At 48.7% G+C, this 70,094-nt stretch overlaps 3 protein-coding genes and 1 pseudogene across 4 annotated transcripts in view; 3 read left to right on the top strand and 1 right to left on the bottom strand.

Annotated features, from left to right (window-relative positions):
* Nucleotides 1-7,492, top strand: part of ZNF343 (zinc finger protein 343) — a 12,071-nt gene extending 4,579 nt beyond the window's left edge. Inside the window, 5 exon segments of the mRNA XM_037044774.1 lie at nt 1,323-1,449; nt 4,046-4,518; nt 4,603-5,515; nt 5,518-5,630; nt 7,400-7,492. Coding sequence (XP_036900669.1) covers nt 1,323-1,449; nt 4,046-4,518; nt 4,603-5,515; nt 5,518-5,630; nt 7,400-7,492 — 1,719 coding nt within the window.
* Nucleotides 7,493-15,040: 7,548 nt separating this feature from the next.
* SNRPB (small nuclear ribonucleoprotein polypeptides B and B1) lies at nt 15,041-23,337 on the top strand. Of its 2 annotated transcripts, none has more exons than XM_037044303.1 (7): nt 15,041-15,157; nt 17,423-17,574; nt 19,322-19,433; nt 20,583-20,735; nt 21,232-21,370; nt 21,712-21,837; nt 23,178-23,337. In XM_037044303.1, the coding sequence occupies exons 1-7, from the start codon at nt 15,155-15,157 to the stop codon at nt 23,213-23,215; spliced, it is 723 nt and encodes a 240-aa protein (XP_036900198.1). In that variant the 5' UTR covers nt 15,041-15,154; the 3' UTR covers nt 23,216-23,337. The 2 variants fall into 2 exon arrangements, with proteins under 2 accessions (XP_036900198.1, XP_036900199.1); XM_037044304.1 differs by having other exon boundaries at nt 23,006-23,337.
* Nucleotides 23,338-32,381: 9,044 nt separating this feature from the next.
* Nucleotides 32,382-34,476, top strand: LOC118985995 (intraflagellar transport protein 57 homolog; annotated as a pseudogene).
* Nucleotides 34,477-38,144: 3,668 nt separating this feature from the next.
* Nucleotides 38,145-61,718, bottom strand: TGM6 (transglutaminase 6). The gene is made up of 13 exons (XM_037044773.1): nt 61,655-61,718; nt 57,911-58,084; nt 57,110-57,352; nt 56,219-56,337; nt 54,555-54,683; nt 53,012-53,189; nt 52,307-52,445; nt 48,654-48,757; nt 48,334-48,576; nt 44,920-45,261; nt 39,906-40,060; nt 39,499-39,632; nt 38,145-38,298 (listed from the first exon to the last, which is right to left on the bottom strand). Exons 1-13 carry the CDS (start codon nt 61,716-61,718, stop codon nt 38,145-38,147), a joined length of 2,178 nt encoding a protein of 725 aa, XP_036900668.1.
* Between the last annotated feature and the right edge of the window lie 8,376 nt (nt 61,719-70,094).

The raw sequence follows: 70,094 nt of genomic DNA, 5'->3' as shown, positions 1-70,094 counted from the left end.
AGTTGGATCATATCTCCCTGGCTGAAAGCAGGGCCACAGCTACTTACCATACCTATGAAGCTAGCCGCTGTTATAGATATGCAAAATAACCATTTTTGCATATTGGGTAGGAAACTGGCCAACTGTTGATATGCAGAAAAACTCTCAATGGCCCTGCTCCTTGTGTCCCATCCCCCAATCCAGACTTGTGGGGGTGAGGACATCCTATATGTTTATGTTTTCTGGACGCTCCAAGTTCTGGACCCTGCTTCAAATTGGGGGCTGCTGGCTGTACCCCATTACAATAAGCCACATCCCTGGGGCAGTAGCCTTTATTGAACTACTCCAGACAAGTCAGCGAACATGGACAAGTGACCACAGGAACAGCCTGAGGAAAGAGAAGGGCCGGTATATAAGTTGCTACAATGTTTTACCTAAAATGTCCAGTATTCAACAAAAAGTTACATAGATAGGGAGAGAGGCTGGGAGAGAAAGAAAGAATATAGGAACATGAGAATGAGGGAAAGTCTAAATAAATTTTCCTGGTATGTACAATGAAAACAACTTTTTGGTTCTATGTTAAATTATAATCTCACTGGATTGTAAATTTATCCTCCCCTTACAAGTTATGAATTATTTATTGGACAGTACACTATGGATACAAAATTCCTTTTAAACGGGAGTTTTCCAGCCCATCCTGAACGCTTCCATCTTTTTGTTTGTTTGTTTGTTTGTTTTTTAGATTTTATTTATTTATTTATCTTTAGCGGGGAAGGAGAGAGGGAGAGAAACATCAGTGTATGGTTGCCTTTTGTGTGTCCCCTGCTGGGAGTTGCCTGCAGGGAACTGGCCTGCAACCCAGGCATGTGCCCTGACTGGGAATTGAACCTCAATCCTCTGGTTCGCAGGCTGTTTGTTTGTTTAAAGAGGAAGGGGAAGGGAGGGTGGGGAGATAAAGAGCGATGTGAGAGAGAAACATTGCCCAACCAACTGAGCCACTCTGGTCAGGGTTAAACCCCTCCATCTTAAATTCCTCCATAATGAACCCTCAAGGTCACTTTCTTGAGAGCTGCTTCATGTTTCAAACCGATTCACAAGTCATTTCTCCAATACAATCACTAGTGTATGGGGCTGGGGATGTCCTGTATGTATCAGTGATGCTTCCCTCGGATTTAACACAAAGCTACAGTAATGGCCGGGAGAATTTGATACGCAGAACCATGTACCCCGAAAAGAATTAGACTGACTTCCTTCATATCCAGACTCATGGTCACTACGTACGCTCCTCACACTGGGGAAGTTGCTGGTGGCTTGCTGTTCATGAACGGGTTGCTTGCATACAGGTACCAGTTACATTCAGGGACGTGGCTGTGGTCTTCACCAAGGCGGAATGGAAGCGGCTGAGCGCTGAGCAGAGGAACCTGTACAGAGACGTGATGCTGGAGAATTACAGCAATGTGCTCTCATTGGGTGAGGCTGCCTTCTTTCCTTCATTGGCTTATTGACCCCTACTGGGTGCCAGAAAATGTTCTAGACACTTAGAGCACATTAGTAAATGAAACAGTGACCCCTGCCCCTATGGGCAGGGTTGTCAAACTCATTTTCACCGGGGGGCCACATCAGCCTTGAGGTTGCCTTCAAAGGGCCACAATAATTTTAGGACTGTACAGATGTAACTACTCCTTAGCTATTAAAGAACTGAAATGACATTCAGCCCTTTGTAAGTAGCTTGTGGACCGTACAAGAGCAGAGACAGGATTAGCTCACAGGCTGGTTTTCCCGCCCTCTTCCTGGATCAGGGCCCAGCAGTGGAAATACAGAGAGCCACGTGGGCAACTTAACATTTTCTAGTAGCCACATGCAAAAAGTAGGCATAAGTGGGTGAAATCAGTAGTCTTTTTTAACCCAATATATCAAAATACTATTTCATCATGTAACCACTATAAATATTAGACGTCTTGTTTTTGGGCTAAATGTTCGAAGTCCCGTGTGTGTGTTATGCTGAGAGCAGGAAGTTCAGACGCCACATTCCAGATGCCCCATAAACGTACCTGTGGCTAGCGGCTACCACGTTGCATCATGCCGTGCCAGGTATTTCCGTATTTCTAGACAAAGCATGTAGAGAGAGTCGCATTTTGGGAGACACAAACTAGTTTCAGGCAGGAGTTTCTTCAGGAGCCTCTGATACCAGTTAATCCGATTTTCTTCGTTCCTTTTTCGTCTTCTTCCATAGGTTTTGATGGGATTCCCTCTAGTTTGGGCTCCATTTAATTAAGTGTGGGTCCATTCAGTTCAGTCTGGTTCTGTCTGTTTGGATTTGGCCTTAGCTAGTCAACCTAACTAGATTTTGTTTTTATTCTTATTTTCCTCTGGTCATGTTATTCTCTTTCTCTATGTTAATACATTGAATGGGTTTGGAGAAAAATGTCAAAGTGATCTGGTTCAGATTAGTCTCCATGTGGAGACCCTGGATTTCCTGACATTGTGTCCTTTGTCTTGCTCGACACCACCGTGTCCTGCAGTTCCCCAGCCTCTTAAGTCTGTCTCTCTTTTTGCCTTTTCTCTCTCTTTCCTTTGGACTAGTGTTCACATGCCCTTTTTTTCTGGGACTATATTAAGTAATTTGTGAACTTTTAATGATTTTGCTTAGCATGTATTATGATGAATCTATTTTTTCTGTTGGTATCTCACCTGTGCTTTTCTGTTTGGTTGCAAGAGAGCACAAGTTTATTTTAAAACTTAATAAGAAATGGATGCCCTGGCTGGTGTAGCTCAGTGGATTGAGTGCAGGCCTGCGAACCAGACAATTGCGGTTCCATTCCCAGTCAGGGCACATGCCTGGGTTGCAGGCCAGTTCCCGGCAGGGGACACACCAGAGGCAACCATACATTGATATTTCTCTCCCTCTCTCCTTCCCTTCCCCTCTAAAAGATAAATAAATAAAATCTTAAAAAAAATGGAGATTGTACTATTTTCCCCCTCAACCTGTCTCTTTCTCTTTAATTCTTCACATATTTATGTAACAATGTCTCTTCTTCAAGTGTACTGTTAGAAATAAACAGGCCGCTTTCCTCTGAAATAATTCTTACAGCTTTCATAGGAGACATTTCAGTTAGTATAGGCTAGGCAATGCTGTGATAACAAACAACCCCAGACTTTGGCAAATGTTCATTTCTTATGGTACCTCTTGTCAACAGTTTACGTGGGATTCAGCTCTATTGATGCTGGAATCCAGGCAAAACAACTAGCCTGTGTCTGGGTCACGGGATTCTTAAGGGAGAGAGGAAAAGAGCAGTGAGGAACTACGCTGTGGCTCTTAAAATGTGTTTGAAAGTGGCACTAACTTTTCGCCAACCTCTATTGGCCCAAGCAAATCTTGCAGCCATAGCTGAAGTCATTGTGATGGGATTGGTTTGGGCACAAGGTGTCAGATTCCTGAACTCCTGGGCCACATCCTTCTTGTCCATTGCAGAATCCACGCTACTTAGTAGAGCACCAAGCACTTAGAAATTTCTAATAAGTATGTTTGCAGTTGGGCAACCTGAAATTCAGATTTGTTTCATATACAATCTCTTCAGCCACTGTTTCATGTACTGTCTCCTGTGTTAGAAGCCCTCCGGATGAAATGACTTTTATGTGTATCAACTTCTTTCTTTCTAATAAGAAAAGTCAAGAAGGAGATTTCCACGAAGGGCAGAGAGACTCTTACCTCCAAGCACAACAGAACTGTGAATAATATACCAATGTGAGTGTCTGGCTTGGATGATTTACTAGACAGAAACTGCCCATGGCATTGAAGCGGTTCACAAGGCAGAATGCCCACCTGACAGGCTCCTATTTCGAATGACATATTCAGGGAGTTTCTGATATGGTTTTACTGGATTGCGGTAGAGCATGGAATGTGTAGGAATGGACTATAAGTGAAGGAATTACTGGTAGGAAACAAGTCATGTTGTACGTGTATTATCAGTAACAGGGTGGCAGGAAGACACTCTTTGTCCTGTGACAAGGTGGAGCAGCCCCGCAGCCTTGCTGAGCGCTTCTCTAACGAACACTCTCTCCCCAGCAGAGTCAGGGCCAGGAGCAGACCCCTGCTCTTACTGCTTCCTGGCCTTCTCCACCCAGCCGCTCCTCAGCCAGCACGTGCTTCCACTCTTCTCAGACTTCGGTGACTTCCGTCGAGGGCATTCTGGCCCAGGGCATCTGGAGCCGAGGTGTTCTTCTCAGAGCTGCTGGAGTGAAAACACAGAAGGTCAAGAGAGAAAAGACGGCTTTGGACCCTTGTTTGGGAGGACAGAGGGGAGAAAAACATCAAGCGCCTTGCCCAGCTCACCCCCACCGCAGCCAGGGAGTCCTAGAGAAAGCAACACAGTGGTAGAACCAGAGCCCAACTCATCCCAAAGGGCAAACCCTGCGCAAACTGACCAAAGAACGAAGGAACCAGAAACCCTGAGATCTGGAGCCGTCCGTAGTGAGCATGGACGAGATGGTAGCCTGGAACCAAGTTCTATTACAGACCAGGTAAGCCTCTCGGGGAAGGCGCTCCATGTTTGCAAGGAGTGTGGGAAAGGCTTTAAAGGGCAGTCCGACCTCATCGTGCACCAGCAGATGCACTCACTGGAGAAGTCTTACGTGTGTGTTGAGTGTGGCCGAGGCTTTAGCCTGTTCTCAGTCCTCGTTAATCACCAGAGGAGACACTCGAGAGAGAAGCCGCACGCGTGCAATGAGTGTGGGCGAAGCTTTAGCCAGAAGTCCAACCTGAACAAACACATAAAAACACATTCAGAAGAGAACCCTTATTTGTGCAAGGAGTGTGGGCAGAGCTTTGCAAGTTCTTCAATCCTCGCTAGACATCAGCAGAATCACTTTGGGGAGAAGCCCTATGTTTGTGAGGAGTGTGGGCGCAGCTTCATCAACAGGGCGTACTTTATCAGACACCAGAGGATACACTCAGGGGAGAAGCCCTATGTGTGCATGGAGTGTGGACGAAGATTTGGTGATCCGTCAACCCTCATAAAACACCAGAGGACTCACTCAGGGGAGAAGCCCTACGTTTGCCAAGAGTGTGGGCACAGCTTCACTGGGAGGTCATCTATGGTCAGACACCAGAGGACACACTCAGGGGAGAAGCCGTACATATGCCTGGATTGTAAACGAGGATTTGGTGATCACTCAACCCTTAGAAAACACCAGAGGGTTCACTCAGGGGAGAGGCCTTACGTGTGTGGTGAGTGTGGCCGAGGCTTTAGCCAGAAGTCATTCCTCCTCACTCACCAGCGGACACACACAGGGCAGAAGTATGTTTGCGGGGAGTGTGGGCGAAGTTTTAGCTACAAGTCAAATCTTGCCAGACACCAGAAGACACACTCAGGTGTGAAGCCTTATATATGCAGTGGGTGTGGCCGAGGCTTTTTCTCTAAATCGACCCTCATCATACACGAAAGGACGCACTCGGGGGAGAAGCCTTATGTGTGTGATAAGTGTGAACGAGGCTTCAGCAGGAAGTTACTTCTCCTTATGCACCAGGACACACACTCCAGGAAAAGCATTGTGTTTCCAAGGAGTACGGGCAGCGTTTTAGCTACAAGCCAAATGTCACCAGATCCCAGAGGACACTGAGGGAAGAAGCCTTGTGTGTGCAGAAATCACGGGCAAGACTCCAGCAGTCAGTCAAACCTCATCTTGTGCCACGGAGGCACCTAGGGAATAGCCCTCCCATGTGTGTGTGGAGTGAGTGAACCTTCAGAGATTTGTTGACTCTCATCGGGCTTCGGGGACACATTCAGCTGAGGCGGCTTACACGTTCAGAGTGTTGGTAACTCCAGCTGTAAGTCGACGCTTATTGCACAAGGAGGCCACACTTAGGTGGGACACGTTGGGCGTGCAGGGACGGCGGGGGAGGCGCTAGCAGTAAGTCAACATTTCCCGAACATCCAGCGGTTGACGGGCAGGCACAAGGTGGCGCCCTAGAGAGGAGCAGTGTGTTGGCAGGGGTTGTGGGCGGGGCTCTTGGGCTCTCGCGCCATAGGGAGATCCCTGTGTAGGGATGAAGCGGGATTATGTCCAGGGCTGAGGCTACTGTGGAGCTCTGCCCAGGTAACCGCATCCGGACCAACACACCTGCAGCTCCTGATACCTGCTGCTGATGGCCGCAGGGTCGAATTCTTCTCCAGGATCCTCTCTCGGACACGGGGGAACTGCACCTCCCTAAGGACTCACGCCTGGCCAATGACTGCCGGATATGGGGAGGCAAAACCTCACTCCTGGACTCAGTTGGGTCCAAAGGGTCGTCCTGGATCCCGAGACGCCCTAAGGTCTCAGTTGGAAACACACTGCAGTGAGCTGCTTCCTCTGCCCGGTCAGCCCTTATTCACCATAAAACCACTCAGATTCCCCGTCTCATTGTCTCTCCGGGGACGCCACTGGAAGACATGTTATGTGTACAAGGAGTATGGACATGGTTGTGGCCATAAGTCACCCTTCCCAAGCCCCAGCATGTACTTGTACATAGAAGCCCTATGCGTGTGGGCAGAATGGGCACAGACTCGGGAAAAGCAAGCTCGGTGTATCAGAGCACAGCTCCATTGGAAGAAGCTTTACATGGACAGGGAGGGAGTCGGTGAGATGCTTTAGCGATTAGTTTTACCTGATCTTCGACCTGAGGACCCTCAGGGAGAAGACCTGTGTGGGCAGGGTTGGTGGGGGGAGCGTCACCCTGATGCACCTTCTCCGGAGGCTATGAGGACATTCTTGCCACCACAGACCTCTACCTCACCCACCTTTGAGGGCGTTTCTGAGGTCTCGACACCCAATGTACCCTTTTGTATGAGTGTGAAGATAGCATTAGCAACTAAATAGACATGTTTTCTTCTACTTTTTGTAATCGGATGCAATAAATAAGTAAAAGCTTTTATTGAAGTGACCTAAGAAAGACCCACTTGTTTTCTTTTCATGCACCAATTCTGACCCGTGTTTTCTTGTCCTTTTGTTCTAGTAGAATCTTGAATAAGCTCAAGCTGTGCACCTTAGTTTCTCATCCATCTGGAAAGGAATTCACATGAACAGCCCAGATTTCCGGCACAAATCCAATCCTTGAGAAGAAAATAAGTCCCAAGTAAATCTAATAGATGTGTTGAGGAATCTGGGCTTTTGCATAGGGAGGGTGATTGAGATTCTGGAGACCAGCCAGCTGAGGGGAGGGAAATTGCCAGGTCTCCAGGCCAGGACTGCCTCTTCTTCTGATTACTCCCTTTGGCTTCTGGGAAGTTCCCTTCCCTGGGCTTTGTTCCTTCTAATCTCTACTCAGGTCTCAGCTGAACCCTCCTCATCCTCATCGAAGCGTCACTGTTCCATGATGGCCCGTCTATGTCCTGCATTTTCAGGGACCTTTTAAGCACACTCTCTCTGCTGCCTCCCACAGTCTGAGCTCAAGTCCTTTAACCACGGCCTGTTCTCCAGTCCTAAGTCAGAGCTTTGGGCCTCCAGGCTACTCGGAGGTCTGAAGGCCCCCTAAATGTGGTTTCCGTGCCATGTCCCCTGAGCCTTCCAATCCAGGGGTACCGTTAATGACACCCCACACCATCCTTCTACTACTGGTCCAAGACAGCCTTGCCATACACCAGCTCGGGGACCTGGCCCTTCGGCCACCCCCTTTCCTAGTCCCACTCCCTCAGAGTCCAGGTTGCCCAGCTTGACGACTCCACAGTCCCTGGCTCTGAGTTCTAGGTTCTGGGCCAATCACTATTCACTGGAGATAGTCTGCCTACACTGTAGCAAGTTGCTCAGCTGGAGTTGGCTGGGTCCACAAATTTGACATCAGACTTTGAAAATCAGAAAAGGCGCAGAGTGGTATTAACACCCCATCAAACGAGGGGGCGGTGCAGAGTCTGAAGGAGTCCCTGGCTCCAAGGTCTCTACTCCCTCAGCCCCGTAGTCAACTCTCCCGTGGCTCATGGGTCAGCCCGGGTGAGGAAAAGGTGTCTGCACCGGAACGTAGGCCCCCACCCCTTTCCCTCACGGTCCTTTGCCAGAACTACTCCTGTGACGTCAACACTTTGCTTCCACTCAGACCTAGAAGCTACAGATGGAAAGTGTACACGGGTCTGAAGAGTGAAGAATGAGACAGGCCCTCTGCCTCCCAGAGGAGCCCACGGCCCTTCCCCGTGTCCTGCAATTGGGAGGGCAAATTGCGAAGAAGAAAACCAGCACCTTTCTTTAGAAAACAGGGTATACCCTCATTAATTTTAATCTAAATGTCATTGTGGAGAATGGCCAAGCACTCAGCTGCCCTTTAACGAAGGAATTCATTGGGGTAGGTCGAAACAGGGCATGCTATGGCACTTAAAAAACAATGAAACAAGATTCCTAGAGGCCCATCCACCAGTGTTCTGAAGAGGGTAAGAGAGTTCCTTCTCTGAGGGTCGGGGCCGCAGGTGGGGACTGGGAAATCTCCCAAAGCCAGGTTACACTCGGACAGGTTTGGCCTTCGTCCGCTGCCGATGGAGACCACAGGGACTGGTCCTAGCTCACTGGTGTCTGCAGAGCCCCCCCTGCTGCTGGTCATTGGTCCCCCTTCTCCCAGCCTTTCACATCCCCTGGGGATTTTATTTTTTAAAGATTTTATGTATTTATTTTTACAGAGAGGGGAAGGGAGGGAGTAAGAGAGGGAGAGAAACATCAATGTGTGGTTGCCTCTCACACACCCCCTACTGGGAACTGGCCTGAAACCCAGGCATGTGTCCTGACTGGGAATCGAACCAGTGACCCTTTGGCTCGCAGGCCTGCACTCAATCCACTGAGCCACACCAGCCAGGGCCCCCTGGGGATTTTAATGCTATTTATAATAGTTTTTGTCTGAGCTGCCTCTGTGCAGTGTCTGTCCTAATAACTAAATGCAGGGCCTGAGCCTTTCCCTAAGGCTCGGAGACACTGCCATGAACAGTTTGCTCATCTTTTGAGAGAGGGGCCCAACCTGTCAAAATCTTAGTGTAAATAAATTGCAATATTGGAGTTGTGTCTGATTAATAAAATTGTGAAAACACTTCAGATTTCCTGCCAACACATTAGCACAGGAATTATCTGGGGGTTGAAGATGTGGAAGAGACAATGCAGGGAAATGGAGAAAAATTAAGAGAAAGATAAGGCGTGATGAACAGCACTGAGACCAGGAGAGATTTGGGAGGTCGTGTGGTCGACCTCCACATGAAGTGTGGTCGTGGCCCGGACAAAATTTCCAGAACAGCTCTGGAGGTAGCAGTGTGGCCTGCAAGGGAAGACAGGAGTGTCCTAGGGTTTGTTTCCAAAGTACCGGTGATTGATCGCCTGGATGTAGAACATAGGGGAGGATTTAAAAGGATGCCCACGAACACAGCTTTCCAACAGTAGAAACATTTGCTAAAGGTAAACAGTTCTCATCACCCTGAGGATCCAAGCAGAAAGCCAGCATCACCTTATCTGTTTATCGTAGGCAGAGTGCCTTCTCTGGAGGGTGGGTTGAACCTCTGCCCTCTCTCCCCACCCAGCTCCTGCTGCTGTGCTAACCTGCGTGGTGGAATGTGTTTTGTGTGTGTGGGAAATGGTGCCGCATGTTAACATACTGTCTCAGCTCCAAATTCACTTTTTATTGCCTGATCTATGAAAGTGGATCTGGGCCCTTGAAATACTTTCCCTTGGCCAGCTAGCACGAGGTTTGTCAGTAGTGGGCTCTGGAGCAACACCGCAGGAGGACAGGGTCGTCCTTCCAGGCTCAGGTGGCTCTTTCACCAGGCTCCTGAAGAGTAAGTACCCTTTGCCCCCAACTCCTTGACCAGCGCGGTTTCTCCATGCTACATGCCTGCAGGGTGCAGCTGCCTCCACTGATTGGCCATCCTGTGTTTTCTTCAGCTGTCCACTCAGGCAGCGGCGGTTTAGTCAGGAGCCCAGGCAGCACAGGTCCCTGCTTCCGCACTCTCTCTTCATCTCTGTGGGCATGCAATCTGGGGCCCCACTGGACTGGCTTCCTGACAAGCAGATGACCTGACTTTTCATCTCTTGCAGAGGCCCAGAGCTCCCCAGCCCCTTTCTTCAGCTCCACGTGCATGGTCCCTCCTTAGCTGCCCCAGCCCGGGCTGTGCAGAAAAGCACACTGGGTCCCTGCAGCTTTCCGGTCTGCATTTCCAGCAGTGCCTATAGCCGTGCCCTGACGTTCCCGCTCACCTGCCCATCGGCCTCGTCTCACTTGTGCCTCATGGGTTTGTTCGATGCAACCCTTCAGATGCAAACACTGCAGGCTCCATGTTTGGTATCCATAGCAGCATCTCGGTTCTCTGTCCACATCCAACTGCCTTTGGCAGGCCTGCAGTCCAGAGGGTTATTGTGCTTGCCAGCTCTGGCCTGGGCAATCCCCCACCCCCATCCCCCCTTCTCCACCATCAGTGGGCTGAAACCACACCTCCAGGGAGGGCTGAACCCCAACCTTGCGGGGAATGCTTCTCCCATGTTGACCCTTCCTTAGGAACTCTCCCTTGCCTGAGAGTTTTCTTTCAATATTTATTAGTTACTCTCCTGTCACTACAATAATTCTTTTTTCCCCAGGATTTATTTTTTAAATTTTATTTTAATTGTTCTTCAAGTACAGTTTTCTGTGTCTTTTACTCCCATCCCAGCCCACCCACCCAGCCCTCTCCACCTCCCTCCCATTTCCACCCCCCTTAGTTTTTGTCCGTGTCCTTTATACTTGTTCCTGTAGACCCTTCCCCTTTTCCCCTGAAATTCCCTCCCCTCCCCTCTGTATAATAATTCTTTATGTTATATTTCCCATTTAAATTACTGTGTGGTTTCTGCCTCATCGGACCTAGACTGACGCAGAGGTGAATCATGTGTGTAGTTTTTGAATGAAGGCAAAGACACAATGGCATTATTCAGTGAACCCGTAAGCCGAAGAAACAATGCTAGTCAAAGTTATTAACACTAGCTGGGGCTCTGGCCGTGAACCCAAAGAAAAAATCTAATGGTCTAGACTTGGAGGTGGCCAAGGACAGCCTGAAGGCCAAGTCTGGCCTGTTTCCTGTTTTTCTGTAAGGCTTGCAAGCTCAGAATGGTTTTTTACATTTTAAATGGTTGAAAATAATCAAAAGAAGAGTACTGTTTTGTGACACATATCTGTGTCCATAAATAAAGTTTTATTGTAATGTGGCCCCGCATTTGTTACGTATTATCTATAGCTGCTTTCATGGTTCCATCGTTGAGTTGAGTAACTGCATCAGAGACCATATGGTCCACATACCCTGAAATACTATCCGACCCTGAACAGAAGAAGTTGGCCGATCCTTGACCTATACTAGTGATTTTCAACCAGTGTGCCATGAGAGTTTTTAAAACATGCAGTATCTGACTCCTTAGGGGCACTGGCCTCTTTTTCCCTTAGATTGCCAAATAAAAAATGATGACCGCCAACACAACAATAGCTGTTCCATATGAATGAATAAAAAGTATACCCATTTTTTTTGTCAGAGCAGCATCATGTTAGTAATTAGTTTATGTGTGCTACCAGATGAAAAAGGATGAAAATTACTGATCTGGACTGAACCTTGGGGCCACTTTACCGAAGGTCCAGTGAGTGGCCAGCCCACTGAACCCGGTGTTCTGGAATTCATGACCTCTTTTTTTTCTTATTTGTAGAAACTGACAAGCTGATTCTAAAATTTGTATGAAATTGCAAGGGATCTGGAGTGCCAAAGCAATCTTGTAAGAGAAAAACAAATGAGGAGGACTCACATTTTCTGGTTTCCAAACTCACTGCAAAGTGACGGTACTGACAGCGGGGTAGATGTGCAGATCAATGGAGCAGATCGAGGAGTCAGGAGTAAAACCACGTGTCCACGGTCGGCTGATGCCCACAAGGGTGCCCAGACCACTCAACGGGGAAAGAATAGTTTTTTCAACAAATGGTGCTGGGGCAACTGGATATTTACCTGCCGAAGAATAAAGTCAAATCCTTACCTTATGCCAGCCGTAAAAATTAACTAGAAATGTATCAAAGAACGAAGTCGGGGGTGTCAAACTCATCTCTACTGGGGGCCACATCAGCCTCGCGGTTGCCTTCAAAGGGCCGAATGTAATTTTAGGGCTGTATAAATGTAACTACTCCTTGACAGTTAAGTGAGAGCTTGGCGCTGCCGCTGAGCAGAAACAAGGTGGAGGGCCGGATTCGGCTCATGGGCTTGGCGCTTGGCACCTGTGTGATCTAAATGTAAGAAACTAAAACTATAAAACTCTGAGAAGAGGAAAACTTAGGGACAAATCTTCATGCTCTTGGGTTTGGCAAAGGATTAGATATGCCACGAAAAGCATGAGCCAAAAAAGAAAAAAAAAGCTAAGTTGGACTTCATCAAAATGAAAAACCACTGTGCAGGACACTATCAAGAAGGTGGTATATCCACACACTTTCTTGAGAGACAACCCACAGAATGAGTGAAAATGTATTTAAGTCGTATCCGATAGGCGACTTGCATCTAAAACACACAAAGAACTCTTATAACTCAGTAAGAAAAGCAAATAATCCAAGGAGGATAGGATGATATACAGATGGCCAGTAAGGACATGAAAAGATGCTCAATATTACTAGTCATCAGGGAAATGCCAATCAAAACCACAATGCGATAAATCCCAGGTACATCCCCTAGGATGGCTCAATCCAGATCACTTAGTAACTAGAGCCAGTGAAGAAGTGGAGAAACTGGAACCCTCCTCACAGACTGCTGGTGGAAATAGTCTGGCAATTCCTCAAACAACTAAATGAATTGTCATATAAGCCAGCAATCCCACTCCTAGGCATATACACGAAAGAAATGAAAGCATATGTTAGCATGAAAACTTGCACACGAATGTTTAATGCAGCATTATTCATAATAGCCAAAGGGTGGAAACAACTTCGTGTCGTTGAATGTGCAAAAGCAGTATATCCATACAACGAAATAGTATTCAGCCATAAAAAAGGAATGAAGTACTGATACGTGCCACTGTGGATGGACTGTGAAAACATTATGCTAAGTGAGGGGGGCGGGGTGGGTGGGTGGAGGCGGAAGTGGAGAAGGGGGTTTAAATGGTAATGGGAAAACAATAAAATAAAAAAAAATTTAAATACACTAAGTGAAGTAAGGCAGTCACTAAAGACCGTGTTCTGTATGAATTCCTTTGTAAGAAATTTCCAAACGTCCTTCATTCCGGTCTTTGTTCACATACACTCTTCAGAGAGGCTTTCTGCGGTCATCCGGCCAAAGTTACGACCCATTACTCTCAGTCCCTCTGCCCTTCTTTTTCTCTTTCCCACAAATCACTGTTACTTTCTAACCTATTCATTTGGTTTCTTGTCTGTCTTTCTCACTAGAGCATAAACTCCTTCCGGGAAGGGAGTTTGTATCTCAGTAACAGTGCATGGCCTTAGTAGGTACCAAATACATTTGTTAGGAGGCAGGCCCCCTTGGGAGCAGCTGAGAAATCAGATGGTACTAGATCCCCATTTTTGCCACCTTGAGCAAGATAATTTGTCTCTTTGAGGCTCCATCTCATCATCTACAGGTCGCCGGAAATGGGACGGCATAACATACATCTTAGGGTAGTGTGAGGGTGAAACCACAAAGCCCCGAGGCGGGAGCTTTATTTGCTAGGTTTGAGGAACAACAAGGAGACTGGTATGACTGGAGGAGATGAGTGAGGGGAATCGTGAAGGAGCTGAGGTTGGAAAGGGCTGCAGGGCTGGATTTTGTTGCACGTGTTCTGGGAAGTTATGGGGAAGTGGGGAGCAGGGCAGTGACATGGTCTGATATTCATCATCCCATCACACTACAGAAGGATCCCTCTGGCTGCTGTGAGTGCAAGAGAGGAAGCTAACAGCCCAATTAGGGGCTCAATTATCCAACACAGAGGTGATGGTGGCTAGGACTAGAGTGGTAGTAGAGCGGTAGGTGACAGCAGTCAGATCTAAGACATTCTGAAGGCGAGGATTTGCTGGCTCATTGTGACATGGGGGGAGAAAGAGAGGGGTCAAGGATGCTGCCAAATTTGCCATTTTGATTTTTGAGCTGAGAAGCTTCTGAGATGGGGAACACTGGTAAGAAGTGGTTTGGGGAAGAAAAGTAAACAGAATAAAAAATGTAGTTTTGCCCTAGTAGCCAAGTAGCTCAGTTGGTTAGAGCATTCTCCTGATACACCACGGTTGTGGGTTTGATCCCCAGTCAGGACACATACGAGAATCAACCAAGGAATGAATGAATAAGTGTAACAACAAATTCTCTCTCTCTGCCCCTCCCCCTTAAAAGTCAATGAAAAATTTAAAAAATCACATCTATTAAAAAATTAATTTTCATCGTTAAATTTATGCAGGCAGCTGGATATTAAAGCCAAGAGTTGAAGAAGCCCAGGGTCAAAGGAGTAAGTTTGAAAAACCTGAGCATTCAGAAGTCACGGAACTGGATGGGATTGATTGGGAAATATTCATTCAAATATTTATTAAGCCGTTGTTTTGTGCTAAGCAGTTTCTAGGCACTTACAGCACTGAACAATACACAAAAACCCAGTTGTTGGAACTTACATCCTAACGGGGAGGGATAACAAAATGACAAAAACATGCAGTATGTTAGCTATTAAGGTTAAAGAAAAAGGGAAGGATGGAGTTTTAAACAGGATGGCCAAGGAAGTTAAGCCCTCAGTGGGAAAATGTTGAATCTTGAAGGTAAGGGCAAGAGCGGTGCACATACCCGGACGACAAACACTCCAGGCAGAGGCAACAGCGAATGCCTACCTAGTGAGGCAAGAACGCGTCGAGCAAGTTCACGGATAAACTGGGACTGTGGCTGTATCGGATGGAGCCGCGGTAGAGTGGCGGGAGTTGTGGACCTGGAGTTAATGGACCGGGGCCGGGGTGGGGGCCGGGAACGGGCTAGAGGACGGTGGGAGTGAAGAGCAACTTGAAGTTAAATTTGACTTAACTCCCTCCTCCCCCAAGCCCCGCCCCACTTTGAGCACATTGGGTTACAAGTTCCCTGGCCGGCTCTGGGACCGGAAGTAGATTCCACCCGACACCATTTTGCCTGCACCCGCACTTCCGGCAACAGTGGCGGGAAGCGGGCTGCAGGAGGGCGACTAGGCCTAAGCGGAGGCGAATCCGGCGGGAATCGGAGGCATCAAAACCGCCACCATGGTGAGGAGATACAGGCTGGCGGCGCGGGCGCTTCCGGGTCTGTTGTGGAGGGAGCGGCCGCGACCGATTGAGGAGGAAGCCGTGGTTGGCCGCTCATTGCGGTGAAGGCCGGGACCGCGGCCACTCAGTCCCGGCGCGAAAGACCCGGACCTTTGCTGTTCGGCGGGTTGGGGGAGGGGGAAGCTGGAACTGCGGGACGGAGGTCCCGGTCCCTCGGTGGGGGCGAGGGTAGAACCGTGGGTCTCCTCTCTGATCTTGTCGCAGTACTTGGGATCCTGTAGTCACTAAGTAAACTTTTGCAGAAGAAATGTGTGTCTGTATTTTGAGAGCAGGCACCAGAGCCGCAGGAGGACTAGGGAGGGGGGTGAGTGCCTAAGAAGGACATGGGGCAAGAGGTGGAAGGGCTTCTAGCCAAAACCGGAGAGTATTTTTGGGTCTGGTAGGTGGGGGGGGGGGGAGGGAGCGGGAGGGCGAATGAGACTGTTAGGAGGAAGAGTTGAACTTACTTCTTCAGCATGGATACATCTGACTTCAGGAATTGGGGCTACCCTACGAAATGGGTCCTTTCTTCACCGAGTTCACTTTCTAATTGGGGACATAATTCAGGGTTGTAATTCAGCATTAAGTAAAAGTCATGGTGCGGAGGGAGGCGGGGTAAGAATGCTTTTAGGAGTAGAGGATACTCCTGGGAGGGGATATTAACAGATCTGAAGGATGCGAGAGCAAAGCAGTGCATCCCCTAGGATGGCTCAATCCAGATCACTTAGTAACTAGAGCCAGTGAAGTTACTGGATGGGGACCGGGAGGAAGAGGTGGAAGACGAGATGGGAAGAATTGGCAGGAGCCTGATTGCTAAATGCCTTACGTGCTCCTTAATCGTGCTGGTGAGGAGGCATGTCCTTGAAGGATTTCAACCTGCAAAATGACATGGACTTTGAGTTTAGAAAGGTCACTTTGTTCTGTAGGTGCTATGCGCTGGGTGAAGTGAAAGGGCAACCAGGTCAGGTATTGTTTGGGGAGTTGGTTAGAAGAGTAGGCACTGGATTCAGGCTGATTAGGTTCCAACACAGCTTCCTGACCCCGAGACAGGGCAAGCTACTTCAGGTCTCCCAGCTTCAGTGGCCTCATCTGTAAAACAGCAAAAATAATGGAGCTGATTTTGAGGATGAAATGAGATATACAGTGTTTGTCACAGTGCCTGGTATACAGTGAACCACCCGGTAAGGGTCGGCTATTTACAGGGTGGACCAAAAAACGTTCCCCTAAGGTTGAGGTGTGTGTGGCTGGGAGCTGTGTGATTGATAACAAGGCAGTTAAAAGAGCCATCCCCCATAACCTGGGTCTCTGGGGTGCAGTTCAAGGTTCTGATTCACACATGTGGATGTTCAGTAACCTGTCCTTGTCCAAGCTCACAGATGAACACCACACACAGGTCTGGCCCATAGAAGGCTCTTGGAGGAATTAAGACTGTCCAGTGCCAATCAAATTGATGGGAGGCTGATACACAGGTCAAATGCTAGATCATTGATTTCTACAGAGAAATATAACTGCTCAGGGCACCCGACAGTTCACACTGTGCTGTCTTTATAGTTTGTTTTCCATAGTCTGTTTTAGCAAAGATACATTGCAAGCCAGACTATAAAGCAGAAAAGGTGCTTGGGTTAATTAAGAAATATATTAAGTCATCTATTCTTAAAGATCATTGTGTGTTCAGACCAATGAGCACCCTGGCCACAAGCAAGTTTCCCTCCCAAAGGCAGCCTTGGAGGCACTCCCCAATTCTCCGCTGGGGGACTCCATGTTCACCTCCAGGGCAATCAGCTCCTTTCTGATCAGCTTCTGATTGGTTGGGTTTTTAGTGCTAGTCCCATCCCAGCTCCTTTACTCAGTCCCTTTAATGAGGTGTGGGTGTCGTACAGCACCAGGGTCACACTGGTAATCTTCACAGTGGCAGCTGGCTGATCTCTGCTAGGAATGGGTTGGATTAGTTTGGAGATACCCTACAAGCTCACCCCTGAAATGTACCCACCCTAAACAAAGGCAGTTGTAACGTGCAATTATTTGAAGGGAAAGCGGGGGAAACAGTAGTGGGCGGAGGTCAGGGCTGAACACAGGCTGACATGGCAGAATTCCTGGGAAAAGGACGGGCTGTGCTGAGACAGACAGACACATGGGAAAGAAGGCCACAGCAGAAGTTTTTAGGAAGGACGAGGGTACGTGGTTCCCATAGAGCTGAATCTCCTCCCTGCTGATTTCTCCTTGCAGACTGTGGGCAAGAGCAGCAAGATGCTGCAGCACATCGACTACAGGATGAGGTGCATCCTGCAAGACGGTCGTATCTTCATTGGCACCTTCAAGGCTTTCGACAAGCATATGAATTTGATCCTGTGTGATTGTGACGAATTCAGGAAGATCAAGTGAGGAGTGGGCTGTGTGGGGAGGGATTTGGATGGGGAGGAGGAGTAGATCGGGTGGGTGGTCCGAGTGATAGGTGGTGACGTGGGTGGCTGCTTCTTGTCGGTTTGCTCTCCCTGTTCTAGAGGGCAGATTGAAATGGTGACATTGGACTCTTAAGAAATCTCTTTCCTTAGCCCAGCAAGCCTCGCTCTGTAGTTCTAGCGCATTACAAGTTGTAAGGAGGGCTGTTAGGCTTTTTGTTTCTCTTTCATCCTTGTGCCCCCGGGTACTGGGGTAAAGGGCTCTCCTGTTTTCCCCACAGGTGTGTGAGGGGGGAGAGCTTGATTTTCTGGCCTCATTGCCTATTTGTAAAGCTGTAGCCTAGAGGGCTCTCCCATTGCAGCCTGGTCTGAAACTGCTTTAAGAAGCCTCTGACCCTCTTCAGGGTAAGTGCTCAGCTCCCTCTGTGGGTTTGGGGCCAGTGATTTTTCTTGGCATTCATAGAAACAGTTGGACTTGTCTTCTACTTCCCCACAGTTCCACAAGATATTGGATCACTCCCTTATGTTAAGACTCCCAGGTCTTAAGTTTCTGGCCTACTAAACTATGTGGTCTAGTTTTTTTGTCCTATTTTTACATTTAAGGCATCGCGGGGCCCAAAGAGGTTAAGTGATTTCCATGCTCATCCAGCTGTCTTTTGCCGTGTGCATTGCACGTTACATCGTCAGCAGCTGTGAATTCCCTTGGCTCCCTCTGGGGCTCTTGGTTTCTTTGTGGCAGGAGGTTGAGAAGCACAGGACACACAGTGCGGCGGGGCGGCGGAGCAGGGTAGAGCTGTTCCAGACGGTTGTCTTTGTGTTAGAAATGAAACTAACTTATACTGGTGATAAGAAAGTGTTTACTAGAAAATACTTTTAAAAAATACAGAAAAATAAGTGAAAAAAATTAAGAAGCCTAGAAGGGTTTTTTAAAGATTGTGAAAGGGCAGTATGTACTTACATTTAAAAATTAAAACACAGATAAACAAAAAAGGGGAAAAAATGTCCACCCACAGAAAGTCACTGTTACTTTAATATAAAATAGCTTTAAAATGAAACCTTTAAGTTCGTTTTTACATACAGGTGTGTTCTTTTTTCTTTTAGTGTACTGGTTTTGGGTTTTTCTTCTTTTCCCCTATCTTGTTGTAGTTCATTTTTCCAGTTCACACTCTTATTTTGTTCATCCTTTTATGGCGGTGGCTGTTAGGAGATCTTTGTTTCTGTGCTGTGAGGACAGAGGTGTAATTCCTGTGTAGTTAACTCTTGCTTTTCCTTTATGGTTTCTATTTCTGGTGTGAAGCGGGGGACGGAGTGATAGGCCCACTGGTGAGTGGGGTGAGTGGGATTCAGTTGACCTGAGGAACTGTTTTGGCTGCCTTCTGACACTGGCAAGACCTTAAGCCAAAGGGAGGGAACAGAGTGATAGCGGAGAAGACTGGAAGGGTAACTCGATGGTTGCTGCTGAGTGACATTGAGCCGGGCTGGGCTTTCTAGACTCTTGTCTCTTGTTCTGCGCGTCCTCCTGGCACGGGAGACGACCACTTTGGGTTACAGAGTCAGCCTGTGAGGACTGTCTGGAGGAGCTGTCTTAGGGAAAGCTCATGTGCCGATTGTCAGGAGAAAGAGTGTAAAACAACTCTTGGAGGCCTTTGGGTAGGTAAACATGAACTTGACCCTCTTTCTAAAACTTGCTTTGCTTTTTTGCTTCTTCCTCTAAACCTGTCTGCAGGCCAAAGAACTCAAAACAAGCAGAGAGAGAAGAGAAGAGGGTCCTTGGTCTGGTGCTGCTTCGAGGGGAGAACCTGGTCTCCATGACCGTGGAGGGGCCTCCCCCCAAAGATGTGAGTTGGAGCGGGCGCCAGGGCGGGGCCGTCATTGCGCTCATGCTGTGTGCCAAGCACTTAAGCTTTTTCTTTTGAAGATTTTACTCACTTATTTTTAGAGAGATGGGAAGGGAGCGTGGAAGAGTGGGAGAGGAACATTGATGTGCAAGAGATACAGTGATTGGTTGCCTCTCACGCACAACGAACTGGGGACCTGGCCCGCAGTCTGGGCGAGTGTCCTGAGCGGTCCACTGAGCCACACAGCCGGGGCACACTGAGTGTTTTATTTAATCCTTGTAATCGTTTTTTGAGATAAATTACTCCTACTTTATAAATGAAAGCTGGGTTTTAGTAACTTGCTCAGGGTGTCATAGCTCGCAGGGGATGACACGGGCGCTTGATCCCAGTACTTTCTTGGATCCGTAAATGCCATCCTGTCGGTGCGTTTAGGAATGGGGCAGGCTTTGGGGGTTTAACCAGTTCGTTTTCCCTTTTTCACTCCACATACGTATTGTTTAGTATTTAACACATAATATGCGTGTAATATTTAGTTCGGCTTTTTCACTTAATGTAAACATTTTTCTGCTTGCTACAGGTCATGTTAATGAAATGACTACAATTGTCTCTTAAGTGAATACAAAGTAGTTTATCATAGTCATTTCCTGATTTTTGGACTGCAGTTGCAGCTTTTTCCAATATAAATGTCTGCAGGGGATGTTACCATATTTTTTGGGTCCAAGCATATTCATAGCTCTTGATATTTACTTCCAGTGGAATTCATTACTCCAGTGCAGCCATCGTACACCGTCATGACCACGACCGGTTTTGTTGTTGCTCTATCATTTGCAGTTGAGGAAACAGTCCCCAGATTGTCAAGTGTTCTTGACTACTGCACCCTTCTGAATTTGATTTAATTTTCACAGGAGTTTGTAGGTGGTTGTGTTGTGGCGTGTTTCTCTAAAGTTACCCTTAGGCTGTTCTAGCTCGCTGCAGGGGTGACAGCTAGGCCTACGGTCTCAGGTGAAGGAGTGATGGGGTTATCATGCGCAGGTGAAGAGTTGTTTCGGTACCCCGGAAGTCTGAGGGGCTCTCCAGGCAATGGCATTCCAGAGTATATGTGTGATTCTCTAGGACACAAGCATTTCAGCACGTTCCTTCATTTTCCAGACTGGCATTGCCCGAGTGCCACTCGCTGGAGCTGCTGGGGGCCCTGGGATCGGCAGAGCTGCAGGCAGAGGAATCCCGGCCGGTGTCCCCATGCCCCAGGCTCCTGCAGGGCTTGCTGGGCCAGTTCGTGGGGTTGGCGGGCCATCCCAACAGGTGAGTTGTTGAAGGGCACCAGTGTCTACTGGTTAAAATAAAGGATAGAGGGAAGACCCACATCTGGGAAGAGTTCAGTGACCAACCCGTGGCTGTCAGACCATCTGTATTTCATGCACGGGGCTTTGTGTATTGTCCCTGGAATCAGTCAGAACGGAAAACTTGTCATTGTGAATGATATCAGTGGTATTGAAGTGAAGGGATGCTTGAAAGGTGTATTAGTTGTCTGTATGAGAGCAGAGTGCTTCTGTGATAACATTTGAAATATACTCTCTTATCTGCAGTTTGCATTGGGTATCCTCTGCTCAGGCTAGAAGATTGGAATTGGGCATTTAAACTTGATCTTCTCCGCAAGATGGTTTGGAGTGGGAAGTCTGAAGCCATGAGTTGTAGCTTAGGAGATTTGGTGTTTGCTGTTCTCTCCTGAGTTGCGGGGAGAGTGGGAAGCTGCATAGAATGTACTATTCTGCGTAATTCTCTTCCTGTGTCCTCCTAGGTGATGACCCCGCAGGGAAGAGGCACCGTTGCGGCTGCTGCGGCTGCTGCCACAGCCAGTATTGCTGGGGCCCCAACCCAGTACCCACCGGGCCGTGGGGGTCCTCCCCCACCAATAGGCCGAGGGGCACCCCCTCCAGGTGAGAAGCCCATAAAGAGACCATTGCTAATTGAGAAAAGATCCTGAGCTGGATTTATGATGAGACACGCCTTGACTGAAACTGATGATGAGTTTTTGTAGTTAAGCAGGATTACTCTGAAATCCAGCCTATCCAGCCTTACTGACCAACCGTGGAACAGGAGCCCCTGGGAGCCCCACATCTTTGGCTTACGTCCCCGGCTTACTCCCTGTTTGCTCAGGCTTCCTGGGGGCGTGGGATGGTCCATCTGTCTCAGAACTTGGTGGGCAGCTTGGTGTGTTTTCTGCTTTTGACTTTTTGACAGACACTTGAGCTGTATTTTGGGGGCTTTTCTCTTGCAGGCATGATGGGCCCACCTCCGGGTATGAGGCCTCCCATGGGTCCCCCAATGGGGATTCCCCCTGGACGAGGAACTCCCATGGGCATGCCCCCTCCAGGAATGCGGCCCCCTCCCCCAGGAATGCGAGGTAAGTGCCCACAGCAGTCACTTTGACTTCCTTCCTAGAGCCCTGTTGAGATGGGAAGTGGAGGGAAGATTAGATTTTGACCATAGCCTCTGGGCCTTCAGGCCTTAAGCCCAGGGAAGTGAACTTTTAGCAGATAACTTCGTCCAGAAAGGAAAGAGGGAACAGCATTTCTTAAATTGACCTAAGTCCTGCTTAGAACCAGCCCTGTACCCAGGTACTTCTCAATGTCCAAGGCAGGTTCTCAGGGCATGTGAAGTCATGCATTCCCAGGGTTCCCAGGAAAGGTCATGGACTTGTCTTACACTCTTTGGTTTGATAGTGTCTAGTAAGTAGGAGAGGGTTCTGGGCTTGGCTGCGCTGTTCAGCATATACAGTCGTACCTCGGTACTCATCGGCCTCAGAACTCGTCAGACCCTGTACTCACTGCACTTTGAGGGAGGAAAAGTGTTTTAACACTTGGCCCTTGCTTAGGACTTGTCACACGTGCTAAAACTTGTGTGAGGCATGGCGCTGCACCGCCAGAGAAAGTACTTCATTGTTCGGTGTGTGTCAGTTTCAGCACTCGTCATGAGTTCTGGAATGAATTAATGACAAGTATGGAGATACCACTGTATATCTTTTCTTTTTTTAAGATTTTATTTACTTATTTTTAGACAGGGGAAGGGAGGGAGAAAGGAAGAGAAGCATCAATGTGTGGTTGCCTCTTGTGCGCCTCTCCCAGGGGCCTTGGCCCACAGCCCCGACTGGGAATCGAACCAGCGACCCTTTGGTTGGCAGGCTGGTGCTCAATCCACTGAGCCATACCAGCCAGGGCTCTCTTTAACTCCAGTTTAAGAAATGCTGGCATAGATCAGCCCTCATTTTACAGACAAGGAAACAGTCCCAGTGAGAGCTCAGTGTCCGGACTCCCAGGCCAGTGTTCTTACCAAGCCGTAGTGGCTTCTAAGATGTCCCGCAGCCACACTCAGTGACTCCTGTGTCTCTGGTCTGGGCTTTCTGCTTTGGGCTTTTATAGCCCAAGTAGGAGCCTAGTCAGCCCCAAATGAGTCTCTAGTCAGCACGCTGTGTCCCCTGTGATGGATCGATACTGCAGGGAGCGGGAGGCTGGGACGGGTGGGGGTTTGCGTTGCAGATCAGGCGCTGACTAAACTTCTTACTCTTACTTCAGGCCTCCTTTGACCCTTGGTCACAGAGTTATGAAAGTAGCTCCACAGAGGCCCGGGCCCGGGCCCCCGGGGCCACGTTACCACAGACCCGTTTGTTTGTTGTGCCGTTGTTCTGGAGTCTCACCGTTATTCTGCAAGTCTGACTTCTTACGGATTGTCTGGTTTCCCTTACAGGGCCCCCTCCCCCGGGAATGCACCCACCAAGGCCCTAGACTCAGCCTGGCCCTCCTCAGCTCCCTGCCTGTTTCCCGAAAGACTGTACATAGTCCTTGTATTTCCTTGTGGCTTGTGAAACAAATTTATAATAAACTCTTAATAGCCTCTTGTGGATGCACCTGATGTTTCTGTTCAATTTTGGAAAAATCCTTGATAAAAATCAGTGTTTAATTGAGTCGAGAAGGGGTACGTTGGGAAAATTAGCTCTAATCTTAGCTGCTTCCCTTATAAAATGTTTTTCTACACATTGGCAGAGATGTGTACAAACTCATACCAAGAGAATGACAGAACTGAACTACAATGAGATGTTGTAACCCATCTAACTGGCAAATACCAGTTGAGTAAACACTTTGTGCACTGTCGGTGAGGGTGGGGATTGGGGTGGCCTCCTTGGAAGGCACTGTCAGGACAGCTCCCTGATGCCCCTTCATGGGTTGGGGGGGAGGCTTTGGTGGGGAAAGGGGAGTGTTGGCAACTCTGGGAAAACAAACCCTGTGTGTTACTAGTGGGAGGGTAAAGTGGGGCAGCCACTCTGGAAAACTTGGGTGGGTTTTTAAAGAGTTAAACGATTGCTGTGTGATCTAGCAATTCTACTCCTGGGTATATACCCAACAAATAAAAATGCATGTGTACACGGAAACTCGTACATGAATGTTTGTGGTAGTGTTTTGCATAATAAAGGGTGGGGACGATCCAACTGCCCATTGGGATAGATGGGTAGACAAAATGTGGGGTACACCAATGGAATGTTACTCAGCCTTTGGAGGGATGTAGTATTGATACATATTAGCACTTGGACTGACCTTGAAAATGTGCTAAGCAAAAGAAGCCAGGCACCGAACATGTAATTGATTTGTGATTGATGCCTTTTATATGAAATAATATAGACTAGGTAAAATCAAAGAGACAGAAAGCTGATCAGATCTTGCCGGGGCACAGGGCTGGAGGAAATGGAGGTGATTGCTCAGTGGATATGAGTTGTGCACTTGTGATGGAAAGTTTTGAACTTGAGTTGGTAACTGTGCAACACTAAGTACACTGAATACCGCTGAGTTCTAGTGGTCGAATTAAAGTGGCTGATTAATGTGGAATGTGACCTCAAAAGTTTTTCACTAAGAGTTTACCAAGGCTTTTCGTCCTGGGAAGGATATTCCCCACAGAGGAGGCCGGGGAGGAGGACACCAGGGAGGTGAGCGTGGCCACTCGTCACGTGTCAGTAGTGGGCTCAGTGTCCAGGAACCTGCACCCTGAGCAGCACCCACTGCAAAGCAGGGCTGAGGCAACCCTCTGCCAGGTGTGTCCCAAAAGGGTTTTGTACTCCAACCTTGGGGGCGGGAAAGGTAGGGACTCAATATGCAAATAACAAGCATAAGTCAAAGGGGGAACAGACAGCGCCTGGTGGTGAGCAGGGTAAAAGTCCCGGATGTTCAAAACTTGAAAATGGATTCAAACAGTGAAGCGTGCAGTTCTGTGCATACAGCCCTGCACAGGAAAATCATCTCACCGGCTCTGGAGAACCACTGACCAAGAGAAGAAAAGGGAAGTCTGCCATCAGGCATCTGGACATTCCCACTGTGACTTGAAGATAGCTCCTAAGTCCTGGAGGTGAGGGGTTTGGGTGAAGGTTCCTGATGTGCATTGACTGACTTCTAGACTTGACTCCAGTCTAGTTTTCACATAAGCTATACTACAGTGTTAGTTTGGTCAGTAAATTGGTCTGTGGCTGTGACGACCAAATGAGCTAACAGTAAAGGCACTAGGTTTGCTGCTGGATTTAAGTCTGAATTCTGCGTGGTGAGACTCGTGTGTGCTGTTTCAGTTTATGTACTCTGCTGTTTCTATAAAAATACTTTACTATCCACTGAGCCACACCAGCCGGGGCAAAATACTATCTAAGTGCTCACAAAGGAGTGATGGTGGAGCCCTGGCTGGTGTGGCTCAGTGGATTGAGTGCCAGCCTGCGAATTCCGTTACCAGTCAGGGCACATGCCTGGGTTGGGGGCCAGGTCCTCAGTTGGTGAGCGAGAGACAACGAGAGGCAAACTGGTGAGTGTATCTCTCACACATTGATGTTTCCCTGTTTCACCTTCTCTTCCCCTTTCTCTAAAATAAAATCTTTAAAAAAAGGAATGAAAATGGAAAGAAAATACTGAGTCCCAACACCCCAGACGTTCAATGGAATGATCTTAACTATATACTCAACTTTTGTTTAACTTCAAAAACATCTCCCAGTTCCCTGCAAACAAGTTCACCAAGTGGACATACCACTGCTTACTTAACTAATCCTCTGTAGTTCACAGGTGGCAAACACACGGCCTGCGGCCGAACCCGGCCCTTCACCTCGTTGTATCCGGCCTGGCACCTTGTTTGTACCCGGTGGCAGTGCCAAGCCCCTGGCCCCTAGTTAAGGAGTAGTTACATTTATACAGTCCTAAAACTACGTTTGGCCCTTTGAAAGCAACCGCAAGGCTGATGTGGCCCCTGGTGAAAATGAGTTTGACACCCCTGCAGTGTAGTTGGACATTTAGATTAGTTTTTTTTTTTTTTAGATTTTATTTATTTATCTTTAGAGGGGAAGGGAAGGAGTGGGAGAGAAATATGAATGTACCGTTGCTTCTCATGCGTCCCCCGCTGGGAACTGGCCTGTAACCCAGGCATGTGCCCTGACTGGGAATCGAACCTCGATTCTCTGGTTCGCAGGCCCACACTCAATCCACTGAGCTACACCAGCCAGGACTAGATTAGTTCTTTCACTCACAAATAAGGTGATGACCACATTTTTGCATAGAGATTATTCTATATTTAGATCACTAAGAAAGGGATTTCTTAGTGGAAGAATGTATGTTAATGAACTTTCTTAAAACTTGAGTTGATTTGCCCTATTACAAAACACACAACTATACTTTTTATAACATGCTCCTCAGAATTGATAATTGTCATTAAGAAGACCATTACTTTTCTGTTTGACAGCTGAAAGTGATGTATATCATTGTGTTATTTTTTTTTTCCAAAGGAAGGATTTAAAAATGTTATCTTTCTTTTGTGTATTGTGTTAAAAATTTGGGGGATTTTTAAAAATCTTAGTACATGTCATAACGATTACTAGTGTGTATCTAGTGAGAGTAACAACTCAGTCGTTCTGATTTAGGGAATTCATATTATCTTTGATTTTTCTTGATTACAAGTCAGACTGTAGAAATATTTTTTCTTTGGATTTTTCTAAGTTTTTAGGAGCTCTATTTATAATTCAGAGGCAGGCACTAGAAAGAAGAAAACTCACTGACTGAATTCTGGTGTATGCATAAAATACACACAAGGAATTGGCCAGTATTGTTGCCTGTGGGGAAAGAAACCTAGTTTGAGGGAAGCAGGAATGAAAGGGAGAATTACCATTGTATACCATTTAGAACTTTAAAAATATGAAGTCATGCCCGGGCTGGTGTGGTTCAGTAGGCTGGGCATCATCTAGCAAATGGCAGGGTCACTGGTTCGATTCCTAGTCAGGGCACATACCTGGTTTGTAGACCAGGATCCTGGTTGCGGGTGCACAAGAGGCAACCTATCAATGTTTCTCTTGCACATCAATGTTTCTCTCCCTCTCTTTTCCCCCTCTCTTTCCCTCTCTCTAAAAATAAAAAAATAAAGTCTTAAAAAATATTGAGCCATATGAATGCATTACTTAGTTTAAAAAATTAAGTACATTTTAAAAATAGGAAATGGTGAAATTATGAATGCAGTTAAAAAAGATAAGTCCACTAGGAGGCAGCATTGCTCTGTCAGAGGGAGCCGAAAACTGGACAGAAGGGCTTCTGCGTGGGTGTTAGGATTACAGATTGGTTTTTTTCTTCCTCACTTTGTGCTTTGTTCTATAAGGACCTATGCAGAAATAAAATACACATTATTTAAGGAGGTGTTGAGCCCTGCCCCTCTTTAGCGGTGTATAAATTCATAAAAGTAGAGTTTCTGAGGAAGAAGGAGGTCACATTTAAAACGTTAATGGATGTATCAAACAGCCCTCCAGTTGCATGACATCACTCCATAAACAGCACTAGGGCGCCTGTTTGTCACATCCTTGCCAACACAGTGCATTGTGGCATCATTAGATCTCGTTTGACCTGATACATTTTAAAAAATCTTGCTTTAATATGTATTGATTTGGTTTTAAGGGATGCTAGTTATGTTTCCATATATCTGAAAGCAATTCATTTGCATTTCTCTGTGGACTACTTCCCGCACTCTAACGCGGGCAGGGATTTGTCCATCTTTTCCATCGTCCTGTGCAAACAACACATTGAGTGAGTGAGTGATAACTTTACTGAGCTCCAGTTCCCTCATCTATAAAATGAGGGTGTGTCTCCTTGCCTCTTGGGAGGACAATGGACTCCTCCACCAGATTCAGATTGGACAGCTGACGCATAGGTCGGAGGGCAGAAAAAGATTAATTACTGGCACAATGAGGCTTTCTGTGGCGAGCAGGGCAGGGTCCTAAGCAAGTCTGAAGGGGGCTTGGGAGAGCGAGGGGTGACTGGCCCTCTACAAGGTGCTCAGGGCACAGGCCTGTGGTGAGGGCCCTACAAGAGGGCGAGGGCAAGGGCAGCTTAAACTGTCTGTAGGTCGGTGCTGGGAGGGAGCCCCCAGGCTCTCCTGTGGGCTTGAAAACTGTCAAATAAAACAAACGAACAAAATGAAGTCAGACTTTTTATCACAGCCAATAGAACCACATCGCATTGAAACGCTAATAAAGTACTATACACAATAAGGTTAGCACGGAGGATGCTGTCAGTAAACATTTGCCATTATTGTTGTTCTTAGGTCTTTCAATTCTGACTTTGAAAAGAGAATTTTCGCTTTTGAGTATGGCTTGAGAATGTATTTTTTTTTCAGGAGTGATATCTATAGGTATGGATTTGAGCCACTCTCAATATAATCCGACGTATTTGTCTTTGTTTCTTTGCAGTGCACCAGGTTTAGTGTTTGTGTGGGGTCAAAGAAGGTACGCACATGCCCAGTTCCAGAGCACCTCATACTGAGGGCCACGCACGGTCCCAGGGACTTTGCACATGTGTGTCAGGGGTGCCAGCTGACTCGAAGGAAAGAGAACACCCCCGGGGAGCAGGGTGGGGAGGGTGGCTGCTGACACTGAACTTGCGCACATCCTGTTGCACGCAGCAACTCCACGTGTGGACATATGCCTAACAAAGGCTGACGTGTGTTCACAAACGGACATGCATAACCCTGTATACAGCAATCTGACTCAGAGTTGCTCCAAACTGGAGACTCCCCAGATGTCCATCAACAGTAAAGTGGACAGGCAGCACATCTACACTGGGACATTGGACACTGGACACCCAACAGCGTGAGAGATCTCAGTAACACGCGGCAGTGGGATGAGTCCTCTCCACAGAACGTCAAGTGGCGGAGCCCAAGACTGGATGCAGAATACGTACTGTGCAATTCCACTCACAAAGCACTCAGGCTGATTTCCTATTTGGCATAATGGTTTTCTTGGGCGCAGGCACAAAGGGAGTTTTTAGGTTATTGGTAACATTCTATTTCTTGGTCATGTGCTAGTTACCCAGTGGATTCAGCTTGCAAAAATTCAGCAAGCTGCTCTCTTTTGATATTAACACATTTCTGTATGTATGTGAAGCCCTATAAAATTTTTAAAAATCCTCATTGGGGAATATCAAAAAGGAAATTTACCACCATGCTAACTGTGGCAACGTCTAGGTGGTGAGACTCTGACTAGTGTTTCCCTCCTCTTTCTTTATTCATTCAATTGATTTATACTGTGTACCAGGCACTGTTTTTTAAAAAAAGATTTTATTTAATTTTAGAGAGGGGCCAGGGAGGGAGAAAGAGAGGGAATGAAACATTAACACGTGGTTGCCTCTCATGCATCCCTATTGGGACCTGGCCCACAACCCAGGCATGTGCCCTGACTGGGAATCGAACCTGTGACCCTTTGGTTCACACACCCACACTCAATCTGCTGAGCCACACCAGCCAGGCATTTTAGTCAACTCTGCTGGGTATACAGGAGTACACAAGGTAAAATTCTCTGTATTTGATGAGCTTACATTCTAGAAGGGGGAGATGGACAACCAATAATAAACATGTAAATACATTATATTAAATAGTGATAATTGCTGTAGAGAGAAGCAAATCAGGAAAAGGGAGATGCTAAGTGCTCTGAGTGCTGTTTAATTAGAGCAGTCAGAAAAGGACCTCCTGATAAAGAGCAATTTGAGTAGAAACCTACTGCTTCAAACCATGCAGAAATAATTGGGGATGGAGAAAAAGAGTCCCAGGCAGAGGGCACAGCACTTGCAAAGGCACTGAGGTGGGAGCACACTTCATTTTTCAGAGAAAATCTAGGTCATAGTGCCAAGTACCCATTTGTTGCATTTCAGCTCCAAACCCTCCCTTCTGTGTCTGCTCTGTAGCTAGACTCAAAATATTTTTTGCCCATGGCACTACGTTAAGGTTCGTCTGTAGAGGGCGCGGGAGAGACATTGAAAGAGAGAAGGCTTTCTTTTCTGGTTCCGCTGTGCTCTCAGCAAGCTTCTGCAGCCCGCACTGCTGCGTAGTCTCTGCAGCCCTGGGGGCTTCTGCAGGGGCGATGGCCGCCTTAGCACCCGGTCCTACCATGCACAGTGGCCATCAGCACCCAGCGACCAGCGGCGCCCCCTCCTGCACATGTGTCTTGGGTGGTTTTGTGATGATTCCTCTGGGGAGATGCCTCACTGTGAATGGCATTCCCTGGCAATCTAGAGGGTACATTTCCAGCAACTTCCACTGGTGAGACACCACGGTGACTGCTCCGTCCTTCCTTCGAGGCACAGCACACCCTCGCCAGCAAGGCCTGTCTGTGAACTGGGCCGGGGAGTGGCGAGTGGGCTCTTGCCTGGGTTCTCTGTCTCAGCCCCAGGGATAGCAGCTGCTCCCTAAATATGAACTCCTACCTTCTTCAGAGTTCTCTTTATGTCTTACTAGCAAACATTGCACGACTCCAACCCCTCATCACGGCCAGTAATTCTTTATATTAACCTTGCTCTGTGCAGATTAATTACCACGTGGTGTCTGTCTCATGAGTGGACCTGACGGAGTCGGTCACTCTCTCTCATAAGCGGGCACGAAAGGGGGTGACAGGCAGCTGGGGTGCCCTGAGGGACACTTGCTTTTGCTCCGAGTGACATGGAGTGCCTGCCCATGGAGGGGATTTGAGCAAAGGAATGACACGACGTGACTTAGGTTTTCAAAGATGCCTTCCGGTGGCCTAGAGGAGAAGGGACAGAGGGGAGGAGGAGGGAGGAGGCTACTGTGATGATACAGGCAGAAGGCAGTGGTGGGCTGGGTGCGGGCAGTGGTGGCGCTGAGGCCGACGGACTCTGGGGACCTTCCGAAGGTACAACTGACAGGATCTGCAGTTGGATTTAATGAGGTGGGAGAAAAACTAGCATAAAGAATAATGTCAAGGTTTTCTGTCTTTAGCAGCTGGAAGGAAGGAGTTTCTATTTACCGTGGAAGGGGACAGGAATGAGGTATTCATTTGGGGATGTATTAAGTTAGGCACCACACACCGAGACTCATTTATTTAAGAAAACTAGGGACTGTGGAGATCCGTGGCACGGCAGCCCAGAGTGGGGCCCCCTCCACCCCCACTGACCTCTGTAGTTCTGCCAGGGCAAGGCCGCCATGGGGACTCCGCTCTGCTGAGGACTGGACCGACTTCATCGGAGATGAGTGCGAAAGATCGGGTGCTCAGGTGTTGGACAGGACTCGGGTCTCCAAGGGCTGGGCAATTCTAAATGTTATTACTAAATGTTGTTCTTTCCAAATGTTAAAATGTAGCAGAGTGTTTTGCAGACCATCTATAAACAGGATGAGTTTGACAGGAACCCAACAGGATAAATGTCACCAACTGCAGAGAAGAAATCAATGTATAATTAACCGAATAGTGTGTATGAGCAGTGGCTAAGCCTCTTTTCCGGGAGTCAGAGCTTTGGATCAGAATGCCCTGTGTCCTTTACTTGCTGCACGTGACTAAAACTACCTTGCAACAACCACGTCTTGTCCTTGAATAGAGCACCCCAAGTGGCCTGCCTCTCAAGTTTGGTAGCACGGGTGTGATGGCGAAAACAACAGCAATATCAGTGTATCGGTGACAAACAATCAGAGAAGCCCACTGGCATGGCCAGCCTAGGGTCTCCATACTGACCCGGGGAAGCAAAAGACAGGTGGACCAGCTGGAAGCCCAACAAGGGAGGTCTCCATAAGATCCCACTGATTTCTGCTGGTCTGGAAGGCTGCGCTCATGCCCAAGGCTGAGAACCACTGAAGGAGAGACCAGAGAGGACATCAGCCAGCTCCTCTTCTCTGGCCGAACGTGAGGTCTTGCAAACACAGAATGTAAAAGGCAAGTCCCACTTGTAAGTTGCCTGAACTTTGAATGTATTCCTGAAACGGCCCACAGATCCATCAGCAAAAGATGGAAGCCGTACTGTCTCAAGGCACTTCAGTGCTACCTCTGACTAATCACGTGCCAACCCAGGGGTGACCTCTAGGAAATCAGGCTTAAAATTAAAAACAAGAATCAAAAAACAGCCCTGGCTGGTGTAGCTCAGTGGACTGAGTGCGGGCCTGCGGACCACACGATTGTGGTTTGATTCCCAGTCAGAAAAGGACCTTCTGCAACTCAGGCACATGCCTGGGTTGCAGGCCAGTTCCCAGCAGGGTACTCATGAGTGGCAACCATACATTGATATTTCTCTCCTTCTCTCCTTCCCTTCCTCTCTAAAGATAAATAAATAAAATTTAAAAAAAGAATAAAAAACAATCAAACGAACAAAACCCTCAAAGTAGACACCACAGGGATGCCAGGGAAATAGACTCCACAGAATTCATCCAGGCAAGCAAATCCAGGACATAAACAAAGTAACAAACAACAATAACAATTATTCCTCCTGGGGGATTAGAATTTGGCATTGCAACGATATGGGATATAAAATATTGAGTCTTCAACATAAAGTGGAACACACAAACACAAACCAGAAAGAAAGCAGTCCGTTTCCCCGGCGACAGGTTGCTTGGTCACCGGTCACCAGTGGCAGCAGTCTTTGCTGCAGCAGTGCAGGTGCCAAAATCTGTGGGCTGGAGCCCATGCTGGACTCTCCCCGTCTGTTCTGTGGCTGCCTCAGCAGTGGTCATGCCCTTGGGTTTGGAGGAGAGGGGTGTCTGGGTCCTGTCAGTCCTGAAGCAGAGCCCGGCACAGCCTAGCACATGTTTGTGGTGGTGGAGGACATGGTGGAGAAGCTGAAGTTGCTCCACTAGGAGGAGGAACTCCTCTGGAAGGACGACCTGCAGCTCCCACGCAGACAGTAATTTGTGCTGCCGACCAGCCCTGGTGAACACAGTTCTGCACGATTCACACTTTAGCTACTTGGTCGATGAACAAAGCAGGAGGTCCCTTTGAGCAGCTTCGGGAGTATGATGACCCTAGTGCAGCAATTTCTAATGTATTATCTGAACTACGAGCATTTGGGAGAACTGCAGATTTTCCTCCTTCAAAATTACAGTCATGTTATGGAAGACACGTGAGCTATGGTCGCGACTGCGTAGCTGAGGAAGCACTAAAATACACTGGTTTCACCCAGAAAAGACCAGCATCGCCAGTGGTAGTGTTATGGGCGAGAGATCTGAGTCAGGGGACCCACCCCCCAGCTTGTTCTTCGGTTCTTGTCTCTCTTGCAAGAGATGAAGTCAAGCAAGAGCCAACATGTGTAGTGGAAATGAGACAGCAACTTTATTTATGAGAGCACAAAGCTGCAAGCGGGCACCCAGCTAATCTGAATGCCCTACGTATAAAGGGAAAAAGCTGTCAGTAAGTTTGTTGGTAAGTTTGTTCTCTAGACTTGAGCTGAGGCTACAAGTGGACACTTAGCCAATCTGAGCACACTGACTACTGGGGTTCAGGAGTTGTATACCTTAGTTAACTCCTAGGTTCCTCCTCCTTTCCCTCCTAAACCTTGGGAATAATGTACGGCTGTAGCTACAAAGGCTTTCCTTTCTCAGCTAGTAAAGGCTCTCATCTCAGTGAAATTGCCACAGAGTCCCCCTTTCCCAGCACAGAGTCTCAAGGACTCCCTTTCTCCTGCCCTATCCCTGCTTGTGGTGTTTGGACACCCGGCGATCTTATCAGACTGGGCTCAGGATGCCGAGTCAGCGGGTAAGACGTGCCTCCCTCCTCCCTGCCTTAGTTCACTACCTGTTGTACCCAACAGAGAAAGTAGCAGAACAAACTGTTACACATGATGCAGCATTAACGTTAGATAAAGTGGATGAAGAATTTGGGGAAGGAGAGATAATGAAGGAAACTCCGTTTATCGTAACATTTTGAAAGTCCGGACCTATTGCTGAAAAGTGAACAAATCCGCCAGACACAAAGATGTGTCAGAGCCCACAGCGGATGCTGCCGAACGGGGTCCAGGAGTGGAACTTGGATTACCGCAACTGAAGGTCACAAACAGGACAGACAACAGAGATTGGAGAGTCCTTGTGGACCGAATGCACCAGCACAAAAGGGGGGCTGAATCTGCTCCAAAGGAGACCAGCAGACCTTTGGACGAATTCCACAACGAAAGTAGTGGGACTCTGGAAAAGGCCAGCAGCCAAGAAAAGTACATCGGCAACCAGCCTGAGCACCTGGCTCAAGAATATCATGCAGCTCCAGCTCTGTTGACCGAGCCCAGGGAGCGATGCCAGCAATGAAAGGGCAGAGTGACCGTCAGCAAGGACCAGTCTGCTGTCCTGAGGTTACCCGAGCACTAGAAAAGGTAAAGCAAGAAACGAAAGAGAGAGGGTAGCAGTGGGACTGAGGCGCCCCTTTGGCGAAGAGAAGCGGAGCTCACCCACACTGAAGCAAGACACTGTTCAGATGAACATTAGAATCGATCTTAGGGGAAGCACATTAGTCCAGTCAAAACGGAAGGAGAACCCTGGCTAGTGGCTCTGTGGGTTGGGCACTGGCCTGTGAACCAAAAGGGCCTCCAGTTTGGTTCTCGATCAGGGCACAGGCCGGGGTGGCGGCCCGGGTGGGGGTGTGAGAGAGGCAACAACCCATCTCACACCCTGATGTTTCTTGCCCTCTCTTTCTCCCTCCCTTACCCTCTCTTAAAAAAAACTGAAGGAGAAGTCTAACATGGCTGGGTGCATGCATGCAACAATCATTCCAGAATCTGCGTTGGGTTCTTACTGAAACATGCTGTTTTACTGTGCTGCTCATCAGTTGGCCTTTTTAGACCAAACCATACTTTGGGTTGCATGTTTCAAAACACAATTATACCTCTTAACACATCTTCAATGGGTATTTTTACACACACACATGTATCATGATGCTTATGGATGGTTAAAGCCTTTAAAACAAATATAATATTTAATAAAGTAATTCAAAATTCTCACTTTCAAAAAAAAAAAAGAAAAAAAAAGGCAGTCAGTGCACAGTCTCTGAGGGGCCCAGACGTCAGACTTAGCAAAGACCTCAAAGCAGCCACTGCCAGTGTGGTGAACTAACAGACCTGTAGAACGCCGAGTGGCAGTCAGTTTTATTTACTTTTTTTGGCATGTATCACCTCATTTAATTTGCTTATTTATTCATGAATTTGTTAACTTTCATTTCTCATTTTACTTTTTATAGCTTTTAAAATATTGTGACCGAACATCTGTCAGCACCAGCAGGAAGGAAACTCCCGTGAGCGCAGGGAATTTGTAGTGTTGCTCTTCAGTCCTTGGCTTGAACGGGATGCTGGGCCGTGGACTTGAGGATGCACTGCCCAGACCTTCCTTCAATGGCGGTCTTGGTGTCCCAACTGCTAGGACTGCTGTCTGCAGGGGACCCTCGGCTGCCAGCAGCTTCAGGGGTGGCCTCACTGCGGAGAGCCATCTTGCCCCAAGTCAGGCCCCTTCTGGGGCAAATCAGTGACAGATGCAAGCATAGACAGGTCCGGCCATACCAGCTCAATCTGTGATGATTCTGATGGGTCATTCTAGCTCCAGTGCTGCCTGTGAGGTGGGCCAAGGCTGTCACTGTCTGCATTACGGTTCGATTCCTCCCTTTCCCTGCTTCCCCGCTTCCTCTGGTGTTGATCCCTAGGCCGTTCCTCAGTAAAGGTCCTGCACCCTGAACTTCATCTCAGAATCAGATCCCGTGAACTTCAACCTGCGACAGCTGAGCTTGAGGACGACGGCAATTGCCTCCTGTTCTGGTGGCAGGTGTGTAGCTGAGTGCCTTTTGCTCACGGAAAACGTGAGTGCACGTGAGTGGAAGAGAGGGCCCTGCTCAGATCCAGCTTTTACAATTATTCCTGGAGACCTGGGCTGCGAACGCAGACTCCCACAGCAAGACAGAGCTGAAGAACCCAGGGTTCATCACACTTTGCACATGTTTCTGCCCTACCACCTCAAAGGGAGAGGCAGGTGAGTTCAAAACCCCGGTCCAGCACGAGAGGTGTGTTTACCCAGTGACATCAAGTACGCCAGAGGGGTGTGTGGCTCCCCATTTGGGAGGCTTAGATGTGGATGAGAGATGCAAGCCAAGGCCTAGAGCCAGGGGTCAGACTGAGGTCAGACTGAGGTTAGGACTCAGAGTAAGGCTGAGCAGGGCTCAGTGTGAGGTCAGAGCTCAGGCCGGGATCAGGTTCTTTTTGGGATCAGGGCACAGCCTGGGTTCTGGGCTCAATCAGAGATCAGGAGTAGAGCTCAGTCTGGTTCTGGACTTAGCCTGAAGCCAGGATGAGGGCTCAGTCTGCAGGCAGGACTTAGTCTGAGGTCGGGATGAGAGCTTAGCCTGGGACAAGAATTTAGTCTGAGGTTGGAGATGATCCCCAGGCCACTTCTCAATCAACCTCCTGCACCCTAAACTCCATCTCAGCGTCAGCTGCCTGGGGAGCTGAACCGGCAACCGCTGAGCTTGAGGAAGATGGGCAATTGGCGTTTGCTGGAAGAATGAGGTGTCTGGGTCTACCACAAGGGAGGCCATCTCAGTCTCCCCTGCTGGAACTGTCTTTTGTATGAAGAGGGGAGATCACCTCCTGTGGTCTTCAGCCCCCAGTGCCCCTTCCCACTGCTCCAACCTGCCTGCTCTAAACCCCCAGCTGCCCTTCTTTTAGAGGATCAGCATCCAAAATCTGGGTTTGGAAAGTGGGTCCTGGAGCGGAGGCAGCGCAAGTGTCTGACTTTATTAAGTGCATCCACTCCTCTGGGTTCTGACAGCTGTCCCCATGCTGTGTAGGGTCACCAGAGACATGCCGTCACTGAGGCCTTGGTCACAAGGCTCCTCTGTTGGACCTGTCCGGGTGTTTGCCTGACCCCTTTTTTGCAAGGACCCCTGACATCAATTGTTCCCACTTGCGGTTGTATCCAGGAGGCGTACTGCAGATAATCCTGCTTTGCTGTGGTTGTTCAGATTATTTAAATGGTGTCAAGCACACTCAAAAAGAGTCAGGAGGCTTTGCCTAGAAATAAAATAACAAAGATTTATTTGAGGGCCTTACGGTTTGCCAACGGGAAACACTAGAACATTCAGAGTGTTCTGAAGGAGAAAAAAAGCTGAGGGTTCTGATAGTGAAAAGTACATTCTTGAGAAGAATCAGTCCTGTATTCTTAGACCCTGGGGTGGTCTGAGATGGCAACCTTCAGCTGTCTGGTGATCTGACAATGAGATAATCTCTCCTGAGGTCATTCGGATGGTCATCTGAGGGTTCGAAGGATGTCCAGGCGCTGGTGCCCAGTGACCCGATGGGCGTGCAGGTACTGGTGCAGGACTGGAAAGTTCAGAAGTTTACGTTCCCAGAATCAATGAAAACAAGCATCGAATTGTTTTCTCATGCTTCAGTCCACTTAATTTTAATAATTTAGTAGCTCTACTATCATGGTTCCATTTTATTCTGTCACTCTATTCCTCAATTATAGAGTGATTAGTTGTCATTCCTTTGGCTGTCTAGGACACTTTGGAACTGATTTTCATGTCTGACGCAGTTATCCTCAGAGCCTGGGGGTCTCTGCTCTGGTCTTCATCCCAGGGGTCTCTGTCCTGTTTGATGTTCGCAGTGTGATTGTGAGTCGTGTATGCTGCCGGGGATGTTCTGCCAAGTCAACACTATTCTGGTTCCAAAGAAGTAAATCGACACTGTGTTGATTGTGTGAGATCATTTATGACCGTAACGTTGGGGCTGCATACCCAAACATAATCCAATCTTGATGGCTCCTCCTGTGTCTTCGGATTCTTCCAGGCAGAAGTGGCCCCTCAGATGCGGGGCCTGGATCTTCACTGAGGGGAAATCTCCCATCCCTTCAAGTCTAATGCCCTTCAGGAACATGACTTTGGGTTAAAACTTAGATGGTGTAAATGGCAAGCACAAGTCCATGGTCAAGGCTCTTCACTTTATGTAAAACAGAAGTGTTGAGGAATGTTTAGGTTTCAGCTTGAAAACTTTGGGGTTCTCTGTAAGATCCGGGAGGAGCTTCTTGGGTCTGGATGTGGTCAGAGCACTGAAACGCTGAGAGAGAAGCAATGAGAGCCCAGGGGTCAGCCAGGGTGACGGCGATCTGGCCGGCAGGTGGCGGCGGTGCTGGCTCGGTTGGGGTTGCTCTGATGCTCCCTCCGTCAGCCTTCCAGCCACAAGGATGATGAGATGAGGGTGGTAAAGGCTCCCTACATAATCCTTCATTGTCAAACATCTCATTTTACAGATAGGGAAACCAAGGCCAAAGCAGGGAGGGGACTTGCCCAAGTTCACAGAGTGGGGCAGAAGCTGAAGCAGGTCTGGAACCCAGGCCTCCCTGCTCCCACATGGTGGGGGCGAAAAGGTGGACAGGAGAGGAATGAGAGGCATCTCCTCTCCTCTCCTCTCCTCCTCTTGTGGCCCGTCACTTGGCTTTGGCCACCTGGATGATCACGAAGCCCTTGATGTCCGAGAAGTGGGAGCTGACAAGGTCCACCTGTAGCTGCCTTGAACCACTCTTGGAGGGGGTGATGCTGAACTGGACCAAGGCCCTCTCCTGGGGCTCTAGGCTGGGCACACTGGGGAAAGGGGAAAGGAGAAAGGAAGACCATCAACACTCTCTCATTCTCGAGCCTGGCCTGCCAGCCATGGCTCTCCAGAACTCTCCAGATCAAGGTCACACCCTGTGGCTTGACATTCAAGCCTCCAACTTAATAGGCTCCATTAATATACTTACAACTTAATCTTCCCTTCCCAGTCAGTTAGGCTATTCTCCTCCCTATGCCCTGAACATTTCTTATGCTTCTTCTGTCAGGGATTTTTTTCATCACTGTTCTTCCTAACTAGGATGTCTATCCCATTTAAATCTGACCCAAAGCCAAGATCAAATTTCTCTTCTCCAGGAGACCTTCCCTTCCCTGACTACACCAGCAAAGGAGACTTCTAACTGGGAAGTCCTCCTTCCTTCTTGATACTCAAAATCTCCTGAATTAATAATTTAAGGTCTAGATGAAATATCAGCTCTACTGTGGCTTCACCATGGTCCCACCTCATCCCCACTCAAGGGCTGACTCTGATTCCCCAGACCTCGGGGACCCGTGTGTCTGCATAAATCACACTGTCTTCATTTAAAAGGCCATCTGTCTCTAAAAGCCCTTCTCAAGGAAGAACCTCATTTTTTCATCTTGGTGTTCCCAACAGTTGACATGTTGCTCAGAGCACAGGTCAGTATGGTCAGGACCATAGGAATGAATGAGTGAATGAATGAAAGAATGAATGAGTACATGAATCATTGAGAATGAATAAGTAGATAAATTAGTGTAAATAAATGGAACATGTGTGAATGAGACAGTGAGTATATAAATGAATGAGTGAGTGAATGTGTAAAGGAGTGAGCAAGTTGAAGAAAGAATGAATGGATGAATGAACCACTCACAACTCAGCTGAATATAAATGGATAAGTGAGTGAATGAGTAAAAACATGGAAAAAAGAGTGAGCGAATGAGTGAGTAAAAGAGAGCAAATGAATAAAAGTGAGTTAATACATAAGTAAATGTAGGAATGAATGAAAATATGAGTAAGTGAATAGTGAGTGGATGAGTTTCATAATTAAGTTAATGATTACATGAATGAATGAAGGCTGATGTGTTGAGGCAGTGGGCTAATTCCTGGGGGTCCAGAATCTCTCCTGCACTGCCTCACCAGCAGCTTCTCTATGGCCCATCTTATAACAAGGCAGCCACACCCCCTACTTCCAGCCCCCACAAACTGGCACTTACCTGATGCTCTGCTGTCCCTGGAGAAGGCCACTGCCCTCCACCATCAGCTTACAGTCCTCCACTCTCTCCAAGAGGGGGTTGACCACCACCACTTCCACTCCAACTGCCACCCCCACCACGGCTGGGCCCAGCACCTGGAGAGGCAATACCCATAAATCATCCCATTCCTCCAGCAAAACTCACGGTCCTGGCTGGGTAAGAGAATGGGGCAAAATCATGTCTACCCCTTGCTTTCATATACCTAGTGACCAAGCTCCATCATTATATCCATGCCTCCACCTCCACATCCTCGCCATTTCTCCCACTCTTGAGAGCTGAAGCTGGAGCTAAACACATAAACCCCCCCGATTCTGATTCCCTCCCTCAGCTCTGCTAGGAACAGGGTGGTGGGTGCAGACAGGAGTCACCTTGATGGTGATGAAGTCCTCCAGAGTAATGTCTTTTTCTACCAGGAGCTTCTCTCCTTTGCTGACAAGGCACATGGCAGCCAAGAGGATCTTTTTGTCCTCTGTCAGGTCTTCCTTATATTGAGAGTAAGAGATTGTGATTGGGATCCTTTTCTCTGGAAGGGAAAGCAGGGGTGGGAGTTGGGGATCCAACGTTCTTTTTCAGAAGAACCCAGAAAGAGGAAGGGAAGGTTCAACCCATAGCTACGCTCTTTCTGGTCCTTGCAACCAACGGAGGCAGGCATTATCATGATCAGTTCACAGATGAAGAAACCTAAGGCTCAGGGAGGGTGATCTCTCATCCAGTGTCCTCTGGCAAGTAAATTAAGGAGCTAAATGAGATGGGATTCACAGATGAAGAAACCTAAGGCTCAGGGAGGGCGATCTCTCATCCAGTGTCCTCTGGCAAGTAAATTAAGGAGCTAAATGAGATGGGATTCAAATTCAGACCAGGCAGCTACCATGACAACAGGCTGTCTCTCCAAGAGCTCCTGGAGATGTGTTTATAATTTTCCTCGTTGTTCCAGATGGAAATCTCTCAGTTCATCAATCATTTATCTCGTCAGGAACACACTCGCTGTGTATTGAGCACCCATCATGTGCTAGGCACAGAGAAGAGGGAAGCCAAAGACCTGTCTCAAGCTTCCAATCCAGGGAGGAGGCCAATTTCTTTGCAGTTCTTCAAATCTTCCCTCTCCATTAAAGCCTAGTCAGCCCCACCAGTTATGAAAACCCTTCACTGATACCCCCACCCAGTGATCTTGTGCCCCCTACTGAGCTCCTATGGTCCTGGCCATCTCTGTCTCTCTCACCAGCCACAAGCACCCTGCCTATGTATTCTCTTCCTGTAAGTATGGATCACCACAGCCCGTGTCTGTCAGTCATACTCGGGATAAAATTTAGTTTGTTCCAGGCCCTAGCATCCTCTACTGCTCTCTTGCCACTGCTTTCTTTATTTCTGTTGCCTTCCTGCCCTTGAAGGCATCTGAGTTTTAAACCTGTGGAAAAGGTCCTTAAAGGGCTTGAACTTGGCTCACAGTCATTATTCCCTGAGAATTTTCATTAGGAGCAAAGATTACAAAAAACCTACAGCTACAACATACCTTATGATGAGAAGCTCAAAGCTTCCCCAGTAAGATTGGGAACAAGGTAAAGATGTCTCCTCTCATCACTCCTTTTTAACATTGTACTGGAGGTTTTAGCTAAGGCAATAAGACAAGAAAAGGAAATAAAAGTATCTAGACTGGGAAGGAAGAAACAGAACTCTTTGTTCACAGACGACATGACATCTATGTGCAAGATCTGAAAAAACAACATCAAAAAATCCTAGAACTAATATGTGATTACAGCAAGGTCACAGGATACAAAATTAATATAAGAAACCAATCACTTTCCTATACACCAACAGTGAAGTGAGATTTCAAATTAAAAACACAATGTCATTTGCATTAGCGCCGCCAAAGTGAAATACTTAGGCATTGATCTAACAAAATATATACAAGATCTATATGAAGAACACAACAAAACTGTGATGAAACAAACCAAAGAACTAAATAAAAGGAGAGATATTTCATGTTCATGTATAGGAAGGCTCAATAACTTCCAGATATCAGTTCTTCCTGCCTTGACCTCTATTTAAGGCAACTCTATCGAAGTCCCAGCAAGTTATTCCATGGATATTGAAAAACTGATTCTAAAGTTTATGTGGCAAGGCAAAAGACCCAGAACCACTAACACAGTATTGAAGGAGACGATCAGAGGAAGGACGCTGCCTGACTTCAAGGCTTACTAAAAGCTACAGAAATCACAACAGTGGTATTGGTGAAAGAATAGACAAATACATCAATGGAACAAAACAGAGAACCCAGAACACAAATATAATCAATAGGTCTTTGACAAAGGAGCAAAGGAAATGATAGAGAAGAAATGATAGATCTTAAAAACAAATGATGCTGGAATAATTGGACATCCAAATACAAATAAACAAACAAGCATAAATAACTGTAGACACAGATTTATACCCTTTACAAAAATGCGCTCAAATGGATCATAAGGCTAAATGTACAATGCAAAACTATGAAACCTGTACGAGAAAACCTAGAGATCTTGGGTGTAACCCAACTTTTTAGATGCAACATCACAGGCACAATCCGGGAAAGAAAAATTGACAAGTTGTACTTCATTAAAATTAAACCTTCTGCCCTGTGAAAGACGCTGTCAAGAAAATGAGAAGGCAGGCCACAGACTGGGAAACAGTATTTGCAAAAGACAAATATGTCAAAAGACTGTTACCCCCAGTATGTAAGGAACTCTTGAAGTCAACAATAAGAAAATGAACAACACAAGTAAAAAATGGGCAAAGGATAGGAACATCCAAGAAGCTTCACAGATGCATATGAAAAGGTGCTGAACATCTTACACCATTCAGACACTGCAAATGAAAACAGCAATGAGATCCTAGTCCACACCCATCAGAATGGCAAAAATCCAAAACACCGACACCACCGAACACTGGAAAGGATGCAGAGCAGCAGGAGCTCCTGTTTACTGCTGGTGGAATATAAAATGGTAGACATTTTGAAAGATAGTTTGGCAGTTTCTCAGAAAACTATACATGCTTTTATACTATCCAGCAATCATGCTCCTTGGTATTTACCCAAAGGAATTGAAAACGGTTCTCCCAAAACCTGCGTGCAGATGTTTATAGCAGTTTTCTTTATAACCGCTCAAACTTGGAAGCCACCAAGATGTCTTTCAGTAGGTGAATGCATAAATAAACTGTGGTACATCCATATAATGGAATGTTATTCAGCACTAAAAAGAAATGAGCTACTAAAGCCACACACACACACACACACGCACACACGCACACAAACCACGGAGTAATTTAAAATACATGTTTCTAAGTGAAAGAAAGCCTTTTCCAATTTGAAAAGGCTGTAGGACCTTCACAAAAAGGTGAAACCATGGAGACAGTGAAAAAATCAGTGGCTGTCAAGGGTCTGAGGAGAGGAAAGGAGGAACGAATTGGTGAAAAACCCCCAAATGCCCTAGAATTTTAGGGCAGTGAAACTATTCTACATGATATTCTAGTGGTGGATGCATGTCATCATGCATTCGCCAAAACCATAGAACGCGCAACATAGTGAACCTAATGTAGACTGTGGACTTTAGTTATAAATGACGTATCAATATTAACTCATCGGCTATAACAAATGTACCACACTAATGCAAGATGTTAATAATACGGAAAGATGGGAGGTTGTGAGGGTGCTGTTAGGGTAAAGCTGCTAAAAATGTCTAATTAAAAAATGATAAATTTAACTAAGTGATGCACTTTAATAGTCACCATTTGGCTCAGTAATATCATGTTTTCGAATCTATTCTAACAAAACAGTAAAAATTCAGGTGAGAAAAATGGGATTTTTTTTTGCACCAAGGTGTTTACTTTAGATGTTTATATTTTGAAATAGTTATAAGCTGGTAATTACCCAAAGGAGGGGGGAAGATAAAATAAATCACTATATATTTATTTACAGATCACACACCTATTAAAGTGATGTTAACAAAAGGCTTATAAAAATTTTAAGTTACGATGTAATGTGAAAAGAGTAGGGCACCCCCTGGCTGGTGTGGCTCAGTGGATTGAGCACGGGCCTGTGAACCCCACCATCGCAGTTCGATTCCCAGTCAGGGCACATGCCTGGGTTGCAGGCCAGTTCCCAGCAGGGGACTCATGAGAGGCAACCATACATTGATATTTCTCTCTTTCTTCCCTTCCCTTCCCCTCTAAAAATAAATAAATAAAATCTTAAAAAAAAAGAGTAGGGTACCAATGAATCTTTGCAATATAATTAGAACTGTGTTTTTCAAAAAGCAAACAGGCACTAAAAAATTGGAATGAAGATATGTTAATTTGTAGGTGGGTGGCAGGGATCATGTGTGATCTTTCTCTTGTGTGCTTTAAATTGTTAGTGAGTATGTATTATTTTCAATATAAAAATTGCTGAAAGCCAGGAGATAGTATATGTTAATTAATATTTCATTATAAAGTGTGACTTAGATTTGGTGAAAATTAAATGGCACCTCCTTTGCATGTTTCACGCCTTGTCAAAATACTCAAGTTTCACTCTCCAGAAATTGGACCAAAGGAACAATTTCTTTCTTTTTTTTTTTTTTTTTACTTTTTCAAAATTTAATTTTGTTCAAGTACAGTGTATAAAGGACACATGGTCAAAAACTAAGGGGGGTGGAAATGGGAGGGAGGTGGGGAGCACTGGGGGGGCGTGGGATGGGATGGAAGTAAAAGACAGAAAAAAGGATAAAAGGAACAATTTCTTCGTGTAATTGAATCCCTAGGGTCCAGAAGGTATGTGAAGAGATAGGTAAAGAGAAAGGAGCCAGGGGGGAAGGGCCATAGAGACATGTAAACAGAGACAGAGAGAGAGAAGGAAAAGGAGAAAGAATAATCACGTGCCATGCACTTAGTAAGTCATGTATGAGGTCCTACCCAGGCCCCGGGAATCCAACCCACAGCCCCTTGGATCGCAGGCTGGCACCCAGTCCACTGAGCCACACCAGCCAGGCCTGGGACACCTCTCTGATCTGCTCCTCTCATGCAGAACACCTGGGTTTTAGAAAGGTAACACAATGCATATCCCGTGTATTATGAAAGGTTCCCAGCAAGTGTTTATTTGGCACGTAAATAGTGATACTAATTCGACAGAGTATAAATCACCTCACCGTTAGGTCAGTGTTTCCACCAGATGAGGATGGACTTTAATTACTACTCTCAATATTTAGCCCCGCCCCACCCCGAGCCTCAGTTTTCTCATCTGGAGCAGATGAGAGAGGCGCAAGGCACTGAGCACGCGCTAGGAGTACTCTTTTTCTTTCCTGGAAGTGAATGCGGGGTTGTGGGAAGTCAAGCCCCGCCCCCAACCCTCCAGGTCCCGCCCCTCGGAGGCATTCTTACCTTCCTTCGGCCCCAGGCACACGGTGTGGGATTCTTGCAGGATCTCTGCCACCGGCTTGCGGGTGTAGAGGATGGTGGCACTGCTCAGGTTGACTCGGACCTTCTGGGCCCGGGAGACGAGGTTGGTCAAGCACAGGGCCAGCTTTAGGTCATGGCCCAGCAAGGGTGGCTCCAGCACACTGAACTTGCCGGTGATGCTGGGCTTGGCGGCGGGTTCTAGAAGGTCCTCATGCCAGAGACCACGGCCACCGCCCCTGCGGATCCGTCCTCTCCTTCCAGAGGTTTCCACGCCGAACAGCTTCCTCAGGGCCTTCCTGTACACCTGCCTCTCTTTCCGGGACCCTGCAAGGGCATCGCACACCCCTGAGACCCAAGGCCACCTTCTCTCGTTTCCCCTCTTCTCCAGGCAAAACCACCCTCACCAGCTCACCGCTTTAATCCACCGAGGCTGGAGCCTCAGATTGACAGCCCAGGGGCCGCATGCAGACCTCAGCATTGTGTTTGGTTCTGGGACTATTTAAATAAAATTTTCAGCAGTCGCCACCCACCTCGGATCAGAAATTTCACACAATACAGATTTGTAGCGTCTTTGACAACTGGGTCTGAGATCTCATGTGATAATAATAGCTGTCACTTCCAGAGACTGACTCCGTGCCCCCATGAGGTAGGTGCTGTTATCCCCCTTTTACAGAGAAGGGTCCCAAGGCACAGAGAAGTACAGCAACTTGTAAGGGAGGCAGGATTTGAAACCAAGCAGTCTGGTTCCACTTGCATAGTTGTTTTTTTTTTAAGATTTTATTCATCTATTCTAGACAGAGGGGAAGGGAGGAAGAAAGAGAGGGAGAGGAGGTCTCACTTCCCGCCTTGAAGCCTGTGGTGTGCAGTCTCGCCCACGGCTACCCCCCCCCCCCCCGCCCCGCCCCGCCCCGCCCGGGTTCCTTAGTGCTGTTCGCCTGGGCCTGAAGCAACCGCGTCGTGGCTCGAAGGTTCTTTAACATCTCCTGTTTTATTATTGAAATGTATGTGAATTTTGCATTCTACTTTATAATGTGTTCATGATACATTTTACTAGAAGATGTTTCATTTCCCTGCCAAAGAATGTCACCGTCACTTTCTCAGGGAGGCCCTTTCTGACCATCTGATTTTTAAAAACAGCTTTATTCAGATGTGGTTGCATAACCTACCACTCACCCACTTAAGGAATGCGGTTCAGTGTTTTTTGAATACTTACAGAATTGTGCACCCATCACCACAGTCTAATTTTGGAACATTTCATCGCCCCCCAAAACTCTGTCACGGTTGGTGGTCAGTTCCCATTTCTCCTCATTGGGCTCCCAGTCCCAGGTAACCGCCAGTCTAAGTTCTAACTTGTCTGTTCTGGACATTTCATAGAAAAGGAGTTATACAATGTGTGGTCTTTTGGGACTAGTTTTTTTTTTTCTTAACATGTTTTCAAGGGTCCTCCAGTTTGTAGTGTGTTTTCAGTACTTCATTTTTTAAAATATGGCTGAATAATCTTCCATTACAGGAATACACCGCTTTTTATTTATCCATTGATAGACATTTGGGGTGTTCCACTCTTTAGCTTTGTGAAAAAGTTTATGAATGTTCATGTACGAGTTTTTCTGTGCATGTTTGTTTTCTTTTTTTGAACTTACAACCTGTTTTCCGAAGCAGTCGCACTGCTGTGCATTGCTGCTGGCGGTGTACGAGTGTTCTAGTCACTCCACTTATCGTACACGTGTGTGATGACGGCGGGTCTAGTGGGTGTGAGGTGCTACGTTAGCTGCAGTTTCCATTTGCATTTCCCTAGGGACTAATGGTCTTGAGCATCTTTTCATGTGTTTATTGGCCATCTGTGCATCATCCTTGGAGTTATTTATTCAAATCCCTCGCCCATTTGAAAAATTGAATTATTTATTTTTTACTATTCAGTTGTGAGAATTCTTTGTATATTCTGGATATACGTCCCTCACTAGAGACAAATTTTGTTTTGCAAAAAAATTTGCAAATATCTCTCTTATTCTGTGGGCTTTCTACTTTCTTGATAGTATAATTTGTAGCACAAGTTTTTAAAATTTTGATGAAGTCCAAGTTTTTTTTTCGTTACTTGTGCTCTTGATGCCATCTCGAAAACATCTTCGTTAACCCAAGGTTACAAAGATGAACTGTTACGTTTTCTCTTAAAAGGTCATGACCTTAGCTCTTACAGTGGAAGGGGAAGTTGGCATGTCACTGCTGTGGGGGCACACCTGTCCTGTCTGGCTTTCTGAGCCGAGTGTCACCCGCGCAGGGAGAGGAGAACCGATGGGAGATGGCAGGGGGAGGACAGCCCATCGACCTCTCTCCCGACCCAGGCTTTTATTTTTATTTTTATTTTAGAGAGAGAGGGGGAGGAAGAGAGAGATAAACATTGATTTATTGTTCCACGTATTTATGCCTTCATTGGTTGCTAGCTGTATGTGCCCTGCCTGGGGATGGAACCTGCAACCTTGGCATATTCGGACAATGCTCTGACCAACTGAGCACCTGGCTGGGCTTCCCCACTCAGCCCTTGAATGGTGCAAAGAGTATAGATGAGTGTGGGAGCCACAGCCCTGCAAAACCCCAGAAGAACCTGGGGCAAAATTGTGATAAATCAGAGGAGAGCTGTGTGACAGCCAGTGGGGCAGGAAGGGCCCTTCTTGCCCCAATCACACTGTGGGGCAAGAAGGGGGCAAATGTTTCAAGAAATCCACAGTGCCTGGGGGAACAGCACAGGCGTGAGTCCTGATGGCACAGGTTGCAATAGAGCCACCATCTGTCCCCCACAAGCAGAGTTAACTAGGAGCTTTCTTCTCTCCTCCTCCTCCTCCTTGGCCCAACACTCAATATTGGCCGGATGTTGGAATTGCCTGAGAGCTTTTAAAACTCCTGGTGCCTGGGTCACACTCTATAAAGCCTGTGATTCAATTAATTGGGGGCACAAGTCTGGGTTGCTGTGGTCAATTAAAAATGGCCATCATGCCCTGGCTGGTGTGTCTCAGTGGACTGAGTGCCAGCCTGCAAACCAAAGGGTCGCTGGTTTGATTCCTGGTCAGGGCACATGCGTGGGTTGTGGGCCGCGTCCCCCCCAGTGAAGGGTCCTCGAGAGGCAACCACACATTGATGTTTCTCTTGCTCTCTTTCTCTGTCCCTTCCCCTCTGGCTAAAAATAAACAAAATAAAAATAAATGGCCATCATACTTTCTTTGCAACTTCTACCATCAAGAGGTAGCTAAAGGCACTTGGCTCTCAAAGCACAGACACAGTACTGAACAAAGCTATCGCCACCAGAATAGAAGGGGAAGGGCCATCCTTGGTTACCCACAATTGTCCCTCTGGAGCAGGGGGGTCATCTGAGGAGGCTGATGGAGGCCACCGTGCTGCCCTTACCTTCTGGGTATTTGTAGAGGCTTGTGATGTCCACCCGGGAGTCGCTCCCCACCGCCTTCGTGCTGATGCACCTCCCGATCTTCTTCGTGTCAGAATACACACGTTCCCTGCTCTCATCCTCATTGCAGAGCCAGGTGACATAGTCTGCATTGACCTCCGCAAACACAAAGGGGCCATCGTGGGCCAGGTGCACGTCACCCTCACGGATGGCGGCGACCGAGGCTGGGCCGCACTGGAACACGCCTGGGCAGGAGAGGTGGGCGTGAGCGGCATGGATGAGGAAAATCGGGGGTCTGGCACCCACCTGGCTGAGCCCTTACCTTCGCTCTCCTCCTGGGGGGTGGCGTCCAGAACCTGCCAGCCATTGTAAGAGGGGCCCAGGTCCTGCCGGGCAAACCAGCTCTCATTCCAGACATGGAAATTCCTGCCACAGAGAGAAAATGGGGCGGGGTGGCCTACAGTGGGCCCAGAGGGCCATGGTGGGGCAAGTTCCTAGTGCAAGCCAGTCCCTGGGCCGGCCGCCTGCAGGAGGGCTGCCTCTGCGCCTTGTGAACCATTTATTCAGCTGTATGGGTGGCAACATACTGTGTGGGCACGCCAAGAACCTGCTGTTTGAGTTACCAGAAATGCAGCTGTAAATAAGACAGGAGATCTTTTGCCCTCATGCAGTTCACCTTCCAACAAAGGAGGCAGATTGGGAGAGAAGCAAAATTAAGTAAGCAGGTAAATAAAACAGATGCAAATACTGTCTTTTGCTGTGTATAATGCGCTTCTGTGTGTGATGTGCACCCACGCGTTTGGCCCAAAATTTCAGGAAAACAATCTTTGGTTTTAATTTTTTAACTCAAACATTTATTTTTTTATATTTAGAAACAAAACCAGTTATATTCCAGGGTATTATTTTGCATATGGACATTGTTATTGTTTTTTAGAGTTGTACTTTTAATGAACATGCATAAGTAAAAGAATTAAAAACATTTACCGTATTTTTCAGACTATAAGACACACTCCTCCCTAAATTTGGGAGGGAAATGGGAGTGCATCTTATAGTCCAAATGTAGCTTACCTAGCTCGCTGTGTGTGGAGGGGTGGTGGCCTATGTTATTTATGTTATTAAATATTTCACCACCTTTTTTCCTTCAAAAATTTTTTTCCTATTTTCCTCCTCTAAAACCTAGGTGCATCTTATGGTCCAGTACATCTTATAGTTCCGAAAATTTGGTATATAGATATGAAATGAGTAATTCCCATGTATAATGTGCACCCTTATTCTTCTCTCAAAAATTTGGGCAAAAAAGTGTGCATCGTACATGACCAAAGTGGGAGACAATGTGCTGTGGAAAGGAGGCCAGGGATGGAGACCGCCTGCCGGAGGCCGACTGCAGGCCGATGGCATCTGAGACAAAGAGTTTCGCCAGAGGAACAATGAAGGCAACCGTGCTCCAGGCAGGAGGACTTTTTTTTTTTCCTTTTAAATCAAATTCTACTTGCGAACTTGCAAAAGAGTGTCTATAAAATAAAACAGCAAGATATTTAAATAGACTAGGGTGGACCGTGTCTGTTTGCGGGCGTATTTGGTTTTTAGACATGTCCCACATAACCACACACATTCATTCTCTTTTAAATACAGCATGAACTGATGAGTTTTTTGTCTTTAGCTGAACGTTTATTCTGAAATTATGGTGCCTCAATTATATTAACAGCCCAGTAGTTTCCTTTTAAATTAGGCCCTGCTTTAATTTTTTTGGAATAATGGAAAAGGAGCTGGGACAGTTCTGGCTTCCGAGTAAAACTGCGACTGAGCGGAAACTCAGCGAATTGTGGTGCAGAGCTGCACCCGGTACTGTGGGCTCCTGAGGACTCCGCTTCTCTGTGGTCCAGCAGAAGGAACGTTTTAGAAGAGTCACCTGATAAGCTCTACCAAAGACACAAAACAGGCGTACCAAATGCGGTCTTCGATTAGGCTCCAAGCATGCTGGCCTAGCAAATGGTTGCATATTTGTGTTAAATCTTTTAAAAGTCCCATTACTGATACTTAAGAGTCTTTATCCCACCCAGAAATCGAACTGTCAAACATTAAATGTAAGTGGCATGCACACAAGCTCTCGAGACCAGAAAAAGCTCAGTGTGTCCGAGGAACAGAAAGCGTGTATCTCCGGGCTGCAGCAAACATGGGATGTCCGTAGGGTTCAGGTTAGGCAGGGCTCTAGGGGTCGGGGTACAGAGGTCAGGCTTTAAGTGCCTATGTTAGAGATGAGACTATGGGACTAGAAAAGGTGACACAGGCTCATACAGTAAGAAAGCAGCAGAGAGAAACCCTAGTTGGCCAACTTGGCACCTTAACAGCTGGTCTCCGAACCGAGCCCTCGTTAGGTAGATAATGGTCTTTGGGAAAATACCTTGATTAGCGTCTGGGGGTAAAAGGGAGGAGAGTGATAACCTGCATGGTGAGAGAGAGTCCCCAGCGTCCAAAAGAAGCATCTGTCTCTTCTGCTTGAGCGAAAAAGAGTGTAATTTTCGTGGTGTTCCTGCAGGCAGAGGGAGTGAAGAGAAGCAAGAAGAGCAGGGAAGGGGAGAAGAGAGGCAGAGAGGTGCCATGAGGCTGGAGACGGGCTGGGGTAAAGGCTCCAGGGCATAGTCCCTGGGGTGGCGAGGGCCTTCTGAGGCCAGGGTTACCCAGGCTGTCTGTGTTCTGTCTTGTGTGCTTGTCACGGTTTCCCCTGCACTTTGCGAAGTTGACAGGTGTGACAAGTAGCACATGATTAAAAAGACAGTCCAACAAGGTCACTCACTGAAACCTTGTTTATAAGAGGCAACCGTTGGTCCATCCACGGCAGATGGTTAGATAAACAGTGTTTCCCCATACAACTTAAAGGCCGACCAGTTTCATACCCCTGCTTGTCCACTCACTAGCTGTGTGGCCTTAGACAAATTACTTAGCCTCTCTGTGCTTGGTCTCCTCACTGGCAACACAGAGATAACAATACCAGCTTGCTCACAAGGCTTTTTAGAGGAGTGCGTGAGTTAGTGTATGTCTAGCACTTAGAGCTGGGCCTGGCACAGACCAGTGTGATATAATTATTTCACACACTATAAAAATAAGGAAACCTTGAATATACTGATCTGAAATTCTTAAATGTATGAGCAAGATGAACAGTACAGGCGTATCTCAAAGATGTTGTGGGTTCGGTTCCAGACCATTGCAATACAGTGAAGTATCACATTCAAGGAAGTTGTAATGTTTTTGCTGATGGAGTGTCTTCCTGTCAATTTGTCAAAAATGCAACATCTGTGAAGCCCAGTAAAGTGAAACGCGGTAAAACGAGGTATGCCTTGTTACACAATGCTGCCTGTGTTGAAGAGCAGGGGTGTGAGAGGCCTGTGTGCGTGCCCCCTCCTGTGTCTGCTGAGCTCCTCCCTCTCTGGAAAGAGACGTGAGACACTTAATCACACTGCAGCCTCCAGGGGCAGGACAGGGAGGCTGGACCCGGGTGGGAGGGAGACTTACCCTGTGACCCATTTTGCACCTACCTTTGGAATATGAAAGCACAAGAATGTGCTTCCTATTTAAAAAAATTAACATTAATTTTTTAAAGCTTTGTGAGAAGAGTGTCATTTGAGCTGAGAAGGAGGTTGTTCCCTGCCCCACCGCTGCCCACCCCCCCCTCCCCCAAGCAGCCAGTGCCCAGGCAGCTGAGGGAGAAGCACGAACTTTGGCTCCTCTGTCATAGGCCTCTGTGGAGGGCTTTGTCCCACAGCGGTGTGGAGGGGGGACCTAGGATTGAAGGCAGTCAGATCTCAAGCCCCCCCAAAAACCTGTGAGTCATGTGTTCAAAGACCCCTGCCTCTCAGCAGAGTCTCTACTTAGAGTCTCTTCAAAGACTGGCCCCTCCCCTCGGAGGGTGCCCCTCCCTCCGACTCAGCAGGGCTGGGCTCCAGATCCCAGTCTGGTTCGTGAGTCCCTGGGACCTACCACATGCTGTCGTCTGTCAGGTCCTCCAGGGTCCGCCCGAAGGAGTCTACGAATTTGTCCACACTCAGGTTCCTGTCTGTGTCATGGGCAGAGTTGAAGTTGGACACAACCCGGGTTGGAATCCCCAAGCACCTGAGGACTGAAGAGTAGGAGGCTGATGAGGTTCCAGAAGCAGGCCAGGACCCTGGACTGGGGAGGGGTCTGGCTCCTCCAGCAGGCGGCCCCCTCTTTTCTGGCCACAGGCTCCTGCTTATCTCTTTCTACTAGTCAGGGCTGAGACTCCTGGCTCCACTCTCAGAAACACTGCCACCTCCTGTACATTCTCTTGGGGGACTTCTGGAGAGCCTGCTGTCAGCCCCCTTTTGAAGAGACAGGCTCCAAGGCTGGCAGGACCTTAGCAGCCACGTAACAGTCATGTAGCAGCCTGAGAGGTTCAGAGGCCTTGGGGCCGCCGGACTCGCCCCACAGCTCTCAATGTGTTCCCGGCAGGGGGAGCTGGGACTCCTTCCGCAAAATGAATGATCAACAATCTCATAAATGAACTATCTGGTTTCTTTCTTCATTAACCAGACTTCTATCTTCCCATCACGGATAAAGAAAGACTGGGGTTTTTTTTGGAGGGAGAAGGAGGCCTATGTAAATATATGCAAATGAACACAAATGAGAGAACAGGCCCAGGACTGGGGGCCTTCTTTCCCTGGGTACCTGTGCACATGACTCCAGCGAAGACCCAGCACTGGCCATATTTGACAGGCTTGAACCTGCCCTTGAACCACTTGTGCAGGATGGCCACGCTGCCACGCCATTGCAGTGGGCTGGTGCCGCCACCGTACTTGCCTCGCCACTGGCCTTGAATCACGCCCCGGTCGTTGTTGCTGTTCACCTGGGCAGACGAGGACATGGGCAGGACTCCCTTTCAGCAGCCTCCTCACTGTAAAACCACCTCCCACTTTGGACCGCCCCATCATTTGTGGTTGCCCCCTGCTTTTAAATTGTCTGAAAATGCGGGTTGCCTACTGTCGTAAAGTATCTGTTTTTTGCTGCCATTTATTATTACTTGCAATTACTTCCCAATAAGATTCTCCATTGTTGAAAATTGGCTACAGTTTTAGAACGTTTCCTGTTTTAAATGGGGTGTTTGGGGGGACTGTTGGTTGTGTAATAAATAGAGAGACAGTTAGCATTCATTAAATGCCTACTGTGTGCCAGGCACTATTCTAAAGGCTTTGGGCAAATGACATTAACTCGCTTAAAGTAAATTCTATTGATACTACTTTCCTTTTGTTTTCAGAAGAAAAAAAATGGTATTCCGAGAGGTTAAGGGCCTTGCCCAGATCACACAGGAAGTTAGTAGGTGGAGTCCAGGACTTGCCCCCCAAGGCCAGAGCGCTCTGCCCCCAGCACTGCTCACTGCTGCTGAGTCTCTGTGCCCCGAGGTCTCGAGGAATCCAGAGTATCAAATATGAGAAAAACAGCTCTGTCCACTTTTGGAGTCACGGTACGCACCCACTGACCTTAACACTTGCTTTCTTAGAGGCAGATGCAAGCCCCTCTGGCTACCTCCTGGGGAAAAGGACTCCGGCGTGTAATAGATTAAAGATGGCAAACCTCCCCTGGGAAGGTGTGTCTGCGCATCCTCTCCCCGAATCTGGGCTGGCCCGTGACTACTTTGACCGGTGACTATGGAGGAAGTGATGCTATGCCAGTCGGCAGGCCCAGGCCTTATACAGCTGGTAGCTCCTCTTCGTCTTTTGGGGAGAAGTCAGGTGCCATGCCTGATTACCCTGAGATTTCCATGCTCTGAGGAAACCCAACATGGCCACATGAAAAGGCTGCACGGAGAGAGAGAGCGGCGACTGGCCAGCCCCAGCTCCCCCCACTATCCCAGCCCAGAGCCAGGCAGGAGTGTGAGCAAGCCTTCTTCACATTCCAGCAGATGTGGCATGGAAGACAGCCAAGGACACGTTCACTGTCGGACACAAGGCCCCAGGTACATGGTCCTGCCACACCAGCCCAGTCGTCTGCAGCCGTCTAGACACACCCCGCCGAGCATCTTGGAGCAGACACTAGCCATCCTGCACAAGTCCCTGATCTGCAACATTGCGAGTGGTTGTTCTACACTGCTGAGTTTCGGTGCAGTTTGTTAGGCAGCAACAGAGAGTTAAAACAGGAGGTGACTTGGGCACAGCCCTAGGGTCTGTCTGGGACCCATGACAGAGTGCAGATGCAGGGAAGGTGGGCTCCTTACCATGGCGCTGATGACCCTGGTGATGTAGATGGGGTCGTGGCGGCAGGATACATCGGTGGCTGGGTCTTTTTGGTGACTGGGGCTTCGGTCCAGGACGGAGAGGCAAATGTTCAGGATGTCCTCTTCAAACTGTCCCCAGACAGGCAGCGCTTGGAGGCTGGAGCCTCAGCCATGCTCCAGACCCTCCCCTCACCTTCACCGGGTCCGTCACTTTTGTTGTGCAGGGGAGTTGGCCTCCCCTTACCCACCAGGGTCACCACAGAGCACCCCCAAGTCTCAGAAACCCTTCTTGAAAGAGTCATCGGGGAGCCCTGGCTGGTGTGGCTCAGTGGGTTGAGCTCCTGCCTGTGAACTGAAAGGTCTCCAGCTCTCCTCCTGGGTTTCAGGCCAGGGCCCCGGATGGGGTCGAGTGAGAGGCAACTCACGCATTGATGTTTCTCTCCCTCCCTCCCCCTCTCTCTAAAAATAAATAAATAAAATCTTTTAAAACAAAGTCATCTGGGAACCAGGAGCTCAACCTTAGTCATCCCTTCTCCTGCTCAGTAGCCGCCCCACTCTGCCTGGCTCCCTGGTACCCACAGCGAGTGCCCAGGTGTTGCTTGTGGTCCTGCAGTCCCATCGACCCCACTGGCCTGCCTGTTTGGCTTATATGATTTTTCAACTGTATTTGAATTCATTGGCATACTGGGGGATTCATTGAAAACCTGGGAGATTTTACAGAGACTAAAATTTCTAGTCTCTGCAAATTTGTAAGGTCTGGGAACCCTCCCTTTCCACATGGACTAAGAGGGGATGCTGGAAGTGGTTACCCTTTAGGTGGACCCTGGACTCTCCAGTGTGTCCTCCCTGCTCAGCCCCTGAGCCCCGAATGCTTTCCACTCCCAGCTTGTCAGTCGAGGTGCTTAACTCGCCCGGCCAGCCTCCTGCTGCTTGAACACCCGGAGCCCAGGCAGACTGAACTCCTCCAATAGAACCTCAGCTACCCTCTGACTTCCTGCCTCCACGCTGCTCTGTCTGCTCTTTCCTCTGCCTGTCCAGACCCCACCCAACTTTGGATGCCCAGCCCCAGTACCTGAAGCCTTCCACATCCCAGTGTGTGTGTGTGGGGGGGGGTTGGCATTTTCTTTCACGCTCTTCTGAACTTCCTCTCCTCCCGCCTCTACTACCCTGACTTCCCTCTGCCCATTGTACCTTGTATTGTGGCTTTATCTAAGGCCAGTGGCTCTCAAGGGGGCTCCAGACCAGCAGCCCTGGCGTCACCTGGGAACTTGTTAGAAATGCAAATTCTCGGCATCCTTCCTCCCACCCAAACTACTGAGTCAGCCGCTCTGGGAGTGGGGCCCAGCCATCTGTGCGTTTCAGGGAGCCCTCCATATGATGCTGGTGCACGCTTCAGATTGAGCACCCTTGGGCTGAGCCATTTATCTTTCTACAGTGGATCTGGTCCCTTGTTTCCCAATTATATCCACAGCTTTTGCCTTGCCAAGGACCCAGCGCAGGCCCTGACACCACCAATAGTAGGTGAATGAATGAATGAATGAATTTGCTGTAGGAGTCAGACAGTTTGTTCCTCCTGGGAAGAAGCAAGCAGACAACAGTTCTCCCGGGCTGAGATTTTGCACACCCCAGCCCACATCCCCCTTCTGGCCTGTGCCCCTGGAGACCTGCCCGAAGTTCCAGCCTTGGGCTCGGATGTGCTTCTCCACGCCTCGGAAGATGACCCCGCTGTCATTCAGCACGTACTCCTGTCTCTCCTCCTCAGAGGCCAGAAACACGTCGTCCTCTGAAAAGCAGTCATCAGGCCCAGCGTGGGCTGGGGCTCTGGCCTTGCCAGCCTGGGGGAGGGGCTACGTCAGGGATCGGCTGCAGGATGGGGCTGGGAGGCTGACTGGGGCAGGGGAGGCCTAGAGGGGCTTGCTGGGCTCCCAGGCTGCCGTGAGGCCAAGCCCCACACCACCTGGCTGGTCTTGCCTCAGACAGGGACTAAGCCCAACACAGCCCAAGACTGAGGGCTTTTAGGAGTCCTGATGCCTCTGGGTGATCTTACTGATGCCTCCAGCAGCCTCATATTTCTTAAATACTAGTAAGAATACTGACCCCAGGACACCTTATGATGTGCTTTGTACATGATAAGCATTAGTGCTGTGAGTTCTCACCATAACCCTAAAAGGTAGGCACTGTCATCCCCATGTTATAGATGAGAAAACTGAGACACACAGAGGGAAGCAACAGCAGAGCTGGGACTGAGCCAAGGCTGTCTGGTGGCTAAAGCCCAGCTCTTACCCACTCCCGGGCCTCTCCTGCCATCAGGCCCCATCCCTGCCCACTGGCCTCTGCACACTGGACACCGCCAATCCCCACCCCTCCGCACAGGCTGCGGTGGAGCTACCAGGTTCCTCTGCCCAGTGCCCACCTCTGTCCAGGCCAGGCTCTCACCAAGCTCTCAGCATTCACCTCCATGTCTATTAACCTGCCTCCCAGCCTCCCTCTAAGGGCAGGCCCTCCTCCAGGCCCGCTTCCAGGAAAACCTCTGCCTTGGACTTGGCAGCTCCTACCTGAGCACCATGGATTGAAGAGGAGAACAAACTCGCCCAGCTTCCGGTCACTGTGTTTGCGGCGAGAGGAAACCCTGAAGCTCAGGAGGTATCGGCCCATGACGGCATCGGGAGGGCTGGTGAGGCCGATGGTCACTGTGTTCTCCTCCTGAGCTTCCTTCGCTGCCTTCCAGGCGGTCTGCTCCTCCGGCTCCGACATCGGGATCACAGCTTTGGTGCGCAGAGCCTCGGAAGCCTGGGGTCCTGGAGGGGAGGAGAGGGAATTGGGAGACCCGGCCACCCCCAGGAAACCCAGAGAAGCGGAAGCACTGCACTGCTGAAAGTGCAGCCTTCACCCCTGCACTGCTGGGACGCTGCTGCGGGGTGGACCTGACCAAGACACAACAGGGCCAGTGGAAGAACGGGGTACTCAGCTGTCCTGATTCCCACCCACCTCCTGGATGAAAGAGAAAGTGACGGGGCCTTTGAGACCAAAGTCTGCCTTTTGTCTGGCCAGGAGAGAAAGGCTCGGGCTCCAGAAGGGCCTGCTGGTTTCCTGTAACTTCGCAGAGCCACACATTCTGCAATATCCTCAGGATTCCAGAGTGGTCATCTCATGTCTCCTACTGCCTGCTGGCAGCACCTCCCAGCCACCCTCAGAAAGCTGTCATTAGAAGCTTGCAGGGTTCAGGGCTCAGCCCAGCTATAAGGATTTGCTTCCCTTCAAGTCTGGGCTGATGATGACCACAGGGTCTCGGTCACTGGTCACGAGGCAAGTGTTTCTGACTGTGGAGCCGTGGAGGTTGCTGGTGAGCCGGTTACCTGTCTCCACGGTGAAGATGAGGGTGTCCTTGCTGTCCAGGGGACAGCTCAGCTTCAGGGCGAAGGTGAACATCTGGCCCCTGCGGACCACCAGCTCCGGGCAGGGGTACTCCTCGGTGTGGTGTGCAGCACCATTCCTCGGCCGCTGCCAGTCCACCTCGGTGACTCTGACCCCTGCGCAGGGAGGGGACAGAGAGATGAGGGAAAGCCCTGGGCATGCTTCTCATCCATGCCCTGCCGTCCACGGGCTTGTGCGTGTCAGCCACATGCTCGTGTGTGCACTATTTATCCTGTACAGTAGGTTCTGGTCTGTGTGGTAGTTATGTGCTATCAAGGCCCCATGAACACTGAAGTAGTGAGCACTGAGCCATCACTTCTGGGGGAAGAGCAAGGCCAGACCCCGGTGAGCCTCTGGGCACTGTTTTCCCATCAATTGATTGTTACACAACCTCGTTTTATGTGTGTTTCTGCTTAAAGGCATCTTATTTAATACACTATTGATCTATTAACACGAAACTGATGGACAATAGCCGTAGAGTTTGTGCCTGAATGAAGCTTATCTAACATGTGTTCTTTGTATAAGGTGCATCGTAGCCTCCCTGGGTTGGAACACTAGACAGCGCTCTCACACTCTGCCAGGGGCCGTTATCAACAGCAAAATTACCAAAAAAAAAAAAAAAAAAGGAAAAAGAAAAGAAAAGAAAGACAACAATGCAGAAAACACGGCATTAAATGGGCTGCAGAAGGCCATCTGTCTGTAGTGCGAGAGCAGGAGTCCAAAGAGCAGCGCGTGCGTGTTAGGCGACCCCGTTTTTCACCACTGTGCCCGTGACTGTGAGTGACCGTGAAGCACCCAGTGAATTGACTTGGAGTTCAAAGTAACTTTGAGCGAGTAGGCCAATGTGCAAACACGGAATTTTCAAATATGGGAATTGACTGTATATTCTCTGTGCCAGACTGGCGCTTTGATGTGTCCGTGAATCAGGTAAATGTGGGCGTGCCCTGGAGAGACACGGGGCGAGGCCGTGTGGCTCAGCGGTCATGAGCCCTGCCTTGGGGACCAGCTGTGTGGGTTCAGCTCCTGACTTGGTCATCTACGGGTGACACTACCTTGTGCTTGCCCTCTCTGTACTCCAGTTTACCCTTCTGTGGAGTGGGAGTAATAATAGTTGTGGAGGAAATGTCCAGCCCAAGTGCCCGTCATTTGGAGCCCTGAGAACAAGAGCATTCTATTCCAGACAAGCGAGGTTTACACCCAAAACTAATCATCATTCTGATACATGCTGTCAAGCAAAGCACACGAAGCTGAAAGAAAGTATCAAAGAGGGGCCTGGCCGGGTCTGCAGAGTGACAGGCGAGGCTTGCTTGAGGGAGTGGCATTTAGACAGCCTTGAAGTGGATGGGGTGTCCGCAGGGGAGGGGTGGGTGGCATACCCAGCCTCAACCCAGGCATCCTTTCCCTCCATCCACTTCATCGACTTCAGTGTTCATTCATCCAGGCGTCAGCGTTGTGCTGGGGGCCGCAGGCTCCGCAGCCATGAAGCGAACATTGGCCCTGCCGCCAGGAAGTTGACAATCCAGCAGAAGAGTGGATACACCTCACGCATCGCAGAGCGAGCTTCGGAAAGTATCCTCACAGCATGGCACCTGGTTTCCCCCTGGTCGGGTGAGCCAGGAGACCAAGGCAGACGCTGCAGTGCCCCTTATGACCTAACCTCAGAAGTTGTATTCTGCCACTTCTACTTTATGCTGTTGGCCAAGGCAGTTACCAAGGTCTGCACAGGTTCAAGGGGAGGGAACACACCCCACCCGTTGATGAAAATGAGTCAATGTCGCATTGTAAGAAGAACAGGTGAGATGATATATATATAACCGTCCTATGAAATCCAATCTGCCACACTTGAGAGCCATGGAAATAATATCACCAAGTGCTCCCTGACTGAGGGGACCTGCCACGGGGCTCTTGGCCCTATTTTATTTGTTGCCTAGTATATTGTAAGTGCTCAGTAATTCTTACCTGGACTATTTAATAAAACTTCCTATGAACCAAGCATTCTTTGAAATATTTTATAAATATTAGCCCATTTAATTTTCATAAACCAAGCGACGGAGTACTATTATTATTCCGACTTCGTGGATGGGGAAACGGAGGCTCAGAGTCACACAGCTGGTAAGTGACGGAGCTGGGACCCTGGATCCTGAGCCTGTGCTTGTCTGGACCCTCTAGGCCACATTGCCATTACCTTTGACCCCACAGGAGTCAAACACCCAGAAGTCCCAGACTCCAAAAACATGACATAAGCTTTGTCCATGTGCATCAGAGCAATGGCCAGTGTTTGGACAGAGCTGGCCAAAATGTTTGGCTTTGTACATACTCTAGAACCTTCATATAACTGTGGTTAGGGGAATGGCTGATTGTATTTTCCAAAGGTGGTTGCAATAGTATCTCTCGTCCCATGTACTTTTCCTATAATATGACACTGATACTTCTCCCACTGAATCTGGGGAGAATTGTGGCTAAAACAGAATGACATCTTCTGTTGACTTTCAAAACTAAGTGATACAAGTGGACACGGCTTTTCCCTGGTTCCCTTGAATTGGTTGATCTTGGAACCCAGCACCATGCCATGGAAAAAGCCAAATGGCCCACAGAGGAGCCCCCGCAGAGAGGGCTCAAGACCTCCACCCACAGTCTGCCGAGCTCCCAGCACACAGCTGCCATTTACTTGGCAGCCAGAGGAGTGAGCCATCTTGCAAGCAAATCCTCCAGCCCCAAGTCACAATGACCCACGGGACACCAAATGGGACATGGACAAGCTGTCCTCATGGACTCTGCCCAGGTAACGGGTCCCTGAGTGAGAGGATGGCTGCTGTTGTGAGCCTCGTGGTGCTGGGTGGTTTGTCGTACAGCAGGAGAGAACCGACACACGGAGGGAGCCCAGTAACAACAACAGCCCAGTAATTTTCCGACAAGCCCAGTGGAGTCAGAACTCAAAGGTAGATTTGATTTGGTTTAAGTAGTATCAGTAAATGTCTGATGTGTTGGACACATCTTCATGGGCTGCTGGACACAGCCCAGATCCTCATCCACGTCTGTTGATTCCATTATCAGGAGGAAAAAAAAAACCAGCACGTGGGCTGTTGATTCCCACATGCTGAATTTTTAACGTGAAACTGGTGTCTGCATAAATCTGTAGGACTCCTCTTCAGTAATAACATTCAGCTCTTCTTTGCAACATTTAAACCCAAACTTGGAGGCTGGGTAAGGCTGTCCCAGGCAATGTGAAAGCCACCCTGCCCTCAACTATGATACTAAGAATAAAAAGATTAATAGCCCACCTATTCATGCTTACTATGAGTCAGACAATATTCTCTGATGTGGGTACCTTTATTTGAGGAACATCTTAGGGGGAAAAGGATGGGGCCCCTAAACTCTTGTCTTTTGAGGTTTACTATTATTGGAAGTTTTTTGATAAAATGAGGTGGTCTCAATGGAGGTTTGCTGCTGTTATCACTCAAGTTTACATCTTCACTCTGACCTCTCCTTGGAAATTCAAACACTGTAATCACCCGAAATCTCCATTCGGTGGTCTTCTAGGCAAATCTAACCTAACATGCTGAACTCTTGATTTCTTGCCTGCTCCACCCCCAAGTCTCAGCTCTTCCCATCTTGGTGGGTGGCATCCCATCTGTTCTGGGGCCCAGGGACGAACCAAGAAAACTTTGATTCTCCTTTGCTCTCACATTCCTTGTCTAATCCATCATCAAGTTGACATGGTACCACCTCCAAAACCTGCCCCGTATCCATTCTACGTCTCTGTTTTCACTGCTACCCTGGACCAAGGCACTGACGTCTCTCTCATCTAGACTGTGAAAGCCTTCTAATTGCTCTCCGCTTGTGCAGGGCAGGCTGCTGCTAGTCTCAATACCTAGGCCTGAGATTCTTGGAAAAGGCTAGTTCTGGCTAACCTGGCATCACAGTTTGGGGCTAATGACTGAACACTCGAATAGGAACGTACACAGCTGATACGTGTGTCCCAAGCTTGGGAGCCCTAACAGCCACCTCTGTGGTTGGTGAGCCAGAACTGTACAGGACCCCTGGTCAGCAGTGCCCCCTGTGGTAGGGGGCTTCCTCATCGGCTTGCCAAATTGTCACATTTGAGAGTAGGGCTGAAACCTTCCCATCGAGTTCTTGGGCCGGAACAGATTTCTCAAATCTCAGAACTTTGGTTTCAGGTGGTCTCTGTTTGGCCTGAAAACACAGGCAGGAACACCACTTACCTTGTACATCAGATTGCCTAATCTAATAATAGCAGCAGGGCTGGAAGGACCATTAGAATCCCAGGTCTCTTTTACTGAAAGGAACTAAGACCCAGTCTGGGAAAAAAGGGACTTTATCTTCTTCTTCTTTTTTTTTAAGATTTTATTTATTCTATTTTTAGACAGAGGGGAAGGGAGGGAGAAAAAGAGGAAGAGAAGCATCAATGTGTGGTTGCTTCTTGTGCACTCCCAACTGGGGACCTGGCCTATAACCCAGGCAAGTGCCCTGACTGGGAAACGAACCAGCGACCCTTTGATTTGCAGGCCAGTGCTCAATCCACTGAGCCACACCAGCCAGGGTAAGAAAGGGACTCTTGTCTGAGGGCACGTTGGAACTGAAGCCCACAAAGACAAGCCATGACCTATGTTGGAACAAGCAGGAAGAGAATGCATTTCCTTCCTTCCTTCCTTCCTTCCTTCCTTCCTTCCTTCCTTCCTTCCTTCCTTCCTTCCTTCCTCTCTCTCTCTCTCTCTCTGTCTTTCCTTCCTTCCTTCTTTCTTGGATGAGTCAGGAGTACAAGGTTATAATCATCTCAGCCCTGGCATAGCCCAGAGGGCTTACGGTGGGGGTGGGGGCAGTTTACAGGTGTGGGAGGTTCCTGGATCTCGGGCCCTGGGTTCATGCCCTGATAATTCCTCCTTGGCTTCCCCTTTCCCTGTCACAGCCAAAACCAGCCCCCACCACCCTCTGGGCATCTGAAGCCTCATCACAGAGGGATGAGAAGGGTGGGATGAGTCAGATCTGCCATTATCATCATTATCCCTGTATCTCAAAGATCATCTCCCTTGCAACTTCCTGCCCAAGGTCAAGTTCTCAGTGTATACTTGAATGTGGTTGCAGCTTGCATACTTCTGAGAGGCAGCTCATCCACCACCCCGATATTTCAAAAGTCCTTCCTTCTGCTACACCAAGGTCTCTTTTCTTGCTCTATTTGTCCCCATATGTCCCCACTCTGTCCTTCTGTTACTGCCACAGATGAAACACAACTGTTCCTTTTGCCCCTTGACCGAACTATTTCGCAGAACTACTACCAAGAAACCCTGACCTGCCACTCAGCCAGCTCTACACCGGCCTTATCCCAGGAAGTCACTGCTCTGGTCCTGTGTGACCTGTCTCCAGAGTTGCTCCTTTGGTGACCTAAGTCATTATGTTCATCACCATCACAACCCCCCAGGACCTGGCATTTTGGGGCTGATATACAGGCCAGGATCCTGCAGGGGCAAAGCAACCGTTCCGGTGATGACAGCCAATTCTGCCCTAGCCAGCGTCCTCCCCAGCCCTCATGGAGACTGGTGAGCACCAAGGAGGAAAGCCGATTTTTAGGGCAGCCCAGGCCAGGATCCAGACCCCCCACTGAAATAGACACAGTCTCACCTCCTCCATGTGCTCAGCTCGAGTTCTGCCGTCTGAGACTATCCGATTGTCCCAAGTCAATCATCAAAGAAGCCCAGTTATAGTTTGTTGTTTATGTGTCACTCTCTTCAAGGCAAGGCCTGGGTCTCATACTCTCTGGGCTGTTAGAGCCTGGCTCAGGACCCAGGGCATAGTAGATGCTCAGTGAACACTGACCAGGCAAATAAATGAACATCCCTCCCGGTCCCTTGGCTGGCGTGAGGGTGTGAAGGGGAAGCTGATGCTCACCAACATGTGGGCACGCCCTCAAGGATCAGCCTCACGCCCCAGTTTCCCCACCCACCCATGATCCCTGACTCTCAAACTGTCACGTTCTGAAACCTGCCCTTTCTTCCTGACTTCCGTGGGTCCTGGAGGTGGGTGGAGTGTGTGGCCTTGAGTCCAGGCAGGCCAGCCTGCCACGGGCTCCTTGTAGGACTCAAGCTAAGCAGCTTCTCTCTGAGCCTCAGTTTTCTTATCTAGTAAACGACTCAGGATTCTTAGGGTTTGCATCATCTGTGTTTTGCCCAGTCACTTGCCTCTGACACCCCAGGGCTCCTCTCAGTCCCTCCCCTTCAGAGTGCGCCGACTCTGTTGTCACTCAGCTCCTCAGTGGACACGAAGGAAGGGATGGAAGAGGCAATGTCCCATCTGGGAACCCTCTAGTTGACAGCGCAGCTGAGGCCTTGAGGACAGAATAGATGCCGTGTCAGTCCCTGGGCCCCCACCTTTGGGACATGTGGGGTGAGCTCCCAACCCTGAGCTCGAAGACCCCGTGCCTAAAGCTGTGCCCACCAGACACAGGGAGGGAGGGATGCCATAAGGGCTTTCTCTCCACCTACCCCGCCACCCCAAGACCCCTCGGTCCCTCCAGCTTTGCTGCCCTCCGTCCTGTCTTTCTCCCACCTTCCTCTCTGCACAGCGATTAGGAACCTGATTTCAGAGGCACACACTTGACTTCAAATGCAGACTTTATCGCTTGTTGGCCGTGTGACCTGAGGCACGTGACCAAACCTCTCTGAACCTCAGTCTCCTGGTGAAAATGGGTGTGATGAGAGTAGCTGCCTCCGTGAGTTGTGAGGATTAAACAAAACAATTCACAGAGGGAGTTTAGAACAGCACAGGCACCCATTATGTACACAGTAAACGTGCATATTTCCGGTATCTGCGTTAGAACTCGTGGCTGCCATTCATTCCAGTGTTCTGCCAATCACTGCTCGCCTGCATCTTCCCCTTACTGGCTGTGTGGCTCTGGATGAGTTAACGCACCTCTCTGAAGTCCAGATTTCCTCCCCTGAAAAGTGGAGACAACAATACCTCCCTCATAGAATTTTGGGGAGGATAAGGTAATGATTATAAAAAGGTGATGAGACAGTGTTTCACCTAAATCTGGAAATTCTGAGAGTGAAAAGAGAAGCCATTAATAAACATGCCAGGACCACAGGCTTCAAGCAGTTTGAGTGTGCTCCTTACTTACAAGGCACTTAGCACCATGTGGGGTCTGCAGTGACCAGGCCAGTAGATGGGGGTTTTCCATTGTCACCTCCTCCTCTCCCCGAATCTTCCCCCTTCTCTTAGGTTCTCCCCTCCTGATTCCTACAAGCATTGTTTTTCTGTGTATTCTTTCCTCTTCACCTCTTGCTTAAATTACTGACTGGCCTCAACAGCCTCGGAACATTTTTAGCCCATGCAGTTTAATCCATCCTGGTACGTTCCTTTGGAGAAGTGGAGGCTCAGTCGAGGGAAGAGACTGTTCCAACTGTCTAGTCATCAGTATGTCATGTCCCTGCTCAAGAGTCATCAGACCCACAGCCAGTCGTCTGGCATTCAAGCTCCTAGACCACAGTCCCTGCCAACCTCATCTTCTCTCCAGCTCAGCGTGCTCAACTGCCCCCAGAGGTCAGCCCAAGAAAGAATCCTAGCTGGAGGGAAGGGTCTGTGTGCAGAAGATCGCCTCCCACCCCCCCGCCTTAGCTCACCCCAGCCGTTCCTCCTCCTGCCCTTAGAGACACGGAAGAACTGAGGGTGCTCTCCTCCCCGGATCTCTGTCCCAGCCTGGGAACGGCACCCAGCTGGACTGAGCCCAGGAAGCTTTGCTGAGGCCAGCAACCTCTCCCAGACTCTGGGCTCCACGTAACTGGTTTTTAATGGGCCCCATGATGACCCCATCCCTAATATGCATCATGGGCACCTGACCTCCCCAGCTAAATGATTAACTGGGGAGTTGCCTGGGGCCACAGCCCAGTCTCCCCTTTCTTCCTGGTCCTGTTGGAAACTGCTGGCCTCTCTCTCATCAGTAGGCAGTGACCTATCAACTCCAAGCAGAGCCACCCTTGCAGAGAGAATTTTTTTTTTTAATCCTCACTCAAAGATATGTTATTATTGCTTTTGGAGAGAAAGGAAGGGAGGGAGAGAGAGAGAAACGTGGATCAGTTGCCTCCCATTCCTGCCCTGACAAGGCATTAAATCCATAGCCTAGGTATGTGCCCTGACGGAAATCAAACCTGCAACTTTCTGGTGTACGGGACGATGCTCCAACCAACTGAACCCCCTGGCCAGGGCGAGAGTATTCTTGATTCTTAGAATTCGAGCCCAAAGATTACCATAAATCAACAATGGCAAGAGTCTCATTTCAATGACTCACAGTGATCAAGTGGTAGGGACTGCTTGAGCTATGTTGAGGAGAATTCTGGGCCACATCCAGGCCCTGTAGGGAAGAGCTCTGGGGTCGACTAGTGATGTCTGCATGGACAGTATGAGGGAGGGGGAGAGGAAGAGCAGCACGCAGGCCACACCCTTCCCCTCCAGGATCTGAGGTCTGTCCTCCCTGCACAGACTGCACAGGAGGCTCGGTCTGCTGCTCTGAGAGGGAGGTCCCCAAGTGGCCTGATGTTTTACAGATGGGGAAATCGAGGTTCAGAGAGAGGAATGGTCACCCAGCAAACGAGTAACAGACCGGGCATTGGAACACTCATCACTGACTTTTCTACTAGAAGGATCCTTTCTCAGCAATTAGACTTGGTCAAGTTTAAGGCTGATAGGAAAGAGGACTTTTAGGCGAGCCCCGAAAAGCAGATCCTGAAAGATAGAAAGCTAATCCCCTGTAAACCAGGGCTAATAGTGAGAGGCCACGCCAGCTGTTGAAACTGCAGTACGGGGGTGGGGGCGAGCTGGGGTGGCGGGGCCTGGTCCTCAGGGAGCAGTCCCATCCCTGGAGCCAGAAGGGCCAGGATGTCACTACTGTTTGTAACTGCCAGGGGACATTCAGAAGGGGACGTTCAAATATGACAAGGAAATGAAAATATCTGACTTTGAAAGTCAAAAAATAAACAAGAGTTGACCCACGTAATTGTCACGTGACACTGAACAATTGAAAACTGGAAGCATAGCATTAGAAACCCCCTCTAGGACCCAGACTGGGACCCAGCTCCTACCACGGAGGTGGTATGAGATCTGTAACTGTTAACTAACAGACAAGTTCCCATGGTGGGAGGGGAATTTGCCCCTAACTATATTGGGTCTTTGGGGGGGCACATTTTCTTAAGTGTACTGTCTACAAGGCCCCCCACTTGGTCCATCAATTCCTCACAGCAGGCCTGTGAGGTGATTTGCATGATAATCCCCATTTTGCAGAAGAGAACACGGAGGCAACAAGGGCAAGTTCTCTTGACCGTTCAGGGTCACAAAGGTCTTTTTGCTTCACACGGCGCTGCTCTTGCCCTCTAGTCCTTGGGGCGGGAATTAGAAAAGGATGCCGCTCACGGGGCCTCTTTCGTCTCTGCAGGAAGCCTACAACCCTCAGCTCTGCCCAGAAATGTTTCGGACCCATGTCATGTACACGGCTGTGCGAAGATTTTGTTTCTCTTGCCTTTCTTCTCCCTGCCTTCTCCAGCCCAGCAAGGCGTGTGCTGAAGACCTGGCTCCAGACCAAGCAACGCTCCGCCACAGACTTCTGGGTGGTCTGGGGTCGGCCCTTCCTACCTCTGGGCCTCCATGCTCATGAGGGGACAGCTCAGGGATCAGGCAGTTCTATAATCCTAACAGTGATCAGAGTTTCACTCACCCACTTTGCCGAGGCCCCCCAGGCCCTGCCCACTTACCAGCCATGCCAGGGCCGGCCTGACGCCTTGCTTCCTCTGCTCAGCGGTGTGTGTGTGGACTGTCAGGGCGGCGTGTTGCAGCTGCCAGCAGACCCAGGTTCACAGGGCAGATGCTGGAACGCTCCTGAGAAGACAGAATTCGAGAGGAGGTGTGGTGCTTTTCACCCCGACAGCAACACCTACGAGACACCTAGTCACCCAATAATTGCCCTGATTTGTACCTCGAAAGTGTCCAGGGTAGGAGTGGCTTCAGCCAAGGGGCCTGCCAACTTCTCCACGGGAGAAACCGAGGCCCAGAAAGACCAGAAGCCGAGCAAGGAACAGAGGAGGAAGAAAAGGAAAGTAGGACGGAATCAGGCTCACGGTCAGCCCCTTTCACTCCTCACAATGACCCTCAGACCCTCAGACGAGGGGACCCTAAAGGGACATGCTTACAAGATGATGAGCTGAGACTAGGACCAGTCTCATGGCATTCAGCCTGGGGCTGCCTCCCCCCCTGCGCGAGGTGAGAAAGTTCCAGTGACCACCGCTCTTCTCTCTTCTGCGTGGGCTCCAGAGGCATCTGGGGGGGCAAAGGCCCACATTCCTCTCGCAGGGACCTGCCCCCACGATGCCACAGCCTGCCGCGCCCCTGCCTCACCCACCAGCAGGCTCAGCCTTCATGGGGGAGCCCTGAGTGTCGGAGGAACAAACTGGATCCCCGCAGAGCTGGACGTGAAGACCAGCTCCCACCCCTGGTCACCTGTGACTCCGGCTAGGTCTGTGGTCCTCACCCGGCCTTAGTAAATAATGACAGGGGCCTCTCTGTATGGGGCATGAAGTGGGTGACGGGGATGACTCGGGGACATGGCTTAGGGAACGTGGCTTGCCTGTCTCTCCTCTCTGCACTTGGGAGGTTGGACCATTTCTGATCTTATCCATCTGCCTAGGTTAAACCTACTCTGGAAATTGGGAGGAGACCCTCAGCTGGACTTTTTCAGGGCCTCCCTGTGACAACCCAACTGCCAGGAGTGACGTCAACGCAGGCTCTTGGGAGGAGGTGAATGAGAAAGAGAGAAATGGTTCTCTGGTTTAAGGGTGGAGGCCCAGGTACCCCGTGACCTTGACTGAGCAAGACCTCTCTCTTCTCAGGACCCAGCTTGCCCATGAAAATATTCTTAAGGGCCATTCTAGCTCAATGGCTAAGATGCCGGGGTTCAGAGACTCTGGACTTCAAAGCTTCTAAAGTCTTAGAGCAATGAAATAGAGTTTTATTTTCATGGGAGCTGGGAGGAAAGTTTCTCTTTGTTGGGAAGGGCCTCGAGAGGATGACCCGGGCCGTCACAAACTGGGCTGGGCTGGCCAGGAAAGGGGAAGTGGGAAGGGACGGACAGGAGGGGCAGGTGGTGCGGTCTGTGAGCTGTTGGCCTCCGTGAGCACCCAGGCATTCAGGAAAGTGTATAAAAACCCCAAAGTGTTTGATGTGGTTGGATTTCCCATAGAAAGTGGCGAAGGGGCTGAGCTGAGCTGTCTGTGCCACGGAGGGCAAACATCGTTAATGGACAGACCTGAGCAGTGCCCAAGCTGCTTTTCTGCCTGTGCGGGGACAGGCTCCGCCCCACTAATGACAGTTTATTCAGGGACCTTTTATCTTTCATTTTGGATCTGCCTGAACTTGGGCTTCCAGAACAGGGGCCATTCAAAAGCACTCCCCACCCACCCCCTCCCCCCACCTGCCCCGAAACAACCCAAACAGCAATTCACACTCAGCTTTAGGGGAGAGCTGTGCGGCCTGGCTGCAGAGCCCTGGCATGAAGGGTGGTGAGGTGGGCTCTGGTATACCTGGGCCAAACTGGCTGTGTGACCCTCAGCAAGTTAAATACCTTCTTTGGGCCTTGGATCCCTCATCTGTGAAATAAGGGTGTGGGTTGAGTCTTAACCACTTCCAATATTCTCTGCTTCTAAAACAATCAGGCTAGAGATGGCAGATGGGGTCCAAGGATCTGGTCAGTATACCCCAGTACCTCGTGGGCCGATGCCTGGCCGGTAATGGGCACTTTGCAAATTAAAATCCACGCCTGTGGAATAGATAGATGCTTTAAAGATAGTTTGATTGTTTTTCAGACTGTAGAGATAGTACATGCTGGCGAAGAAAAGCCAAGTAGCACAGATAAAGCATATAAGCGTATTTAAGTCCATTAACACAACAAATTCTTTCCTACAGTGACGAGGTTCTGTAACTTGACCTTTTCCCTCATGACCTATTGTGCGAATGTTGTTCTGCGTCAGATCACAGACAGGCTCTGTCATCCCTGGGGGCCTCTTGTGTGGAATTAGATGATTTGGCTAACCCTTCTCAAATCAGTGGGAAGGTGGGCCACCTCCAGTTTTT

This window comes from Sturnira hondurensis, unplaced genomic scaffold (assembly GCF_014824575.4).
Source record: "Sturnira hondurensis isolate 20B ecotype Veracruz unplaced genomic scaffold, ASM1482457v3 Scaffold0004136, whole genome shotgun sequence".
Lineage (NCBI taxonomy): Eukaryota > Metazoa > Chordata > Mammalia > Chiroptera > Phyllostomidae > Sturnira > Sturnira hondurensis.
Note: the sequence above shows the minus strand (reverse complement) of the source record. Positions and strands in the feature narration are given on the sequence as shown.

Excerpts from the sequence above, each read along its gene's own strand:
- SNRPB (XM_037044303.1), top strand. Across the intron at positions 20,736-21,231 it reads TTGGCGGGCCATCCCAACAG|GTGATGACCCCGCAGGGAAG; the intron begins GTGAGTTGTTGA and ends GTGTCCTCCTAG. Across the intron at positions 21,371-21,711 it reads CCGAGGGGCACCCCCTCCAG|GCATGATGGGCCCACCTCCG; the intron begins GTGAGAAGCCCA and ends TTTCTCTTGCAG.
- TGM6 (XM_037044773.1), bottom strand. The coding sequence starts at position 61,718 with ATGGATACGGGGCAGGTTTTGGAGGTGGTACCATGTCAACTTGATGAT. Across the intron at positions 48,758-52,306 it reads CTGACAGACGACAGCATGTG|GAATTTCCATGTCTGGAATG; the intron begins GTAGGTCCCAGG and ends TCTCTGTGGCAG. Across the intron at positions 38,299-39,498 it reads CAGGGACAGCAGAGCATCAG|TGTGCCCAGCCTAGAGCCCC; the intron begins GTAAGTGCCAGT and ends CCCTTTCCCCAG.